The following is a 71,678-nucleotide window of genomic DNA, read 5'->3' as shown; positions in this document are numbered from 1 at the left end:
TACTGGTAGTTTACTGCTGCTCTGTCTGGACACAGTTAACATTGCTGTTTTCTTCATCACAGTGACTAATTGCCTGCTGTACATTTCAACTTATACAACTTCTGCTCCAGCGCCCAGAGCTCTCTGCTCCTGTTAACGACGTTCACTAATTCAGCAGTTGTTTACATGAAATTGAGATGCTAGCTACTTTAGCTTAGCAGCTAGCGCTAGCTTCTCTCCATCTCTCTTGCTCGGTGTGTTTGAACAAACAGATGAACTCTTTCATCAGAGTGTGGTGTTGTTGCAACTTCAGTGTGGAGCATTGTGATGTTTATTACAGTTTCAGTGATGTCTGCTGTCTTACCTTCGACACGCAGCTCCGCTACCCTCGACTGTGACCGCCTGTGGACACAGCAGCCTTCAGCGTTGATTGGCTTAGTTCTTGTGACGTCCACCAATCGGATCGTGCTGTGGGCGGGACATTGCTCCAGATCACAGAGTCGAAACTACGGATCAGAGACAGACAGCTGAATCAGAGCCAAAGTAGCTTATTTTAAAAGTAATTTATTTGATCAATTATCGGTTAAAAAAATAACGATACCATACCCATGCCTAAAGCCGAGCCTGCATCGGAATGATTTAATATGACTTTACTCGAAACATAGTGCGCACGAGTTCACTCAAATATTGGTAGGGACAATTTTGTCCTCACAGATTATTGGTAGGGACATGTCCCTATCGTCCATATGCAAACCTGAGCCCTTGCACTATTGTTACCAAGTGCCACGGTGTGAATCTCTTTTGTTTAATGTCTATTGATCTTTGTCTTTGTCTTTTCAGTTCACTTATTATTTGTTTAAAAACCACATGGCATGGTGTAGTGACTTGATGGAGGACTCCTGCACACCCTGTCTTCCATATTTCTGTAACATTTTATCAATTGTTGTAGTTTACAAACATACATCACTGAATAATAATTTACATTAATATTAAAACCAACATTAGCCATTTTCCCCACACATTTTGCCACATCAGTTTCTTTTAGTCTTTTGGTTATAGAAATGCTGGAAATAACCGTAGTAACGGAGTAGTCATAATTTTGAGAAGAATGCTTACTCACTTTCTTGTCTAGAATTAAATGAGGGGATTGACACTCTAACAAGCATCATGTGCAGCCACTTTTAAAAAATAAGAAAAAGAAAAGAGATGTTAATTAGTGAGCTTCAAAGGTGCTGGGACAGAGGCTCGCTAGCTGTTTCCTACTGTTTCCAGTCGTGCTAAGCTAAGCTAACAGTCTGCAGATGGTAGCTTCATATTTATCATACAGACGTTAGAGTTGGACCAATCTTTTCATCTAAATCTCGACAAGAAAGCAAATAAATTTACTTCCCATAATGTCAAATTATTCCTTTAAAAAATGTCTTCCCATGACCATAGTAACCCAAGACACCTCTGTGGGAGACATAACACACACAAAGACGGGGAGAAGCAAAGAAAAAGATAGTAAAGGACAACAGCATCTTTATCTCTCCGTGCTCTGGGTAACATGAGAAGGAGTTTCCTTCCTCCCTTGCACCTATGGCAGCAGTAAAACTGTCCGTGTCATAACGCCCAATGTGTCAAAATGATATGTTTAACCATCTCCTGCCTATTATGCAGGACAATAGTGGCCCAGGATGGTTTTCCTCCCAGTGTGAAATGACAGATTCTCCTTCTCTCTTGCCGAGTGCCCACTCGGCTCACCGCTCCTCTTCAAAAGGCTGCGACTATGTGTCACCTGTGTAGAATGCAAAGACACGTTAGATAGAGTTTCACAGCAGACCTCTATTCATGGTTATGATTGCTTTGTTTGGTGGAGAGATTTCAGTGTCCATAGGGGATGGGAAGGTGGGACCTCGGCTTTATAAATGAGCCGTTGCTTTGTCAACACAGGAGTGGGGTTATCTCAAGCAGCGGCTGAAAGATTGATGGAGGGAGATGATTATCAGTGAGACCTCAGTGTGGTGATCGAGCCATAGAGATACTGTATGTGTGGAGGAATGAATGAAATAATAATACAACAGAAAAAAAAATGAGAAGTCTCTTAATTTTAATTAATTCAAACTAGAGCTGCAATGATTTGTCTTTATTTTTTCCAGAAAAATGGCCAAATGTTTGCTGGTTCCATCTTCTGGGGGATCTGATTTTTTTTGTTTGTTTTTTGTTTGTTTGGGATGGGGGTCATTTTTTTTCTTTATTTAATAAATCCAGAGGAGATATGACAGGAAATGAGGGGAGACAAAGATGATATGCAACAATGCTCCCCTGCTGAACACAAAGCAGGGATGCTGCAGCTCATGGGTCACACACTAGGTGTGGTGTGAATTTTGAATTTCACTACAGATTGAATATGTAATTTCTTTCCCCCCACAAAGTGACGGGTTACAACAGATCAGGACTGATTCTCAGAAACGATGCAATTATTCTAATGAGTTTGAGAAAACAAAAGGTCTCTTTCATATGCATCACTGTCTGAATAGAGTGGCAGAATACACTGTAGTTGAACACATTGCCAGATACTTGTAAGTAATTGACTTGAAACCATATTTAAACTTTCTCTTTACTGTGACAGACAGACACAGAGACGCACTTGACACACTTGAATGAGTAAAGACCTAAGGGTCAGAAGGGAGGGGCGTGGGGCCACAGATCAGGGGTCCCGTTCCTTCGCGAGCCTTTTCAATTAAGCACCAGCACACTGGTAACAATTTATGAACATGACCTTCCAACTCTCCAGCTCCCGCACTCAGCCCTGGGAGCTAACCTCTCCCACCCCCCAACTACATCAAACCAACCTCCAGTACCCCTCTGACCCTCTAACCCACAACAAATACCCCGTCTTGATAAGACAAAGCAAAGGCGGTGCATGCAAAAGCATATGTGTATAATGTATGTGCTCGTACAGGCGCAAACACACTCACACACAAGAACAGGCCCCCGGTTTTCACATTGAGGGGTCAGTGGTTATTCTTCAGCACAGGCTCAAAGGTGAGTAATAAAAAAATCCAATACAGTAAATGCACGGGGTCACCAGCATATCAATATATAATACAGAAAGGGGACAGATGACAAGCCATAAGCCGATGGAAAGCGATTGAATTCTCTGTTTCTCCCTATCTTGCTATCTCTGGATGCATCAATCTGCAGCTGTTGATAATTGAATTAAGAAGGAGACATGATTAACAAGTTCTTCAAAAAAGCTGGAATTGCCTGCAATCTGACGCCTGGAGACCTTGATGGGCTTCTTTGGGAGCGAAAACTATTTGTGACATCTCCACAGTTCAGCCAGCTGTCTTCATTTTAATTAAAAATCTTTCACGGGCGTAAGAGTTATGGAAGGTAAAACGAGGGCTTCTGGCAGCAGCCTGAATGAAATACCACATAACAAATTGTGCGTGTGAATACAATAAGCAACAGCTACATTACTCGGATGTGACGGAGGATGCGATTTTCCCAAAAAGGGGGCAGATCAAGGCAGCCAATGCACAGTAATGCTGGACAACTTTATTGAAACGGTGAAACTTTATGTGATATTAAGGAGCCTGCTGTCATTAACCTGAGCTCATTGCATTACCAATAACTTTACTGCAGAGCTGTTTGACTTTGGAAGGACTATTCTAGATGTGTGTTTCACTTTTATTCAACCTGAAACATGAAGTCAAACATCTATTAGAAATATAGCAACAAATACAAAACAGAGCTTCGCTGCTGCTGCCACTAAAAGGTTGTGAAATGTTTTATTATACAACATCCAATCTATATATGTGATGTGTTTTCATCTTACTCATCAAAGTGAAGTTCATGGTAAGGAACCGGTTCTAGGTTCTAGTAGTTTTGTTGCTGCAAATGTCCGTTCATAGAGAGTTTGAGTTTCACTGATCATTCATGTTGGAAGCCCATTTCTCCTCATTCACATACACCCATACTCAACAGGTAGCGATGCTACAATTAATGAGCTTAAGATTGATCCTTAAAGCTCTTCTTTTGGTCTGCTCCACAGACCAAACAAATGCCAATCCCTTTACTGCACTATGTGAGCTGACAGTGTAGAGAAGATAAGCACAATGAGGATTCCAAAGTCTGCATCCAAACACTGGCCATTACCGATATAAATATATATATATATATACATATAAACAGCTAAACAACAGCCAAATTAAGTTATATATATATATATATATATATATAACTTAATTTAGCTTGACTTCTAAAAATTATGCATGACTAAAGAATTTCTAGCTCTGTGCAGCAAAGAAACACATTTTGCTTCCGATTAATCTGAAGCAAAAAAAAAATTAAATATAATTTTTCATTCCAGTGTAATGGCTGAGTGCACTTTGAGTGTATTATATTTCAAATAGCAGACACCAGAATATCTCAACAAGCTCTGGTTACAAGTGTAATCATATGAATAAAATTAAAACTACAGGCATGGCGAGAATCAGACATGAGGTTGTTTATCAGATAATTAATTGTCAAATTAGTTCTGATCTCATTGCCTATTGTGTCATGTCTGTGCGCGCCAATGAATATAAAAAAGACAATATGCTGTATCTACAATATACGGGCCGTGGCCGTAATCTGAGACACCTGCATTTAATGACTATGTATGTGGGGGCCATATTTGCAAATCATTTTAAATACCAATGAATGAGACATAACTGACTGACCTCGCTGTAAGTCTGCTAACAGTTACACCTTATCTTACCTCAGATAACATCACCTACTTCAATTAGTAAGAGATGGGGAAATTTATCTCAAAATTAGTCTGTTCTGCATGGGAATATCACAAGGAAGGTCAGTTTTTTTATCGCTGGTTATTAGCAGCTTTTTATTATGCAAAACATATATTCTCCACAATTGAACTGTTGCAGTCTGTCATCTTTATTCAAGTTCAGTCTCCCAAGACCTCCATCACACTCCCCACTGCTGCTTAATAGACTGAGGTGCTCTCAGTGACACCATAACTCACACACACGTCTGTTACTGAGGCTATTGTTCTCTTTCCTTTATCACTGCACCAAGACTGTTCACCGTCTGCTGCAGTGACGAGGACTGAGTTTTTAATGACAACTTTAAATTTGCTTTCAGTTTGACTCTGCATCATTTTAAACTTCCAACACTTTCTCATCACCTCTGTCACACGAACAAGGGGATGCACTAAAGATCAAACACAGGCCTCAGCCATAATAGGGTCCAGTGCAGTGCATGTCATTTATGTGACCCCGGCAGGGCAGTGGAAGGGAAAAGTAATGAATTAGAGTGGAGCTTGGAAGGCATTAGAGATTAGGCGGCAGAGAGGGCTCCACTGAGGAGCGACTGCAAGGTCAAGGGTTAGGCATATACCACCAACAGTTGTCAGACAACCTCAGCATGTGTATTAAGGAGAGATCTCGAGATCTGCTTGTTAGGGATGAGCTAGCGAAAGAATAAACTATGCTTATGTAAAAAAAAAAATATATATATATATTTTGCTACAGGATCAGAGACAATATTGCTCATTTTTGGCATGTACAGTATAATATCTCATCTTGTTCTCACAAAAGATTAAAGATTTCATGCCAGCTGATGCAGACTTAGATAGATAAATAATGTATCAAAGTCCAAGTGACCACTCAGAGTCAAAATGACCAATGAATTACAACAAAGGAGCAAAGCCCAGTCATCTGTTTTCCCTTTTCACGAGAGAAGAAATTATAGAGCTGTAACTGTAGGAAATATTACATGGTGCATATGGCCAATAGATGACAATAGAAAAAGTCTGCCTTTGTTTTTTCAGTTCATGCCGATAATAGATTTGTGTGTGAACAAAGTTACGAAATAAATTTTCTAAGTTGACATGTTGCACTTGGATAAATCAAATATTCTGCATGGAGTAACTTTGTAGTAACTACAGTGGTGACATCCAGCTGTAACTCTTCCTTTAGAACTAAATAAAGGCAAGATTCATTGCTTTGTAGATCTGATCCTTCCCCCTCTGAATTTAAAGAAGCACTCTCCGGATCCTGACGAGGTATAAATTGTGCAATACTCCGTGAGAAAGACCTCATTCTTCCCTCCCTGCCCCATAGGTGCGGTAAGTAAAGCATCCCTATAAATCTGCGTTCATCACAGAAGTTCTGCTTCCAGGCATCGTAACCACAGACTGATCTGAGAGACAGAGGGGTCAGGAGCACAGAGCGTCCTGACTCACACAGGGGCCGTCAATAACAAACTCTTTCACCGACTGTTCAGCTTCTTGCTCTGGAATCTTGCGACACACTGTGTTGTTATTGTTACACTGAAACATTACACAGAGTACAGCCATCCGACCAAGTCATAAATGACGACCGGTCCCAGACATGGGAATCTGAGTAACCTTCAGAGGTCAGACAGGCCTGTTGTGATGTCATTTCCTGCTGCAGTGACGATAAATGATGACATATGTTTACTGTTAATCACTAGATATATCTGTTTTCGACAGTTGTTTAGCTTTTTTTTAAAAGACCCATAGCTGTGCAGTCACATAGTGTACCTGGGTGTCTGTCATGACTGTGGAACAACTCAACTTGTTTTTCTGTCAACACACGACAAACACATTGAAGGAACATGGAAACAGTTTATTTTTGTATTTTTACTAAACTGTATTATGACCTAAATAAATAAACAGCTATAGGTTTCCTTGGTAACATTTGGAGATTAAATATTCCACAGGCAATGACATGTTTCTTCCATTATCGTTCAGTTAAATACATTTTTTTGATAAATTTTCTGAAGTACTGTATAAGTAAATCATGTGAGTACTTCAGTGGCTCTTCCATGCATTTAAAATGTATCCTGAATGACTGATAACTCAGGACAATGATAAGAAAAACAAAGGTTTTCTCAGCGAAGAAAGTAAGGTAGAAAAAAATATCACTGAGCAGTTATAAAGCTAGTTCCCGCCTCTGAGCCAAATAGGGCAAATAATGAGACAATATGAGCATAGCCTGTGATCTTTAGATGTAGCACAAGATGATTTGTTCTCCTGCTTTCACAAATAATAAATCACTGTACATTCGGAATAATTTATTTTAAGAAACATGCTGGAACTGTTCATCAGCCTGTTCGTCCTCTTTGGGACAGTTTTTGGAAATCCATGGTCAAAGTCGCGGCCTGCATCGCCATGACGGCAGCATGAATGGTGTTGTTCCTGTCTGAAGCCTGGCTGTACAGTCATGGCTAATGTCAATTAAACAGAGTGGCTCAGCGATTGTGACCTTAAGATGATCGCTGGTGTCAGCTGCTGGCCAAGGTCGTGCCACAGTGTTAACAAGATTTGATCCTCTGAGCTCTCCGTTGCACTTTCCTCGCTTCTCTCTGTTTATCCTTTCTACATGTCCCATCTCTCGTAACGATATTTCACTGTCAGGTTTTTTGTGGCTCTTGGTTTTTACTATACACACACGCTCTCTCTCTCTCTCTCTCTCTCTCTCTCTCTCTCTCTCTCTCTCTCTATATATATATCTCTTTGTCTCCCCCTTTCCCTCCTCCATCCACAGGAACGTTTTAATCAACAAGATGCCAGGTGACATTCATTGTCTCACCCTTTCCATTTTGTTCCATTGCAGATAAATGCTCTGCATGTTTTTATTTATAGCTCTCTGTCTCTCTTCAACGAGCATAAACATAAAAGTTCATTTATTACCCAGGCCACTTCCTGTTCAATGAATGTAGTTAAAAACTCATTTAAATATGTTCTCTGTTCTAACAAGAGTACAGGGACCAACTCCTATGTGTGTATAAGTGCCAAAAAAACAATGTAAATGTAACAACTCACACTTATGTTCAGGTTATATCCAATCTTATAACGAAATCTTTCAAGCAACAAAGGAATGAGGCTGAATGTGTATGTCTTTGTTTCTGCCGAGAAGGATTAAAAATCTAATTTAACAATTTTTCAATAACAATTTAACACTCCACTCTTGCGTTACAGTTGTTGCCCAGTAACTTTCGTTATTTGTACCACACATAAAGTTTCAACATACTGATGCTTCAAGGCTTTGAATTTAAGGGTGAAAAATATCTATCAAGGGAAATGATTTTGCCTCAACCCACTGCGCCCTCTACTAAACACATTGGCACGTTTGTAAGAGGGAGGAACATAAATTAAAGTGAAGGTTCAGGTTGTTTGATGTGGGGTTATGCGAGGCAGTCATACATAGCCAGTGTATTACCTGCAGTAGATTAGGACCTGCTCACTCCCAGTTTGGAGAGGTAGACACAAGTACCGCCATAGAAGCTGAACAATGGACTGCTGTGGACGGGGTAAGTAGAAGTGTTTTAGCTATTTAAAGGTGTACACCGAAAAAAGCCAATATCCGTTGAAACGTTTTGACAAAAAGCCCTCTCCTTTGGAACTACATTTTCAAGTAGCTAAAACATGTTTTTGCAGCTGGGCCCGTCCACAGCAACACATCATTCAGTCTCTGTGCTGGTGCTTGTGGCTGCTTCTCTTAAGCTGGTAGGAATCTAATGCAGGTGATACAGTGACTGTAGATAAGAACCTTAGACAATCCCACGACAAATAACCTGAACTATTACTTGAAGTACAAAATAGCCTTTTTTCACAGCAGACACTGACTTGTAATTTTAGGTAAATCATTGATTTTATTATGTAACATGACAACATGTAATTTGTGAAAAAGGCATGTTGCAAATTTACTTGATAATTTTTCTATGGAACCGGTGTCGTATCCCTGTGTCTCCTCTGGCATCTACAATTAAAAATATCACATCATATCTATTCAATGACAAAATACATTGTGCATGTCCGCGAGAAAAACACATGGAAGCATTTTCTGATCTGATGACCCTATAGGAAGGACGTCATCATATGTCAAAGGTCTTGTCTTGGTTAGATTTAGAGAAAAATTATGTTTTTTGACCAATTCATTGAGGTTAAAGGACATTTGTCATCATGGTTACAGTAAATTATGGAATGACTGTCATGCTTTGAAAAAAAAGAAAAAGATGTCACTGTTGATTAGAAATGGGGAATGAACAGCAGGCTCATGTTTAGTTGACCCATCCATATTCCATAATCCATAATGGATTATATTTCAATGGAGATATATTTCAAAGAAACTTATCCAAAATTGTTATCCTATTATTCAGTTCCTGAGGCTGAATAACGGTTCTGGCTTTGAGTGGTCAACATTAGCAAGACTGTTAGTTTTTCACTGAATCCAACAGACAATACCTGCAGTAACTGATCCACCATCAGGAAACCCATTGATTTTATACAAACAGCCGCACATCCATCTCTGGTAAGTGATGCTTAGATCATCACTGCGGCTCAGTAAAATGATTACTCAGCTCAGTAAAGACATTTTTATTATGACAAAAACAAACACATTTCCCAATAAAGCAGGGTTCTTACAGACAGGCAATACACATATGGAACCACACAGGTGCACACTCTCATTACAAACACAAACGCACTCATTCACTGTTATAGCGCTGTCACATAATGCATGTGGCACATGTTCATACACACACACTTGGCATTAAATACACAGACCAGTAAACAGAGACGCAGTTAGACAAATGGATATGATGTCTAAAAACCCTTAAGGCTGAGTGACACACACACACACACACACACACACATTCTGTATTATAAAAGCACTTCACCTCGCAAATATACAGCATATAGTGAAGCTTATAACCCACATGATACACACACACAAACAACATGCAAACACATACACGGTCTTTGGTTGGTCAGAAGGGGAATAAGTGTGAGTATTATCTTCATTATCATCATCATCATCAGCAGCAGCAGCAGCAGCAGCAGCAGCAGCAGCAGCATTAGAGTCAGGTCTCACTCAGATGATGTGATTATCTGCTCCACTGGTCACTGTCTTCTGGCTGGTTGGCTGGCTGGAACACATTAGCAACCGGGATGTTTCTGCCTGGCAGAGCTGCCACCCCAAGTGTGTGTGTGTGTGTGTGTGTGTGTGTGTGTGTGTGTGTGTGTGTGTGTGTGTGTGTGTGTCTATAAATGGTTACACTTGCTGGAACACATTAACAGCCTGGATATTTCTGCCTATAAGGGCCAGTGCTCCACACAGTTTCATTTCTGTTGTGTGGAGGGTTAAATATACTACACAGCACAGTGGAGCCATTGTTCAAAGTATGTATATGCTTGGGTGTCTATTTATTCCTGTGTGTAAGGTTATTTTATCTGTGGTTAAGGAGTTGGATTTAACCTTAAAGTTGGGCATGTCATGATGGGTTAGTTCGTAGTGAAATAAAGAAATCAACCGAGGGTCTTCACACGTCAGTACTACAAACACATATGTTCATGTGCATGCATGCGTGCACAGCCTATGAGAAAGCCCCCCTGTGGACATAGCAACCCACACCAATATCCTCTGTGTCAGAGCGGCAGTGAGATGAGCCTGATCAGTGAGACGTAATGGGCTGAGACCTGCCGGAGCTCCCTGCTGGCCCAACAGAGGCTCACTCCTAGACACAGTAGCGCTGTACAAACAGCCTTTAACACACCTGCATGCTTCACTGAAGCCACCACAAGTGTGAATATCTCAGCCAAAGCTCACTAAACATGAATATCCTACTGAAAATATCATGAATGCTGCATGTTCCTGAGAGGCCAAGATTGGTGTGATGCAACCAACAATGCTGAATTAAGTGTCTGGAAAACCTTTGTGCCAAATCTCAAGTTTGGTCCTTTTTTTGGGTAATCGCCAGATGATTTATAAGTCAAATGGCTAATGTTTTGTTTGTACATTATAAAGTAATATTTTGGCAATGGGTTTATTATAATATAAATAAAGTCTATGTTACTTTTGTTTTTCATGCCAAATCACATGTTTTACTTTGGAAATAAACTCCTACGCAAACTGATTTCCCCCTGGGGAACAATAAAGTATTCTGATTCTGATTTCTCTTTCAAGACTGTTATTGTTGGATTTGTGAACTCATCATGTTTTCAGACATATTTATTATGTATCTGTCTATCTGTCATAGGCATTTCACTAAACTGTAACATAAGTTACAGTTAGACTCTCTGGGACATTTCTTGCTTTCATGAGACATTATGTAAGAAAAATACAGTTAAAAGGGGGAATGAAATATCCCAAGTGAAACACAATCCATAAACACAAATATTTTACTGCCATTTGCACAAACAGTAATTTTTAGTTCCATCTTTTGGAAAAGATGAGAGACTCAGCAGTTTATCACAAATCATACTCGGGACGCAGGTTTTGTCCTCAGGAGACGACATACTAGACCTTGTGAATGCAAAACCATTCAGAGGCTCAGATATACTATAACTTTAGTGTACACTAGGATGTTGCTCAATCCTCACGCTGTGGCAGAATATTTCTGGAAATCTCCCTAGTTCCTGAAAATTGATTTTGTGTGCATGTGGGAAAGGAGCCTGGGAGGGGCGGCAAGAAAGAGACAGGAAAAAAGGAAGCAGAAGGGAGAAAGGATGACAAGCAAGGTGTTGTGAGGGCAGATATTGGTTGCTATGTATCCTAGCCCTGCAGCCAAGTTAGCCAACTCGCCGTGAATGAGCGCTGTGTTAGCTTGTGCAGCCAATTTTACGCCAGTCAGTAGTTCTGGATGGCCTTCACTTAACCGTTTTCATGCTTCTTACCGTGGCTGTTGCTCAGCTGCTGCTGATGCCAAAATAGTCGTCACCCATCTCTCTCCTCCCATCATCTACTTCCACTTTATAGACCCCTACACTGTTAGCTTCATGGCATGGTCTCTCTCTGAGGTCTGCACTGCCACGGGTCTGTCAGCAGATTGCCAAGAAAACATGGTGCCTAAGGTGAAAAGTCCACACACTTGTCTTTTTGTCCATTTCCTTCACACAGCTCCTTGGCTTTGGTAAATAGCCTCCAGCCTGAGGTTTGTATCTACAGGATAACCGCATGTAAGAGCATCAGGCAGCATACGCAGACCAACACACACTACAATATAACCCTCTGTTCCTGTCCTTCCAGTACCGCTCCTGCAGATACCAAACCATCCTGTACTGTTGGATCCAGAATGTGTTTGACAGCAGATGGTATGAATTATTTGCTGGAGTCTCATCCGAGGCTTCTTGACATCTTGGTTTTTTGAGGTGAAATATTTATGGGGCCAGTGCTAGCCCGTGCAGACGTGCACCTCGTGGTGCTGCTGTTGTGTATTTCTGAGGAAATGAAGGCAGACCACAAACACGCGGGAGTGGATCTCTCTGCTAAATGAGTTCTGACTGCTCTTTCATGTGCTATCAGCACTGACGTGTCGGCTATGGTTATGTTAGATGTCAGATAGGTTTAGATCAGGCCCTGACGAGAAACCCTCCATGCACACAAACTGAAAGAGATAGGCTGTCTCATTGTAGTGCAGTGCCAAGGCTCATATCATCTCTGCTGCTGGATGAAACCTTGTATCTCCCAAAGTGAGGTTTCACATGAGAATTTCGACTTTCTCAAACACTGCTTTGAATTTTTGCCATAAAAGAAAGTGATTGAAATCTATAGTAAGTCTAAGTCTATATCTATGTCTAATATCTACATGTTCCATGTAAATATACAGTTAAAAGTGTCCCTGCATGCTTATATTAACATTTATATATGACTACTTCTATATAATTTATATCTTCAGCCAAAACCCCTAAGCTCACTCCTCTGCTCAGACACTTGTCTTTCTGGCTTCAGCCACTTCAGCCCTTCACTCGGGCAATGCATTTTCTAGTATCGTATCTGTTTACAGGCCAATAATTTATCATTGTTACAGCTCATTAGCCTGAAATGTATCACTTAACTCAAATTAAAGAGCAATGAATAAAACTAAATGAAGATACTTTACAGTAAATAACTTGTTTGTTTATCCATTAAAAAAAAAAACACTCACTGATATAAGACTCAGAAAGGTAGAAGCTGCTGCTGTGCATATTTACAAGCTAATATTAAAAGGTTTAAGCACATTTATGTTTCATCATTTATAGATTTCAACCTTCAGACCTTTAAACAATATTTAACACCAGCAGATATATCAAAGGTGTTACAGAGGTTAGCTGTCTGAGCCACGTTTGTTTAGTTTTGAAACACTTATCCTCCTGTTGACAGATGAGACTAGAGTTTTTCCATGACAACCCCAGACTCAGGCCACCTAACAATAGTTCCTCCGGTCTCATGTCTGCTAACGGGCAACAACAGGACTTAATGAGGACAAGGAGAGACAGGGCTCTTTCAGCACCGTGCCTGTTGCCAGTATAAAGAGAAAATCTACACTAAAATGGAATGTTTTGTTATGTTTTTCAGTGGCGCGACCTCCAGTCGTACTATACATGCAGACCTCTCCCAAATCCAGCCCTATGTCATTATAACATGCAGTATTATATTTACAACATTTAAATGTATTACATTCCATTAAAAGATGTATTCACAACAGGAAGGATATGTGTGTCAAAAATTGAAAGCTTAGAAAAAGCAACAAATTCTCCCAATACCTTTTTTTCTAATCCCTATAGGTTGACTGACACTCAAAAAGTGAAAATCTTCTTGATTCCTTTTATACTAACTGGCAAACAATAGTCATATAAATTGTATGCTTTAACTTAAAAGAAAGAAAATGTCCTCCAGTATATTTGTATTTTTTTGTATACATTGTATTGTATAGTTTGTGTTTGTCTTTTTTCAGTGAAATTTGAGTTTTGACACCTGCTGAAACTCACTATATGATGTTATACTATGAATATGAAGTGGTGAGTAAACATATTTTTGTTCTACTTATTTTTGCACCAGTCTTAAGTGCTCTCTGTTTGGGTGGCATGTCAAGTACCAACATTGGTGGGCTGCCTGTCCTTGTTGCCACCCAATCAGTTGCCTTAGCCCACACCGAGAGAAACAGCCAGACCGGCCTCCTTAGATTAGTATCAATCCCAGAAGGCTATTAAAAAGCCATTTGTCTCAATACAAATGGCAGCCAGTCATACGCAGCCCAAGTGTTGCTTGTTTTATTTTAACCCTGTAGAATCTCCTCTGTCTGCCATAACACTGCTTGTGTTACACCAGAGTCTTCAGATAAAAAAAGCAGAGCTGGTTTAAGGTGAGTCACTGTTCCTAATTATATGGTAATTAAAATTATATTCATCTCTGTGTAATTATTTTTACTAGTAGAAACAGTCCTTGTCATATATAAGCCTAAAGGTGAATTTCAGATGCTGAGCGACCAAGTCTCACTAAAGAAAACTGTCCTGGGTGTCGGACCTTCACATCAGAACTTAAACTTAAAAGCATACCAGTTGTGGCAAAATACAATGAAATGGCATGTACCTGCAATAATAAACTGCATTTATGTGTCATTTCAGAGGGCACGGACGAATCATGTATTTTGTCGTTTCATTTAGAGGACTCATTGGCAGTTGGAAGTATGTTCTGAATTATAGCTTAAACTAAATGTTATTGGAAAATCTTTCTTTTACATGCTTTTCAGTTTAGCTGTGTCTTCTCATCCTTCCTCTAAATTACTCACTTACTGTGAGTAGATGACCTCAATGTCCTGAATGTAAATAAAGACTCGCCTTATTTTGTTACTTATAGAGACAGAACAGTGTTGCAGTGAAGGAGATGTTGCACTTAATGTAAGAGAATATGGCAACGGGAGGTGGTAAGTCTGTTAATGTGACAAAAAGATAGCAGTGGGGCACATGGCCTTTGTTGTGACTGAGTCCAGAGAGAGTGAGAGACAGATGGGGAGAATGACAGATGACAAGAGCAAGAGAAGAAGAGAAAGAGATAAGAATAGAGGCAGAGGGAGGGTGAGAGTGAGAGTTGTAGAGAGCAGGCAGGAGTGTGCTGGCCGGGCCCCAGCGGAGCCATCGATCCAGGCTGGCCTTACATCAGAGACAGGAAACCTGAGCTGCATGCTTCATCACCTTCCCCACGGAGTCCTCCCTCTCTCCTCTCTTCTAAGTCGTTCCCCACCCACCATCTTCTCTCCTCAACTCTCCTGTACCTTGCAGTAGTCTCCTTTTTTTTTTTTTACTGCCGCTCCTCTCCATTCTTCTCCTCTCCTCTACTCTCCATGATCTCCTGATCCAGGACCTGTCAGCCACTACTACAAGCTGCTGTCAATTCATCATCTACGGCCAAAGCTGGCTACAGCCGGTGCTAAGTGCACACAGCCATCCATTCACAACCACTCATTCATTACACTCCCATGTGTGTGTGTGCACATGTGGCTTTCAGTGTGTGAACATGTATGCACATCAGTGTGTGTATTATGCACAGCCTGTCTTGACTGCCTGCCTAAGCTATTGTTTTGAATGGAGGTGGGGGTATTATGGAGGCCAGTGCCATGCGACTTGAGGGTAACAAGGTTAGGTTATCGAATTTGTTTAGGCGTCACAGTCTCCTGTGGGAGTCAGCTCAACCCCCACACTCCACTCCCTCATCTCTCAGCCTCCTCAGTCTAAAATATCTCAGCAACCAGTGGCGTTAAGGGGTCTGTTGTGTAGCAGCTTGGGCCTTTGCTTATATATGTTTCATGACGCTGTAAGACTCCATTTACTATACAGTTTAAGAGATGTTATCATTCACAGTCTGTAATTAGCCATAGCAAACAGTTAAGGACTAAAGCAGTGCCATTACAGAGTGTCTTAAGTTTCACTGCTGGGTCTGGCAATAGTGACTGTTTTGGAACTGATTCACAATTCAGGTTAAGAAAACTTACTTTTGACTTAATCAAAACATGTCGATGTTAACATGATAGTTCTGTCTGTTTTTTTCTGTGGCAGTAAGGCTTTATTGCTATATAATTAAACAAGAAACCTAAGATATTGTCTGTTGCAGTGGAGGCAGAGCAACATTGGAGTTTGGGTAGAGCAGTGCACATAGGAGCTCAAATCAAACTGCAAATGACTGACATACAATTGCTGTGTTTCTTAAATTAGCTATTTGTAAGTTTTACTAATGCTACAGAGCCAATGTTAGTATTAACAGCTATTTACTCACTAGTCTAGAAGAAACATTGCGAATTCAATGTTAAACTCAATTTCTTTACACGCCAAGAGCTATCTCAAGCGGTGGAAAGCTACCCTCTTGTTTTGCTTCTATTTCTATCATTTTTTTCCTCTACTTAAGTTAGCATGCGAACCAGGTAGCCCAAGCTCAGTCGCAATGTCTCGTCACTTTCAGATACTGAGTCACTGTATAGCGTCCAGAAGCAGCTCTGCTCAGAGGATGTATTATAACCTCTTGTCTTGTAAATGCAACAATGGCTGAAGCTTTTACCAAGACTGCTAAGTAAACAGCTGTTAATGCCAATGCTAGCTATATAGCAATAGCAAAACTTAGCATAGCATAACTCCTCTTAGGCCTGGAACACACTGACAAAATCTTGGTTTTCCTTTCGGCGCCCATGTTAACCTGTTGAAGCGGACACACAGCCTGCGTGACGCCGGTGAGATGGAAAGAGATTCTTCTCACCTATTTTTCAGATGTGATGGTGATCATTTGAGTTGCCTGCTCACGGCCATTATCCAAGACAAACTATGTAGAAATATAGAGCTGGCAGTGGCAGCGATGCAACAAACATGTGGCAGATATAAACACGCGATCGTGCGAGCCACAGCAGGTTAGCGACGCAGCCACCACGCACACATAATGCATGCAATGTGTTCACAGCATAATAGAAGACAGTGAGTGTGTCAAGAGTGTAGCTTGTGAAATAATTTCTGTAATTAAGCTGAAGAGAAGTATCATTAATGCTTTAAATATAGAAGAGCTTTGATATAAATGTTTTGTAGGCTATTCATCTACAATAATCTGGAACTAAATTTAATTTCTACATTTAAATGTCCAGGGAAACCCCCATCCATATTTGTTCTTCAGTCCAACACCATCTTTCATACCACACATTCTGCACAACACACACTGTGTGATACTATCAACTTTCACATGGAGACATGAGCCTAATGAACAGCCGAAACAGGACAAACACACTTTTTCTCCTTCCTCATGCTGTATTGATCTATTCTGTTGATATCATACTCTCCCTTTCTCTCTCTGTCTCTCTCTCTCACACACACACATATGCACACACTTATATTCTGTCTCTCCTCGCACATCATCTCAAATCAAATCTACATATCTGAAAGTTTAACAGTATAAACTGAGACAAATCGTCTTGAATTCCTAGCTTTCTTCTTCATAGCTTCATCCTGTATATCCTGTTTGTCTCTGTCCGGATCAATGCTGATGGAATTCCCTGGATGAGGCTGGTGGAAGAAAAAAAATATATGTATACATTTTCCATGAATAATACATTGAGTAAGACCTACAGAATGACATCAGTGTGTGTGTGACTATGTGTGTTTGTCTTGGGGAAGGGGGATTACACAAAGCTGCACTGTTTTGTGTCATAATGTAACATAATGAGATTATGACCTGATTGTGTGTTATTTTTCTCTTGTACTCTGTAACCAATCATTTTTGGGTTTTTTCACTCTAAAATTTGCATGTATGTTCAGCAACCTCTTATGTGTAGCCTAACAAAAACAGCACCAGCTCTGTGATTTGATTTGAGTTTTTGAAGAACTCAACATTAGAAATGTTTTAAATGGTGGGCCAGAGAAACCTCAAGAAATGGAGGTAAATCACACAGAGAGTGAAGCAGTGACAGTACAAGGATATCGAGCAAGAGTATGATAGATTCAGGCAGATGCACAAGGGCAGTTGAGAGGAGAGCCCTGATGAAACATTATCCTAAAAGGCCAGTTTGGCTGTTTTCATGGTCTATTTTGAAAGGGCATTAGCCTGTCTTTTTTTACATGCATGGCTGGTTGGTGCATTTGGCCCCTCCAATGAATTTTTCAAGATCACAGGTAGGTTCAGCAGCCCGATGAAGGACAAAAAAAAAAAATTGCAGACACTAACGGCAGCTGAAAGCCCAGGCTTTAGTGTCTGGCCAAACAGATATCTGGGATCTGAATAATGTAAAAACTAGAAAAGAGGAGATACGTATATAGCTTGGGAAAGAAGAGGATATGCTGAAACTCCTGCTCATGGCATGTGGTAGAAAAAATATGTGCTGCCCTGTTAGATGGGATGGGACAAAGGTTGTGGTGTCAACAACTTTGAAAATGGCTCATGATATTTGCTATTATAGCTGTCATTTTCTCCACTGTTTACTTTTACATTAATCATAAATGGAATAATATTATTTAGAGGATCCTGGATGTTACATATTTCTGTTACTGTCAACAAATTCCACGGCAACATCAAAACCAATAAAACATGAGTCCAATTTTCTTTTTTTCAAGTTCTACAGTCTGTCTGTGGTCCTCAGCCAAAGTCCATCCATTCCTACTCCAAGATGTAAATCTTTAAAATGGGTCACCAACATTTATTTTCATTATTAATTTCCCAAAACAGCTGGGTACTGTAGTTTTCAACGAGCCTCACTGGAACAGCAGTAAATAGTGCATTTGTTGGGTACTACTACTTTCAATTATGCATTTGGTGCCTCCGTGAGTATTTATGACAGTGTGTGTGGGATCACCTCAAAAAAAACACAGTGCCCATGGTCATTTTAATAAAGGAATGTGTCACCCAGTGCAATATTGTGGCTCACTGATAATGCTTTTAATCATTGTTGGACAATAATGGAGCTCTATGGCACAGAGGAATAAGATAAATAAAAGGCTTTGGCTACACAAGCGATACTAAAAGGCTGCTGTGCCATCTCTTCTCAACTAAGGATCTTCTTGGTAGGTCTTGCTTTGCCCCCCACGCAGCCACAGAGTGAGTAAATGGTCATCATGATCAATATCTATTTCCTGTAGTGTCAGGTTTCAGAATAATGTCCATATTGAACCAATGTTTCAGCAGACTCCCACCACAGTTTTTCTCTCCTAGCCGTCCACCGTTTCCGTTGCTGAAGGAGAGAAAATCCCTACAAATCAGATTAAACAAATGATTTTCAGACAAGCCATTGATCATCCATCTTGCTCCACTGGCCTAACTGGGAGATCCTAACAGTGCACACTGGGCATCTGAGAGGGGAATGTGCCTCTAATCTGGTTTGCAATTCCTGTTTATCCTGCACAGATCAGCAGTGTTAACCCAATAGGTGGAAACTCTTGGTCTCACTGTTACTCTAAGAAAACCCACCCTGAAACAAAATTCATGTGTTATGCACGGGATAGAGGCTTTTGATTTGTGAAAACAACTTTTTCGAAACCAGAAACTGAAACCTGTGATCTCAGTTAAACCGGCTTACCTTCCTGACATTTCTGAGGACGCTAATTTTGTGAAATTTACTGTAGGTCAGGTCACAGGTTTTTTGTGTCCCTGAACACTGTAAATCCAGAGGGGGTTCATGATCTGGCTGATTTTGGGTATCTTGTTTCTGACGATGGGAAAGAGTTCAGTTCACAGTTCAAGACTGACACCCCAAGATCAAAGAAACCAAAAAAAAAACATATATTTTGTTCCAAGGTGTATTTCCATTTTGAAGTTGTTGAGAATTAGACTTCATCAGTAGAAAGCTTTCCTGAGAAGCAGCACTAGCTACTGTGATGGTGAGTGGAGTTTCCCATTACTCCTCTCTCCCTACTGGGAATCTTTGTAATACTACAAACCAGCTCATGTAAAATACATTTCTACATCAGTAAACTGGGTTATTACCCATGAGGGAGACAAAAAAGCCAGAACCGATGCAAAGCACTAGTAAACCAATCAATGTACAGTCTGTGCTAAAAGCACAAATTGGGGGAGGGAGTGCCTACTTAAAAGCCTGCACTTTTATGCCTTAATCAATTTATGGGTGTACTGGTCATTCTATTTAAGCCAATAAACTGGTGGATTACCTTGAAATACTGCTTAGCCCATTGACCGGCTATATTTATGATGCAAGTTACAGAGGTTGTGTCTGTGTGTGTGTGTGTGTGTGTGTGTGCGTGCGTGTGTGTGTGTGTGTGTGTGTGTGTGTGTGTGTGTGTGTATTTGTGTGTGCACGTACGGTATGTGTGAGTGTGTTTTTCTTTCAAAATTTAGTCTTAACATTGTGACTGGTATCAAGACTTCAAACTGTCCTGCTGGACCAGACACACTGTTGAACCACGAGAGATGTGATACGTTTGCAGATGAAATGTTGGAGGCAGATTTTGACTTTGTTGCAGTGATTTTAGGCCTCGTCGATAACGAGACAGACAGAGGCAAGACAGAGGCACAAGCATTTTTAATCCTGCACCACACCACTGTGATTGAACTTTGAGAAGAAAACAAATACTTACTCACTACTTTACCAAACCATTAAAAACCATTAAAGGTTTTAAAAAGTTATTTTCTCAATTAGCTTCTTAATATGAGAAATGTGATTCTCCATGTGCAAACCCTAGATTATGTCACATACTTCCATGCACTGATCAGGATTGAAGCAAATTTTTCGATCTGATTTTGGATTATTGCAAATTACAAAATCAACAGTAATGACATAATCTGAACCACTTTATTTTGATGTGAAACTGAATGTGAGCACATCTGAAATGAAAGTAGTAGTTTGTACACTGTGATGAATGTTTACAACAGACAGTTTGGGTAATAAAACCTGTATGATCATGCAGAATTAGCATCAGTAATTTGATGAGTATAATGTTATTATTTCTAAGATAGTGTTTAAGTGATGGCCAAATAAGCAATAAGCCAGGTTGTAATAAAGTGGAAGTATCCTCTAACTTACACATCACAGCTGGTCTACTGATGCTCACTTACAATTTCACTGTGTAAGCAACAAATGACAGTCAAACCTGAGACATTCTGCGATGGAGCAGAGTGCACCCAGACAGACAGGCTGCAACTGTCAGTGAGACAGAATGTGAAAGACAAGAAAGCCTGCACACATGTACAGTATGCAAAGACACTCCCTCATAACATACACTTAGTTGTCCCATTTCACTGGCAGGTAACATGCCTCTGTCTCTCTCTCTCTCTGTCTCTCTCTCTCTCTCTATCTCTCTCTCTCTATCTCGCTCTCTCTCCCTTTCAGTTTCATTTTTCCTTTCTCACACTTTCCCTCTGCCTTCCTGTCCTCCTGTCATCCCACTCTTCTCTCTTTGTCTCTCTTGTGCTCAGGCAGACAGGAAGTGTCAGGTCAGACCAGGTTATTTCAGGCCTAATTGGGAGACTGATGTTCCTCCAGAAACCTGGCACCTTGACATGCCTTTCATCCTCCCTCATGCACTTCCTCCCAAACGGCAAGAGCCAGACATGTTGCCGGCTCGCTGAAACACAGACAGCCGTCCTTTTTTAGGACTTCTTCTCAGCCAATCAAAGGCAGGGTTGACACTGGAGTGATGAGACCACAAGCGGTCAGAGGGTCTCTCAAAAAATGACTGCTTGTGCGAACCACCTTTATCTCCCACGGCTCCATCGCACTGGTCTTGCCTATTACTGAGGTTATAGATATGCTGAAAGGAAGAGAGTATCCTTGAATGGGCTGGAAGAATAGGGGCATCAGTCCCAGCTAATGGGGCTATTTGTGGGGAATGTGTGGAGGGGCACAGTGGGGGTATTAGCTCTATTGTGTCCCCTATCACTAGGCCACGTCCGAGCGGGCCGTAACCTGAACCTCACGTCCACCACTTCTACAACACATGCAACAAGCAGGTGGGGCAGACAAGGGCCAGTGGACCATGGCTTGCTCCGTGCTGTCTGGAACAATTTTAAAGGGTTAATTCACCCAATTTACCAAGAAACATGTATTCTCCACCCAAGGGGCACATGTGTTTCAAACGAAGTTCTTGTCAGATGACCGGACAGCATCCGAACACATACACCTCTCCGATGCCAGAAAGAAATTACACTGACATTTTGTTTGAATAAATGCAGCACCACTAACGTCTGTGAGGAAAGCCTGTCCAAAAGTACAAACCACTATGCCCAATTTAACTATTAGTATGTCTTCACGACAGCATGTGTTATCAGCCCACCTTCGATTGTGGCTGTTCAGAACAACCATGAACACTTTTGCCTTCAGACGTGTCCAGATGATTGGTTAAAAGATCCGGTTTGTTTCGAGCATATCCCAGCCGTTATGCTTAGTTGTACTTATATATTGCATATACAGTAGTTTTTATTTTATTGTCCCAGGTTTTAAGATTTCAGTTTCATCAACATCTTTGGTCTTATTTGAGATATCCAGTCCTGAGATTTTGCCACCACCCCACTGTACTGGATCTGAGTAGGATTTTGTTTGTTGTGCTCACAGCACTGAAAATGACATTTACTGTCTTCCATAAAAGACAAAATTCAATTCATGTCTGTTGTATTGGGGTGGAACGTATAACCTCAGAGCCGAATACCTCAATTAAAAGCACAAATATCTACATGGCTAGATAAAGGAGAGTGAGTGAAGAAGTGTTTGTTCTGTTTTTGTTTTCTTTTTATTGTTACTTGGCACAATTTTTAAGTAGCCTTGATGCTAAATGGAGTGTATAAGAAAAAAAAGCCAAAATTGCTTTGGCTTCCCACAGAGCAATTGAACTCATGGCACACTGGGCTGCTCAGTGATTTCAGTAACCCTGTAACAACACAGTCGGCTTTATTTGGGCACAGCTACAGAGAACAAAAGTCCATCTGAGAGGCTCCCACCTCGAATGCCAGCACCATTGGCCACAGCTAGATGCCCATCCATGACTAGATGGGCAGCTGAAATTACCAATTAGTTTACCAATTGGCTGCAGCGGATTCGATTGGTTTGTAATTAATTCTAGTTACTGGCCCGTAGAGCAGGACGGATGGCGCCATGCCTTTGTCCTACTGACACACTATCCCACAGAGCTGGGCCTCGGGGGGGGGGGGCAGTGGACATCAATACAGGGCCCTGCAGCTACTGAGCCCTCCACCTCCTCCTCAACACACACACACACACTAAACACAGAGACAGCCTGCTCACCCTACACACACGCTTAGACACACAATACCTTACACATACTCAATGTCTGATAGGCAAACACACACAGACGAACCCCCTTGCAGCGCTCGGCTGATTCCGGAGAAGGCGAAACCTCAACCGCCTGAGAAGGTGCTGACGACAAACAAAGACAACAGAAATCTTGTGTTTCGAGACTCTGACCCCCTCCGTGTGTGTGCGTCTGCATGTGTGTGTGTGTGTGTGTAGGATAAGACAGACACTCTTCTCCATGTGCACCAACTGTAATCCAGAGAGTGTGGACTAATGACTAGAGAGGAAACTTTACACCTTTGAATCAGACTTTCCTGAATTTTCTTTCCCTATCATATACATATGACACACTGTAAGTACATTTTTGCATCTGCCAAGCAGGTGCGTGTGACTTTGTGAGTGTGAGAGAGTGGTGTAGCAGCAGTGGCCCAGAGCGGAGGTCACATGGCTCACTGATACCTCCCACACTGAAGGTCATGGCTTCTACACCCAGGAGCAGAGGAGGGGAGGTTGAAACAGATCGATGATTCAGATAAAAATACACCGCACCTCAGCTAGTCTCTTTTATAAACACACACACACACACACACACACACACACACACACACACATTCACAAACACGTTCACACACCCTCAACAAATGACTTCAATGCCACTACAAATGATACTGGCCTCCTTTTAATGAAAGTGATATCAAAGCGAGAGCCTGCAGCAGTGACTGCTGGCTTTTAGGATAACTACACAGTAATGGAAGACCATTAAAAGATCATAACAGCTTAAACAATGAGGTCTCTATTGTTGCTCTGGCCTAAACCTGCATCAAACCGCTGTTTTCGCTCAATATAAAGGAGAACAGGTTGGGGAAGTACAGTTACTCCTTCTCATAATGGTATTTCACCAACATCCACAGAGTATGCTGGTCAAAGAAGTCCCCTGTGAGGCAGAGAAAGAGACTGCAGTGGGTGAGCGGGCAACGGTGGGCTGGAGAGAGAGAGAGAGAGAGAGAGAGAGAGAGAATCAGACAAGAGTGCTGCTCATGAAAGACGACAATGTGTGATTTATGTGAGCAGTGAGAGGAGTGGTAATTGGGAGTAAAGCTCCACAATGCTTTTAGTTAATGACAAGTCAACTAGTGAAAGATGTCTGCGCCACCACCGCTCCTTATTATGGATGCTGGTTAACAGTGGGAAAGGGGCCGCGCCAGTGAGCACTCATCAGGTAATGAATGAAGAGCCATGCTGAGAAAGGATGGGGGCCGAGGCAGATACGGAGCTGGAGACAGGACGGTATGTGAGCCCCTGTAAGGGTCATCTGGCCAGTGCATTATTAAACAAAGCTGCCAAAAACAGTCGAATAATGCCTGATGGTGAACTGGTTTTAGTGCAAACCATAAAACGAATGAATGTGGTTGTATAACAGTAGCAGTTCTGACGTTGTACTGTATAAGTCTTTTTTCAGTCCCAAATGTTGTATCTGTAGTTTCTGACCAAGTAAAAGTGAGAGAGAGAGTGAGAGCTAAAAGCTGGCGGGTTAGCATGCCGAATTCAGGTGGTTGATTAACATGTATTTTTGCAGGTCAGGCGTCGGCTCTCGTAACGGGTCAGGTGGATGCAGGTATTTAAAAAACCCTGAGCTAATCACTCATCTGAAGGCGGCAGGACTTATACGCTGTTAAATCTGCAGCCTCTGAGAAATGCCGCGCCGGGCTGAGGCGTGAACATGGCGGCTGTGGAACGTCTTGAATTTTTATTTCAGTATGGCACTGAAATAAAAATTCAAGACGTTAACAGGTCAGAGTGGACATACAGCCTGCGCCACATGTACGAGAGACCCATGTCCCACAGCTGCATCATGTGATCTCGAGATTTGATGTCTCACCTATTTTTCACACGTGACTTGCGCGGTTCCCAGTGAAAATAGACAGGGAAAGCATCTGTTGATAGTGATATTGGTATTATACAGGTAACAGTACATGAAACGGACATGTTTCATTGTCTAGGCTGTATCTGCATATGGCACAGACATGAAACAAATATATAAATATTGTATTTTTTAACCATTTCAGCAACTGTATGTGGAGACAGTGGAGGCCCCATGAACTGTGGTCATAATAGAAACCCAATGTTGGCTATTATGTCAATAATTTAACAGGTGAAGAGCAGTATTTTTCTGTTGTGTGTGTTTGTGTGTGGTGTGTGTGTGTCTTGCTCTGAACAAGGGTAAAAAAAGTCAAGGCAAACTCAATGTGGACAGTAGCAGCGACGCTTCAGAAACATCAATGTTAATACACACACATTGAAAGCCGTAGCAGTTCAGCGACACAGCCATCTCGCACATGAAAGACACGCAGTGTGTCCTGAGCATTTTTGTTTTTATTTATGTAAGACCTGCCCACAGCTCTTATCAAGAAGAACATTTAACAGTTAAAATAATTCAAATATAAATAAGATGAGCTGGCTGCCGTCAGTCAGTGTACGTCACATGATGACCTTTCTCCTGAGGTCATCCGTGACGTGCCCTAACAGAGTTTCAGCTGTGACCCAGGATGCAATGCTTTCAAACCCAGTTTAGATGAAACCATTCCGAATTACTTAAGAAGAAAGTCTCAAAGCCTAACCAATATGGACGCAGGCTTGTTTTTATCTGAACTGGGTTGAAAACAAAATGATTATTGCGACTCTGTAATGTTTAATAGGTGATAATCAACGGAATCTTACGATGCTGTTTGTTGTAAGATTCCATGTTACAGTCTGAATATGAATATGGATATGAATATGAATATGGGTTGCTATACTTGAACGGTCATGCTGTAAATCGTGTTGGTATATGATGTTTTTAAAATCTTGTTCCATGTGCCCCTTTTCAGCACCTGCCCCTCTATAGGTCTGTGCAGCAACAGCAGAGACAGACACGTGAAATAAGAGAGTTCAGATCTATTTCATTACCATCTTTCACCACAGAACTGTTGGCATGACGCTATTTGTTAAGTAAAAACTGTGCTCTTCAAAAACTAATCTACTCCATCAGATCACAGGAGCAGACAAAACTTCTCCTAATCTAAGCTGGAATATTGATGATTTTCATTGCATTCAGGCCCGGATGTGTTTGGCAACAAATTACGCAAATAGGGTTCATTTGCAAGACAGGGAGAAGTGCCTCGGGTCCTATAATGTATGAAGTGACATAAATCAAGACAAGGTACTGGACGAGTGCTTGATAAAAACTAATTAGGCATTTATGCGCTGGGTTAAAGGGGTCTTTGTGTTATTCAAACAAATTCATTAATCATGATGTGTATGTCAGAAGACAAAAGCATAAGTGAGTCTGATAACTGAGACATTTTTTGCTGATGTTACTAAAGCACAGAGGACACTGGACTTAAAACTATAACGGCTCATAATATTTTGTCTTGTATCACAAAGTTAATGCTGTTAAATATATATTATCATTACCATCCGAAATCTTTAATCAGAATAGTAAATGAACAAGCTCTTGTGAAGTGTGGCCACTTGCTCATGCACTCTCCAATCAAAACATATTTTTATTTAAATTGATTTAATCTGTCTATGGGCATATTTCAGTTCATGCCTGTAAAACACAATCAAACACAGCAGTGGTCTATGTCCATCTTTATGTTGAAAAAATTGCAGCAAAAATTTAATAACACTAACAAAACCACAATCAATAGCACCAGTGTGTCGTGACAAGACTCAGACACAGTCAAGATTTAATACATCACATCAAACAATCGACCTGATGTTGAATAAGATGTCCCCATTCCAGCACGACTATATCAAAACTGCCCAAGCTTGCAGAACACACTGAGAGGGGGGCAGAGAAAGGGGAGGTTGAGGGTGCTCGGAGCATGCCTGTGGCAAACCTCCGTCAGATATTGTTTGTGTTTAGCGCCGGGCCCCATGAAGAATTGATGAAGCTCTCTGGAACGGTGCTATCATCAGGACAGGGAAGAATCAGAGCATGGCAAAAACTGCATTTCTGCCTCCCCTGTGCAAAGCTCAACGCCATTTATGAGAGCCATCCATTAGCTCCAGCCACGGGGCCCAACTCCTGCACGCATCTGTGGTCACTGGGGTGAGAGGGTGAGGGTGTGTGTGTGTGTGTGTGTGTGTGTGTGTGTGTGTGTGTACAGAAGAAAAAATAATTGGGCAAAATAAATAAGATAATAAGAGAGACAAGAAGAAGAAGGAGTAGGGGGAGGTGAGAGGAAGTATCAGATGAAGTATTATATATTATATTTCATGTCTGTTAAGAGGTGATGGGTTGGAAATATTTTGCTGCATATTGAAGTATGTGCTGTGGCAAGAGTGTAGACTCACACAGCAGGGCCATTAGTACTGTTGGCTTGTTTGAAGCCTAAGGCGCTTCCCAAATGCACAACGGTAAAAGTGCATGTGTGTGTTTGTTGTATAAGTGTGGTTGTGTGTGTGTAAATGGCACGGCAGGGGACAGAGCAATAGCAGAGCAATGAGAAGACAGACAAACAAAGACAGAAGATAGAGACGTCATTCAGAGAGAAAATGATCATAGGGACAAAGATGCAAAGCATGAAGACGACAGAGAGAGGGCACAGTGGAAGTTGAAGAAACACACACACACACACACACACACACTCACACAGCTGATCTTCTTACACAGCCTTGGCTGTCTGTAGGCTAACCACAATCCTGCTCCCTGCAGTGCTGACCACAAAGCAGTCAACAGAGGCACACTGGGCCTTATCCTGCATGACACGCTGGTCGATAATCATGCACACCACCGCATAGCACAACACCACTGTAACTGTGATACCTGGGCCTGCCTGCCGGCCTGCATAACCCGTCACGCCTGGATGGAGCCACGCTCACAGCGAGCAGCAATCATCACTAACAGTGTGGAAATAAAGTCTTTTTATTTTATTGATTTATTCTAATGTATTATAAATTTGATTTCTTGGTATTGTTCTAGGAGTATGTATACATGTGAGATGAAGGCGGGTTGAAGACAAGCCCACACTGAGTTTGTGGGGAAATAAAAGGAAATGCAGGACTACAATAAGTCTGATAATCTCCAATATACAATACGACTTTGTGTTGAGAAAGACCAACTTAGTGTTAGTATGAGCATTAATCATTTGTATAAATTTAAGCTGTATTTGAAATATTTAGTACAGCACAGAATCAACAGCAAAGATATTTATATAAAAATAATGATAATATTTGCTCCTTTCTCCTCATTTAGCCTCAGAGTTGCAATTATATATATATATATATAGTGTGCTGTTTGTCACTGTGGTGAAGGCACTGGAAATGCCAGTAATGCTTTTACTGATTGAAGTGTTATTTAAAGATACAACATGATGCATTCTCCAATGAAACATTGTGTTCTTTTGAAATTATATGTTAAATACAACCTCAGCATAGTCATTCTTTAGTTGATTGTGGCTCTGGATGACTACCCAGAATTCCCTACATTGCTACAAAGCATACATTAGTATGTATACTAGCCACATCCCTGTATGCAACATTCATTATTCATTAGCTGTTCAGTCATATATTTTGCTGGCTTAACAAACCGGATAAAGGAAATCCGGTGATGGAGGTGGAGAAATGAAGAGCTAAACCACTGAACCGCAGCTAATCAACAACTGCCTCCATCTTTCCCTGCTGCAATACAGTAAAATGCAACCTGTGCTGTCCTCGGTTTTACCATGGCAATAAAATGTTTGATGGATCGCCAACAACCAACCTTGCACTGCTCACAGCATCACCACATCAAAGACGAACTGTCACATAAAGCTGCTGATGCTGCTCTTATAGAATTCCTACATCTGTATGCACCACCAAATTACTGTTGCACCATCAGCCCATTCCCAGTAGAAAGTTTGTTAACCAAGCCTTAATCAAGTTGTAATTTTCTTTTGTTTTTGTTTGTTTTTTTGTTTTTTCCAGAAATCAGCTGATACAAGAAATAATGAAGTTCAAAAGAAAAAAAAAGTATGCTTTTTGGGACATCTTGGCCATTCTCTCACACATATATACAGAAAACAACACAAAACTGGGAAAAATGCATATATCAGGTAGGGGCCACCAACCGTATTAATATAGTGTAAGACAAGATTGTGTAGGATATTCATTTTCCAGATGTACAGAAAAACAATTTTTTAAAGATGTTAAAAAGAACTCTGTGATTTCTTAAAGTGTTTTTTAAGGTTTTTGTTCAATTTTCCAAGACACTGTTGCAGCATTCTTTTTAAATGGCCATCCTTTGACTCTTGTGTGAGCAGTAACAGCGCTGATTCTGTGTTATCAGCCTTCCCTGCGTGTGGTGGACGAGCAGCAGAGCGGCCGGTGATAATTCTCTCACAAGGCCTCATCGTTCGCTGTGAGACTGAACAGAAAACAAAAAGGAATGTGGATGTAAGGATGCACGAGGCACGAAACTCAGCACACAGCAAAATTTAGAAACTCAACAGCCCCACCTGCTGTTTCATGTGTGCATTGTCCTCAGGGTTCAAGTTTATTTGTCATGAGTCAAGTGACTGCTTAACAATGTGCAGCAGAGGTTCTGACAAAGGATGATATTAAGTGTTCAAGTAAGAAAAGAAGTGTATACCTATTCAAGTGTTACCGTCCAGTTGTCACAAAGAATTCTGTCTCTGGAGGGAACTTTCTAAATATAGATTCATGCATCTTAATGTGTTCAGGCAGATCATTCAAAGTCCTGGAGCGTCTTGCTTGTTGGAGTAAGAAGGAAAAATCTACCCAGTCAAATGGCTTATATTGGGTTGAAATGTTCTAAAATACAGGTTGGTGGCAGACCAATCCAATTTTAGATGTGATCATTAAACCCAGATAACAAGTCAACAGGCAAAATCTCAGCATTTTTGTTCCATTCAAAAATACATGTTGCTTCTTTTCATAACACTCTTGACTTTTGAGTAAAGAATCAAAGCAGTGTAAAGGAGTGGAATAAAATGATTCATGAATTCAAACAAAAAGAAGAAAAAAAAGACATACGTAATAATTATGAAAATAAAAAATATATATTTAAGAAAGAACAAAAACTGCTTTATTTTGAAACTGTTGAATTGGCCGTTGTGTCATTCAGGAAATGGGGTGGACAGTTAATTTTCAAGCCTGAGTCCCAGTTTAGTTTATTTGAAAAATCCAGAATAATGCTGTAGAACAAGTTGAAATTTGTGTATGTGTATAAATGAGATAGAGGCTGACACTGTGAACAGACACAATCTCAAGCAGAGACAACAAACCTGATACCTTAAATCAGTTCGTCAAATAACAGGCCACTTTCCGCTTTATAGCCTTTTAAACCTAGGAGACACACACAAAGGGGAGTATGTACACAATGCAACACAGTACACACAGACACGCACGCACCCACACACACACACACACACACAATCCATTATCTTACACTAAGCAAAGATTAACTTAACCTGCACAATCCTACATGCATGCCCACGCACATAGTTACACTCACACTCTAAAAGAAAATCCATTTGTACTCTTTGAACAGAAACAACAAAGCAAAGACGAGAGCCGGCCCAGACCAGAGTCTCTGCTTGTGTTGACCTGCATTTGGGTCTGACTTCCCTTGTGGCCTGGATCAGAGGAAGCCAAGCAGAATCTCTGTCTTCTGCCGGATGGATGAAACCACTTAGCAGTCTTACCTGTCTGGCTTTATAACACACACACACATGGACACTTAATGCAAACACATACTGTAAAAGTACACATACAGGTATGTGCACAATAACACACACCTGCACACACAAACAAGTGGTATGGAGTGGTAAAAGGCCAGGTCACAAGAGACCAGCAGGACTGTAAACATGCAGGGGCTGGCTGGAGAGAGAGAGAGAGAGAGAGAGAGAGAGTGAGAGGAAAAGGAGGAGTGAGAAAGAAGAGGAGAGCGTGAGGAATGGGGGGGTAATGACATGGGGAGATGGGAAGAACAGAGATAAAAAAAAATTGAGGTGAGAGTCAGGAGAAGAGAGGACAGGTGAAAGGAAGTTGGTCAGAAGATGAAAAAAAAATGGAGCTAGAAAAGAGGGGAGGACATGGGGGCAGGTGAAGAGGACAGGGTGCATCCCTGTGGAGAGAATGGCCGCTGGACTAATTAGTCCAACACCAAAATCCAGTCTGTTGAAGGGACCATGCAGAGGAGGGAGGGAGGAGCAGGAGCAGGGCGTAGAGGGATTTGCCTGTGGCACGCATCCTTTTTACAGGGGTCACCACCAGTACACATCAACTCAAATGTGCAGACACACAATCCCCACACATTTTACCAACATATAAACTCATGTACATGCGCAAACATGCAGGCAACTGTGACCATTTCAAAATCATCAAATAAAAAGAAACATGGCCATGATTGCATTGTGTGACAACCGTGCTAATCAAATATTTATACAAAGAGAAGTCCACACAAACAAGCATACGTGTGTGTGTGTGTGTGTGTGTGTGTGTGTGTGTGTGTGTGTGTGTGTGTGTGTGTGTGTGTGTGTGTCCAGTCTGCCTTCATTCCAGTGTCCAGAGAATCACATCAGGGAATAACGGACACATGAGGATCAAATTGATTAAAGCTGGCGTTCTTAGCAGTAATAATGAGGATTAAGACAGCTAATAAATGTTTCATTAAAAGCCAGACGTGGATCAAACGTGAGAAAGGCCCCCAGCTCACTCTGTGTGATTCTGCTCTTTCCTCTCCTCCTCCTCCCCTCCTCCTCCTCCTCCTCCTCCTCCTCCTCTTCCTCCGTCACCCTCAGCTGTTAGTTTTCAGCTGTATTATGACAGCCACTACAGATCATCTCACTAGCAACTACAGTCCCTGCCCTTGTGCCTACACATCATTAGCTCCCCATCTGTCAGCTTCCTAACAGGTTCCCACTAATGTGGCCAAGGACTCACTTCATTGCATTCCTATCCAGCAGGCAGCAGCAGTCCACTGAAAACTGCTCTCTGTCCTGTTCAGTTCAGAGCCTCTCTCTTCTTTGGCTCCTTCACTTCCTCCCATCCCCTCTGATCCTACTTGTTCTCCCCTCATATCTGCCCCATCCCTCTCTTCTTGCATCATCTCCTCGGCCACTTTTAACCTTTGCCCTCCACACCTCTCACCCCCCCCCTCTTCACTCTCCTCCTCAGGCTTGTTCCCTGAAGTATCTGGTGAGATTCAGGGCTGGTACCACTGGTCAACAGGGGATTAGCAGGAATGGAGGATGGAGAATGTGTGAAAACCAGTTAAGGCACACACTTTGCAGGCCAGAGTGTCTCTCTCTCTCACTCACTCACTCACTAACACACACACACACTCACACACACACACACATCGTGCACAAAACCCAAGCAACCGGGCACAAGCTGTCTCTGACATCACATGTTTATCACTCAGCACGCACACATGGGCCAGACCCCCACTGCTGAGTGCAGTATAGGCCCACAGAATCAATATAAATACTGCATGTGTTGCAGCTGAAGTTATCTGCTGCCTTAAAACAAAATAAAATAAAAACAAAATAGAATGAAATAAAATAAAAGTTTGTCAAAAAGCACAGAAAGATGTGGTGGCTAATGGCAGCGGCGGTGACACTGGTCCTGGCAAATGGGCTGGTTGGCTGTGTAACTCTATCTGTGGAGGGGGAATACAGCAGTGGTTGGGTAATGGAAAGGTCATTTAGCCAATCCCCCAGGTAGGGGGGCTGGTCTGACACGGCTAGTTTGTCACAGTTCAATAACTGCCACTCCAGGGGAGTGTGAGGGAGGGAGAGAAAACGAATGAGAGAAGGGTAGCAAGTGTGTGTGTGTGTGTGTGTGTGTGTGCTGCAACCCTGGTGTGTGATAGTGTGCTCAGACCCGGGCAGCACAGCTGATTCCCAGAGCTTGTCCTTCCATTAGAGGCCTCAAACAGGGTCACAGCGAAGGCCAAGCACCACAGACTCAGTCATCTCAATGTGAAAACTTGTAAGCTCGGCCTGGGAGGATTATCTTCGCTCTAACTAGTGGATGTCTGGTTTTTCCAAGTGGGAAAACTGAATTGTTTCACCTTCTTGAACCCAAAAGATGGCCACTTCAGAAGGGTGTCTAGCTCTAATCCATGGCTTTGGTCAAACAGAATGAAAATTTGTATTTACTGAGTAAGAATTTTAGAAGGTTTGAAGGTAGAGAGTGGACTACACATGAGTTGAAACGATAGTCTTTATACAATAAGTTACACTTTCTGTAAATATAGACCAGATACATAAACAATGAACTTCTGTGGTAGTAGAGATGCAGAATCATGGCTCAAACTTCTTTATAATGAAAATGTACATAAACAGACAGTCAAATAGACCAACCTCCATTATTCTCAGTTGGCTGTATTGATTTGTACTGTCCCTTTAACATGTCGTTAGGTGTGTGACAGAATGATCCCCCGGCTTTGTGAGAGAGCCAAAGATTTTCACACATCTCTGGTGAGAGACACCACAGTCTGTCTTTCTCCTCACTTTGAAAATCAATAATAAGCTTCTATGTGCTCATTCACGTGTCTCTGTGTCTTCCCTGAGAGATGCCTGAGGCGCAGATTTGTATTAATCTCAACAGGATCCAGAGATTTGGGATTTTATGTCTGAACCCTGTGTTATGGGAGGGTTTGATCCCATTTAATACTTAAATACTAGGTGTACTTGAAATGTCTCAGAGAGGTCTATGTCTCCCCCTTGTGGTTGTCACAAGAATGTACAAAACAACTGTTGAATGAGAAATGTTCAACAGCAACAAAGTAACAGCAAAACTTTTAGAACTATTGTGGAAAAAAGAAGGATTATTAACATTGGTAATCAGCCGTATTTATAACAATATCATTTCATTTACCACACGTAGTGACGCCTAGTAGAAATGAAAAGATGAATGCAAAAAGGAATAAGACAGTCAAACAAACAGTGGACATCACAATTACAACAGAAGAAGTGCTTTAGTTAGATTTGTACTCATTTACTTTGGTTAGAATGTAATATGTTAACAGGAGGAATAGCTGCTGCAATGCAAAAGCTAACACAGATCTAAATAAAGAACCAAACATATTGTTAATGATATAAGATATTGATGATGACATACTGTACTTATTGAGTTACATGGATACCTGAGGGTAGCCCCTAAACATTCAGCCATCGATGAGTCAACAGTTCACATAAGCTGTGACCGAAACCATCCTGTATGACTACATGAATTTGTCACTGTAAATGAACAAACCAACAACTTCCTCTACAAACAATGTTGACCTGCAGCTAAGAGATTGTGTCAAACACGCACACCGACAGATACCATCATCTAAGCAGACACATATACTGTAAATGATGTGTCTGAAAAACCCTAAAACAACTTTTAAATTTATCCATCAAATGATAGTGAAAGAGAGACTGTCTCAAACATGGGCTGAGCTTGCTGTGGTCAGTGACATCATGGGACAGAAACGCTTCCTCATTCAAAATGACTCACTGATGTTTGGGCCACTCACGGTTTTGAACACAGCTTACTTGGCTAAGTATCCTTCACCTTTCAGTAACTTAATTTAAACTTTTGGTCAGCCATTCGGTTTTGAGTAAAAGTCCTGTCAGAGGAGTTCATTCAGACGAAAGCAGCTGAGTGCAGAAGTAACCAGCGGGATGGCACCTTTGATGTTTAAAGATGCTTTCTGGGTAAGTCTACTTTTTGTGGTCTCATGCTTGGCTGAAATTGTCCTTGTGAAAACTTAAAAGTCATTGGTATCTTCACAATCATGCACCCTACATTTATCTTATCCTTTTTTATGATGAATGCACAAGCTAAGTAAAAAACATTCTATCATTTATCCATTATACTGTATAACGTAAAGTGTCTGCAAAACAAAACAAAACTGATTGTCGTGGCTTTGGTTCACTGCTATATGCAATTTATTATAACCTATAACTTAGTCCACATTTACATGAATTGTATGTGGGTGTGTGTGTGTGTGTGTGTGTGTGTGTGTGTGTGTGTTTGTGTGTGTGTTTGTGTGTGTTTGTGTGAGAAAATTATAGCACAAATGACAGTGTAGAGGTCCAATCTGACACTTTAATAAAAATGTCTTCATAATTCATAAGCTCTGGCAATGTGACTTTACTAAGAAAGTACTGGTAACGCGTACAGTCGATGAATCCAGACAAAGTGTTGTCAATATGTAAGTTATTGTAATGTGTCAAGCTGCCTTTGTAATCTTATAGATAGATAGATAGATAGATAGATAGATAGATAGATAGATAGATAGATAGATAGATAGATAGATAGATAGATAGATAGATAGATAGATAGATAGATAGATAGATAGATAGATAGATAGATAGATAGATAGATACTTTATTTATCCCCTACGGGAAATTCATGTTCATTATATGACAGTTAGTCTGCAAGAGGCAGTTTGATGAAGTACTGAGTGAGCTGCCTTGACATATACATCGGTTTTTGTGGGGTAGTTCTGCATTTTTACCACATAGTAAGTCCAGGATTAACACAAGTACATGTTGCAACTCTTGTTGAGCAACACCGTTCATTGCCGAATTTCTCTGAAGTTTTTCTATGTCTTCTCAACACAGGGATCTGATTTTACTTGCCACGCCGGGTATGATGCTGTGATCCAAAGGTTACGAGATGGAAGGCAAATGTGCAAAGATGTGGAGGAGCTTTTAAAAATGAGGTAGTATCAGTTTGTAGAGTTATTTCAGCAGCTGAAACAAGAACTGACCATTAAACGAGGGGATTTTCAAGAATCCATATACGTAATATCTGTGTTTGTGGTGTAATTAACACCATGATGCAACAAGAGGAATATAAATCTAAGTAAATATAGTTTTCCCCTGTTAAATGACAAAACCAGTGAGTTACCAGATTACTTTAAAAAAAGAGGTTACTGGGGTTTTTGGTATTATCATAAGATGTTTAAATTGCAACAATATGAGTCTCAGATGAGAAGGTCTTTAAATGAACTTCCTGGAAAACAAAATATAGATACTGTCTATATCTATCTCTGTAGTGGTAATCTGATTCAACGGCACATGTAATTAGTCACACTCATGTTCATCACAATAGGTGAACAATTTAGTAGTCTTTTGACCAATTCCTGATGCGCAAAGAACGGCAAGTCTTTATAATATCAACCAACATCTGAAAGTGTGTCTCAGAGGTACAAATATTCTATTTTCTTTGTTTTGTGTTAGTTTCGCTATAAAGAATATAGAAAATTATACAGCAAATTCATATGAGGTAATCTTCAAGATGTAACCAAGTCCAACAAAAGGTGGGTCAGTAGAGCTGGAAAATGGTTCTTTATGCAATAATCCGTAATGTCTCCAGGAAACATGACAGGAACATACAACAGTTCAGCTTTACAACAAAACACTAAAACACATTGTGGGCTCCAGAGTGACGTGTCTGTCTGTTCATACTGCACAGGGCACTAGCAGAGGAGAAGTATGGGAAGGAGCTGGTGACTATTGCTCGCAAAGCTGGAGGACACTCAGAGATCCGGTAAATACATTGTGTCGGTCAAAGTATACTTGCTCAGAGATCAATATTATGTCCTGTATACACATGCAGTGGTTATATAAGTATGATATATTAATTAAAAAAAGAAGAAACTCTAGTTTGGCTACATATTCATTTTGTCCAAAGAGAAGGTGATGAGTTTTAGATGGTTTTTACTGCTGATTGAAACTGACCTGCAACATAAAATATACCGTATCTGTCAGGCACATATGAGTCATACTCTTTTTTAGAGGAAACACACGTTTCTGTGTCTGTGTGAGACAGAAAGAGAAAGAACGAAAGACTGTGTGTGTGTGTGTGTGTGTGTGTGTGTGTGTGTGTGTGTGTGTGTGTGTGTGTGTGTGTGTGTGCGTGTGTGCATGTTCAGATTTGCCCCAGATATTTTCCTGGCACCAGTCCAGTCAGGCTGCGTGTACCACTTACTGCAGGCGACCCTCTCTCTGTAAATAGTGGGTCTTTTTTTTTTTTTTGGCAGTTTCCTGTTCTTTCAAGTTCCCTCAACGTTAGTCACCTGAAAATAAAGATGACTGACTAAAAACCAGAAACAAATGGCTCTACAATGAGGAAATACATTGTGGTAGTGTGTTTGAATCTCTGTCTTAAGTAGTGAAGCACCATTTAATTCCTGTCAGCAAATGCGAGTGAGGTACCCTTCATGGTATTTTGTTCAGTCCAAACTGCTTTGGTGAGGCTGCTTCATCAGCAGTCTCACAGTTAAGTTACTGAGCCTCTGACTGCGTCTTAGGGAGAAACAGGAACAAATTCGTTGGTCAAAAATAACATGCCAAGTCTGAGCTGGATGCTTTTTTTTTAGCTTGCAGAGATAATCAGCCTCTTTGTATCCTAGCAAAAAAACAAGCTGCAGGTATTTGCTTAATCATCTCTGATCTCACATGTGCATTGTTTTTTCAGCACCTTGAGAGCATCCTTTGACCAATTAAAAACACGTAAGTTCATCCGGTCATTTGACAAATCCAACCAAAGTAATAAATACTGCTGCTGTTGATCTTATTTGTGTTCAAATGTGAACAGTTCAGTTTGCTTTTTTTTTATTATTATTATTATTGTTTTTGGCTGCAGAAATTGAGACCATTGGGAACTTTCATATCCAACTATCTGATTTATTGAGAGACGAGGTGAAAAAAATTGAGACATTCAAAGAACATCAGAAAGAGCAGAGGAAGAAGGTATGAGGCAATTTATGTTGCTTAACAACCAACTTATTGTTTACAAACACAGAGGCATTGGGTTTGATTGCCCTGATGAACATAATGTGAAGTCAAATTGCTAACTCTGGTTTTATCCTCATGAAGATTATTTTGTTGTTATATTGTTGTTCCCACTTTCATTAGGTGCTTTGGAGCTTTTGGTTTCAAGTTTCCATAGTATGTTAGTAACTTACAAGACCACTGAGATCATATGAAGATATATCTTTTAGTTTCACTCTTCTGTTTCTTCCTGTAGTTTGAGAGCATCATGGAGAAGCTTCAGAAGAAAAAGGCTGCTTTGTTCAAGAAGACCATGGAGGTAGGGAAACAGCCACCGCCGGTTTAATTTGAATTAGTGTTTTACATTTAATCCAGAAAGCAAACATTTTCTCTTTGTGAAGATGTGATATGTTGTACGCAGCTTTCACTGGCATAAACAGCAAACATTGCACATCTTTTACAGTCCATGGCTTTTTGTTTCTCTTTCTCTCAGTCGAAGAAGAACTATGAGCTGAGATGCAAAGAGGCAGACGAGGCAGAACATGGGGCTGAGAAGACCAACATAACACCCAAAAACTCAGAAAAGGTACAATCAACATCTGAATTACCTCTCTATAATAACAGTAATCAGACAAGTTTGTAAAGAAACTGCTGCTCTGATTAAAGTAATCCAAATACAAACCTTCAGGGTATTTCACTTTGACCTTGATCTTTGTGCAGCACCAGTGATGCAATGCAACATCTAGCAAGGAGGAACTGAACTTTGTTCAAGATGTACTATTGTGACTCTAAATGTGCTATCCGTCATCTATTTTTAGGTAAATTCATTATCATGCAGGTTCCCCAAATGACCCCGATTACTTTCAAGCATTTGTATATTCAAGAAACATGCCACAGTAAAATTTCAAACCATGTCTAAATATGTTTTGGCCTTTTCATGTTCAAAGTTAAGGTCTCTCTGGCCTGTGATCAGACTTTGTCACATTGGTTATCTCTGTTGCTTCCTGTGTAATATTCACAGGCACGTCACAGGGCCAAGCAATGCAGACAGACCGCCAATGAAGCAGGTAAAACCCAGAGTCACATTTCTTCTGATGGCTATTTCTAACCTGATTAAATGTCTTTCTCTCTGTATTCACATCATTTGTCAACACTGCTACTACTGATTATGTACATTTAGAGAATCATATATGGAAATTCTGCACTGTACATTACTTAGTTAGCAAATCTTGAGCGAGACTGGACAAAGTTTACTTGTCTTCATTGCTGTGTTTCATTTCTAACTACAACCATCTATAAATATTCTGTAATCGCTCACAGAGAAGCTGTACTTCAACCACGTCGTTCAGCTAGAAAGCGTTCGCCAGGACTGGGAGGAAACACATAAAAGCACATGTGAGGTACTGTGGATGGTAATGCTCTGTAACATAGTCACAATCTAAAATTAGGTCTAACCAGGTAGACTAAACCTCACACCACATCCCCTTTATCTGTACAATCTCCTAACATTGCTGGCCAGTGGGGAAATAAACCTTATGTTGCAGGGTGCATGCTAAAAACAGATGATCAAACCCACAGGTACTTATAGAATATAAGTATAATTCAGCCACGTGTAGTGCAAGCAGATAATACTGCCGGTGACACTAATGCAGCATGACAACTGTTAGCATGAGGGACATTAGAAAAGAGGAAACAATCATGTCTCTGCAGTCATTAAGTCACTGATATTAACCTGGGAGTGGTACAGTAGAGACCATTGGTGTGTATGTGTTTTCCAGGTGTTCCAGAAGCTGGAGGTAGATCGAATTGGGATGCTCAGGTGTACCCTCTGGGACCACTGCAATCATTTCTCCATGCAGTGTGTCAAAGACGATGAGGTGAGCTCACTAAATGGTTCCTCTTAACGTTTATGTACAAACCCTAAAAAGTACAATGGTAACACCATTGTAAGAATACCATAGTAATTTAGTCACTACCATGATGGGACATTACCAATTGGTAGTGAACAAATTACCACTGTATTAGTAAGGTACAACAATACCATGATATTGGACTGTGCTACACCACAACTACCAGTAAATGAACAGTTATCTGATTTAAACAAAAGAAAAAAATACACAGTAAACTTTAAATGTAAACGCAATTTATTCATCTTAACAGAAAAATATAATGTCATGGTCAATATAAATGATTTATTGATTTCTCTCCTAGAATACCTCAGCACCCTCTGGTTCAGCTTGGGATTAATGCTTGGTTTAATTCAGGCACAGGTTCAAAACTTATGTACAAATGTAATTTTAGAAGCAATTTGTAATCAGAAATTACTATATTACTAGATACAGAAGTTACTATATTATTTGTTCTGCATTTAAGTTACACTTTAGTACAATTAATCTGTTTAAATTTCAATAGCCATGCTAGGGGCGTGGCTGTATGCATGTCAATGCCAGCTTGTCGATCAGTTCACCATAGATACAGACATTCATGATCGTTCATGATCCCCAGAGGATGTGCTAATTAGCGAATGTTAGCATGATAAATTAAAATGCTGAGCATGTTTTTAAACATTGTGCCTGCTAAGCATCAATGCTTATGTGCTAAAGTTGGCATTTGCCTCAAAACACTGCTGTGCTAATGTATAGCCCCAATGCTAGTGTAGCTGTGGACTCTTTTCTTGAAAGCCAGTTGGTGGCTGAAACACCTTTCACACATGCTCATTGTCTTCCTCACGTCAGGTATATCTATCATGGAACTTGAAATGAAAAGTCTCTAACTACAGAAAATATATTTTTTAGTTTGTTTGTTTTTTAACCTACTGATCTAAACAGGAAAAGTGTTTAATTCTGATTTCTCATGGATTGTCTGTTGTATAAAATTAGTTTTTCGAGGAGGTGAGGAAGCAGCTGCAGCAGTGTGACATCCTGACAGACAACAACTGCTTCATAGAGATGAAAAGCACGGGATCAAAGCCTCCAGGTGAGCTGTCATGGTGGGCCAGGCATTTGACATAATGAGGATCTTTTAGAGGCTTCTCAGCACTTAGATAGCCTTTTCCCCTTCAGAGGAAACTACAAAGTTGAAAAGAGAAGTGAGAAAAAGGTGCAACGGCAAAATAATAGGATTTGGAATGCTACTCAGCTAATGACCTTTCTCTTTCAGTAAAAGCTGCAGAATGAGACTTGTCCTCACTTCTCAAATGAACAGCTTCTCTTTTCCTCTCACAGAGCCCATAGTGTTTGAGAGCTGCTACCAGACAAATGTGTCCGGAGAAAGCAATGGCCAAGCTCTTTTTGCAGGAGGAGAAGACATGATGAGGAGGTGTGACACAAATAACCTTAGGAGGAGGAATCAGGAGGAGATTGCATTGTTACCGGACAGGATAACCTGCCAGGGTTGAAAGAATAGTGCATGAATACCACAAAATTGGTGTGGCAATCAGAAAATGCTTTCTCTTCCTAGTTCATCTTTTTTTTTCAGTTCCTTTTTTCATGTTGACCAATAAAAATAAAAAAAAACCTAACCTAAATATTTTACTTAAACTCGGGTCACACAGGTGCTCTGATTCCCTTCTCGGAAGCTCTGTGAACGTCAGCATCAATAATCCTCAGACATCACAATCAGCACTGACATCTGTTGGCATGTGTAAGTACTGCAATTACTTGCTCAATTACCATCATCTCTCAGTTTGTTATATTTATGTATTTCTGAATGCGAAGCATAATAAATTCATTGGAATGATGTTGTTGGCTTTACCTTCTACCTGATTATTGTGTTGTGTGCTCCAAGTGGATGTTAATACTTAATTATGGATTGACATATTCACATTCTCCTCTCAGCAAACACATTAGTGGACCCCAAGATTTAAAAATGAAGTTCTCTTGATGTGTTTTCATACAACTCAAATATGCCATATAACGCAGACATAAAGACATATATAAATTAATGGAAAATATCATCTTATTGTACATGTTTGCAAAACACAACACCTTCTATGGTATTCAGTGGTTTTATTACAATAAATAGAAGCATAAATTAGGAAACATAATTGTATATTTGAATTGAATTGAATATAAATGTACTGCATACAATGAATTGTACTTAGATCTATAAATAGAGGCTAACATTTGGCGTTTGCAATTATCTGCTATGACTGTAGCCTCAGTTGAGATTTCAGATGGAGGACGAGCACCTCTACTAGACCTCCAGCAGGAAACATCATTGGCCACATTCATAGATGATGAAGATATCTACATTGCGCTTTATGCATACACTGCACAGGTGAACATTTTACCTCATTTGGTTACAAGTTTGTCAAAAGAAGAGTACCATTGATCTTCATGTAGAGTGTGTTTAAAAAAAAAAGGAAAAAAGAAAAAGTAATGTAGGTATTCAGGTGAGATTTGAGAAAAAGGCTTTGTTGTGTTACCCATCTCTAACTGACATGTGTTATGTTTGTTCCCATTGACTGGTCAGGCAGACGATGAACTGTCTGTGAGCAAAGGGGACATGGTCCGAGTGTTGGAGCGAGGAGAAGATGGTTGGTGGATCGTGGAGAAGGACAGTCTGACTGGACTGGTGCCAGGAAACTATCTGGGCAAAATCTGAACATGCACATACAAACACACAGACACACACAAAAACACACAGACACACACACACACACACACACACACACACACACACACACACACACACACACACACACACACACACACACACACACACACACAAATAAGAAAATACAAACAAATACACAGAAACAAATGACAAAACACAAATAGCCACACACCTAAACACATCTGTGCGCATTACGCTTAAAGACACAGTCAAAATGTGTCAAACATGCAAAACAACATACATGAACATGAACACATTCTGCATCACGTCACTTATAGATTAAGATATACACACACTTTCCGTTCCAAGCTTCCTGGATAAATGCTCTTTTACGAGCACAGCTGATGTCAAACTGTTTTCCTGATTTTCTGAACATGCACTGAAAATCTAGCATCATTTGTAAGTGGGTTTGTTATTTATTAATGGTAAGTTAGTCGAACAGTTTGTTTGTGATTGTATTTAGGTTTTAACCCTGCTACCTCATGTGTTTTACGGCTGGGATTCTTCATTCTCTATACTTAGACCAGTGTACGCACAGTGTCACAGGACTGAAGAATTATTATCTAAATTGCTCAAAAATGGCTTCCACTGACTTTGCTGTATGTCACTAAGTCATTGTTTTGCCCTTATTTGTTAGTGTGAATCAATGTGAGTAAACAACTATTATTATACCAGAGCAAGCCAGGGTTTGCATGACAACAATGCAGGTTATTGTACTTAACATGACAGAAATAACTGATAAATTATCTCCAGTTGGTAAGAAAATAGAGCAGTGCATTTGAGGAATTCCTATTAGATAAACCCATCTCTTCAAGAGATCCTAAGTATCTGCAGCACAAATTTTACGGTGTGTGTAAGGATGATCCAGCAATGGACTGTGCTGGTTTGGTTTTGTCTCTCAGGTTCTGTCCGGTATTTTTGTGTGTCTGTTTGTGAGCTGCGGAATATAGAGGGTCATGTTGTGTATGTAATTATGTCTACTGTCTATAAGGTATTTTCAGTGACCCCTGGGAAGATCATCAGTTACCATGGAGATCAGAATACAAAAAAATGAAGTTTATATAACTGAGGAAACGATAAGACTGTGATGATGATCTGTTGAATGGTGGCACATCGACTTGTTTAACTATATTCATATTCTTCATGTGCCTGATGAAAAATCAAATCATTACCTCTGTATGTATCATTTAATTGGTAACATATTTACTTTCATATAAAACCATGTGAATAAAAAGGCAATGAAAGAGACAAGTTAAAATGTATGAGTTTATTTGTCCCCGGCCTGTTCTCCACTCTATACACAATTTTGTTTGTCGTGTTTTGAGCACTAGCTTAATATCTAGGGGTCAACTTAACAGCTCAAAAATATTTAAACAGAGGCCAGTTTCACAAAAAAAATGTATAAAATAACAGGTCATACTTCTTTATAGCAGGTTTATAACTAGCAAACTAAACAGAAAGAATTCAAACTGAATCTACACAAACACAAGTCTTCAGGTAACACTGATAATACTCCAACTAATAGCACTGGAGACTAAAAGGTTGATTCACAATTTCTATATGGGCGATGCCTCACTAGTGAAGCCAGATTAAGAGAACATCCACACCAAAACAGAATGTACATCATTCACAATCTGGATATTTGTGAATATGAAGAACTCTTTCTACCAAACATGGTTTAAGAGAAGAAACGCAGAGGTGCTTCACAAACATAAATCTGAAGTTAAAAACACTGAATCTGTTCTTTCTATGGTAAAAAAGTTTTTCCATTTTCACAAAGTCTGGTCAAAGCCAACATATTACGAATAGTGTACATGTTCTTTTTAGCATAGACCTTGCATTTTAACAACCATGAAATATCTCCAGAGCTGCAGCCATAGTGCAAACTAGCCTGCAAGGAATTACATTCCATGCCACATTCCCAATCACAATCTCACACAGAAGCTCCAAGTTAATTCTCATCATCATCCTCACTGGGAACGAGCTCAAATATGAAGCCACAATTAAAAGAAAAAAAGAAATCAGCATCAATATCACAAATGTCAATTAGCCATATACAACTTTGGCTTTTATAAGTATTTATAAGGGAAAAAAAACAAACATATAAAGTAACAGTAACTTACAATGCATGTCAATAAATAACTGGTTTCGCCTTGAAGCCCCCGCCCACCCACACCACGTCATCAGTGTTCGCTACTTTATCATGAATTGTGCAAGGTGTGCTTGAGCTTATATAACTACAGCTGAAATCTACTGTGAACATGTCCGGTGACGCTCCTTTTGATTTTCTGAGTGCTTCGCTGACTGGCTGCGTCCTTCATGCATAGCTGTTGGTTGTGACCAGCAGCTCGTACGCTGGGTCATGACTCCTCCTGCACAGCACCACGCAGGCACAGAGCATTCCCAGCATCTGCAGACACACAGCGCAGGAATGAAAAGAAAAGCTATTATTGAAGTAATTCTGCCCTTTTGCAAGCATGGAAGGCGAATGACAAAGAGAGGCACGAGTGTAATCAAACAGCAAGAGCTCATGATCAGTTCTTTTCTAATTTAATGGGTGTTGGGAGAAACTACTGAACATTTGCTGTATTGTAAATTTATATTCAGCACTGCAGTTGATAACAAGGATCCTGCTCTCCTGGAATAATTGCTTTTTGTCCCTGTGCTACAATGGAAAATCACGCTGTATAAGCAAATGCTCTTAAACCAAGAAGCTGAATCTTTTCACACATTCAGAATGCATGCTATTTTATAATGCGTATGTTTGAATGTAATAGAAAGTGATTGGCCATGCTGTCTTTGTCACTACTTTGGGAGCAAGGGTTTCCTGGTCAGCAGCAGCCATGCTGAGCTGTTAAACACACCACAAATCCTTTGACTGAATTAGGTCAGAGCTGTTGTCAGCTCAGTTTTCTGCTGACAGAGAATGCCGCAGCTGTAATTATGTTCCCAATTAACATGATTTTGACTTGATTTTGAAACAGTCCTGTAATAACAAATCTTAAATGTGTTTTTTGCAGTAAGGCAGAAGATTGCTGTGTTAAGTACTCAAAGAGGCTTTAGCTCTTAGATTTAGGATTACTGTCAAATCTTTTTTCAAAAATTACAATCCTTGATTTAGATTATAGCATAACATAATTTGAGAAAAATCTCTGACATAAACAGTCAGACAACTAGACAGATTTCTATACATCTACTATTCATCTCTATTATTTCTTGTCCCCCTTACCTGTATAGATGCAAAAGTTAATGCAGCCCATATGACGTACATCATGATCTCCTTTAACTTCTTCACAACAAGAGCTTCACAACCCTGAGATAGAAAATAAAAAATGAAAAGAGTTTCACATCTATGACAAATGCACAAGCAATAATGCCAGAGAATCTTTCAAATGTTAAGTCCGTTTAAACAAAATGTTCATCTGTAAATCAAATGTCACTGAGGTTTTAGCTGATGTACTCCTTCATTCAAGCATTTTGTGTTTACCTCTTGGTAGAGATCTGCTGGTCGAGTGAGAGTGCCAGTGCAGTTGCTGATGTTCGGCTGACAGCAGCTGACTGGCACACTGTTGTTCTTGGATTCTTTAAACCAGCGAGTGTTCCTCCAGTCAGAGTAGTTGTGAATGCCACAGCAGTGAAGCTGACAGGAACAGAGAAAGGTGGTGAGGGAAATCTTGTTAAAAACAATATACACGTGAAAAGGCATAAAAATGTCATGTGAGTTCATTAAAACTATTCAATTTTTAGCTGGCAAAAGAAAAAGATTTGACACAGTGGACTCTTTCCCCTCACCTGCCTCTGCACATAGTCAATAGCGCGACTGGGAGCGTCAGTGTTGGTGCCGTTGTACTCGTTGTAAACTTTCTGGATGGAGTGATTCACCTCATCTTCTACCTGAAACAAATACATAGCTGCAATTTTCATATATATCTCTAAGGAACAGTTTTTCACATTATTATAAGTCTAATTAACAACATAGGTCAACATTATCATTTGTTTATTATTTGTTATACACAATACTGAATGCAACAATAAATGTTATGTATAAAACATATATTGTATAAAATAAAGGAATGTTCAGCTTTTTCAATCGTGGGCCAAAATGTTGGAAGTCTGATTTTAGATCCATTTTAAAACACAGGCCAGTTAGGCAGTGTTTACCTTTGCCCTGTATATGTAGCCCAGCACCACCACCACACACTCTGTTACAAATACCAGCAGGAGAATGGCAGCAAACTGAAATGACAACAAAGACACATTGTTCAGAGACCCATTAGTAAGGTAAGTCAGAAGTAAAATGCATTGCTCATGATTTTTCATCCCACTTAAATAAATATTTATCCCCAGTCTCATGTTACTGTGTGTCTTCCTTGAGTAACAGACATGTTGCATGTCCACCACAGCATTCAGCTCATTGTAAGCTTGCAAGTCAAAGTAGAGCACACTCACAGTCGCCAGACCACAGGAGCTTTCACGTATTGTTGCACAGCAACCAATCAGGCCGATGATGAAGAGAAGAGTCCCGACAGCTATTATTATGACAGCGGGAATCAAAGTGTACACATCTTCAAAGAAGTGGTCGTAGTCATCATATGTGATAAACACATAGGCTCCGATGTAGCATAAAATCCCAGCTGCAGCCTGCATATAAAACCAGAGAAACAGGAGTCACACAGAGAGAAGGACGTCCTTCAGTCCTCCTATGGATCACACAACCCTATTACATTCAGTTGTTAAACTATGTCTCATAATGAATATTCTTTTTCTAGTTGTTAATGATTGATCATTTGTTTTTGTTTCATTATGATATACTGTGCAGTGCAGTAATTCAGCTGGGTAGTGCATTGTATGTATATTACAGTGCATATAGAGGTACTGTACATAGTATAGTGTTGTGTAGAGCTGGGTTTTGTAAAGCTTTTTTGTCTTATTTTTATCCTTGTATTCAGAATTACTTGCATTGCAAACCTTGCACAACCTGCTTTGGCAATACTGTATATATTATGGTCATGTCAATAAATTCGAAATCCAGACAAAAAGACAAAATAAGCAAATATTTAGGCTAAAAAAAGACCAATCATATAAATATTAAAACATTTACATGTGGAGAATAGCAGTTTAGGCTCAGAGAGATATAACAGATTTGAAAGACAGGTGCAGTGTGAACTTGTTATCTCTACATCATTCACATCCTGAGACACTCTTTTTAAGCGAAACCCTTCAGAGCTCAGGTTATAGTTTCTGTTTTCTTATTACGTGTGTATATTTAATCCAATCGCGCTAGTCTGTTACTATAATGATGCAGTGTGGTTTCATGTAGCACTGCAGGTTCACTCAGCAGACGCTACAGTACCTGGCAGCTGCCGCATAACGTCATAGCTACAACTCGTGGGCGGTAGCTATCGAGACACTGCAGCTGGCTCCCGTCACATTATTGTTTCTCCATTTAGTGCACCTCGCAGTGAGTGCAAACGGGACACCGTGTCGGTGAATATCCCGGCTCAAACTGCTGTTCGTCTATCGTCGGAGCGCAACCCGCAGCGCATCTCTGGCGCAGTTTGCTAGCTTGCTAACGCTCTCCATCCCTGGCCTCACTGGGATGCTGCACATTGTTCAAACATCTGTCGTTTTCTTACCCAAAATATGAGATTGAGAAAAACCAAGACGGTTTTGGACGACGTAATTCCACACTGTCCCATTGTATCTTGAGCATCAAAATTAAAACTGTGAGCAAAGAAAAAAAATATTGATGCACCTGCACCTTGACTGTTATAATAATAAAATGGCTTCGGTGGTCCTGCCCCACTGTGCAGATTCTTCTGGGCTCCACCAATGAAATCAAAAGGCAACGGTCACGTGCTCAGATGACATCATCATTCAAAACAAACAGTCTGATGGAGGATATTTGAACATTGATCCCTGTAGCACTGTATCATACACAATGCAACTTGTGCATTTAATATTAAATTGTATGTTAGTTCTTAGTATTTATAAGTATCAATCACTACATCACACTCGTTTTTACACAGCACGTCATATAATCATCCTGCACATAACAATTTAATATGAGGCCTTAAGATGTTATTAACTTGTGCACCACAAAATTAACTTAAATCAGCGTAGTATGATGTAATGTGTCATAAGCAAAAACAAGAGTTTGATCAAAAGCAACAATAGATGAACAGGTGCATTTGTAATTCATCTGCTCTAGTCTGACTGTTTTGTAGTTGTGTGTTTCTGGAAAAAGATAAACTTTATCTGAGCATTTGCAACTGGATATGCATTTACATATTTAAGACTACAGCAGCTCAGGTGGGATGCTGACAGAGTGGTTATTTTGTCTGCAAATATGGCACCCCTCTTCTGAACACATAATATAAGCCCAATAAAAAAAATAAAAAAAACACTGACGGGCAGAATTGATGTCCTCAAAGTGTAGTAAAGGGTTTTATGCCAGGGGTGGCAGTGTGTGATTGCTAGTTTTATACTGGCATAAAATTTGTGAGGGGCATACCACCCTACAACCATATGATAATCCTTATGCTGACGACATACATTTTTCAGATGTTCAGTCTCAGGCCTGAATGAATAATAACACACACACTGCACCCACACAGTCCTTTGGCGAAAATGAATGAATGCAAGAGACACATTTAATATGCCCTGTCTGTCTTATTTAAAAACCTATGAGACCTGTGCGTCTCCTATGAGGGCAAGATAGATTACTCAATTGAAAATGAGTACCTTTGGGGCACTGAATCAATAATGACTTGGACTCATGCTTAAAGCGTTGATTTTATTGAGTTAAAACTTGTCACATTTGTCTCTGTCTGCTTTTGGTGTTCAGACTGAAACAAAAAGGGAACTTACACATTCAAGCAGATACTGAGGCCACCTCTGTTGACACAACATACATCCACTGTGTGAATTATGCATCAAGCCACCCCCATGGCTATAATGTGAGTCATTATCAAAGCAGGACAATATAAAACAAAGAAACAAGCAGATATGTAGAGAAACAGACAGACAGGATACCAAGAGCTCCACAGGCAGAGACATATGCCTGTGACTTTAGGTCATGTGACAAATTGCCTTCCACTGAAGATGTCTGTGGCTGTGTTAAGGTTTGAACACAACCTACAGCAATCATAGATTTTCACACCATACAATATGAAAAGTGATGGTTAATGTTTTAATATATCACCTTGGTTAAGTAAAGTACGGCTTCACTTACTTTATGTTATATTTTCAGGTTGTCCTTACGTTCGTACCATTCTTGTGAATGGAACAACTCCGGAAGGTCTCAAGGGAATTTCTTCAAATTTGGTGCCAACATTCACTTGGGTTCAGGGATGAAGTGATTCAATTTTGGTGGGCAAAGGTCAAAGGTCAACATCACTGTAACCTGTCACTGTAAACACATATTTGGCCATAACTCAAAAATTAATTCGCTAATTATGACAAAACTTCACACAAATGTCTAATAGGATAAAATCATGAACTGATGACATTTTACATCTAAAAGGTCAAAGGTCAACTTAATTGTGACTCAGGAACACAAGGAAGATTGTGACCATATTTCACATTTGGTCAGATACTGAGTTGGTGGCTGTAATCTTGGTGCCCACCTTCAAACTGTGGTGACTGTAGAATTTGTAGCTTCTTTGCATTAACATCCATATTTTTGGAGCATTGTCTACTATCATGGCGACAACAGAATCAGGTTTGTTGTCGAAGCATGGGAACACATACAAGGAGTCTGTCGTTTTTTTGTTTCTCTCAATGTGATGACTTCAATTGTACCAAAAAAAAAAACACCTACAGTTTTTTTCTTAATTGCTAACAAGCATTGGTCAATACTGAAACTACTTTTTCAAAACTCTTCACACAGTCTGCATTACAAACAAGTCTCACACAGGAAGCAAACACTGTCACTCTTAGCACACTGAACTACAAGATACTAACGACAGAGAGCATTACATAAAATACATTTTATCTTTAAAGTTTGAATGATTTTTTTTTCAGATAAATCAGTATTTTATTATAGAATAAGATCTTTGCACTTTATTGAGTGTACTAAATTATTGTGTATTGTAACAAGAATGAATCAGCAATTTGCTTCAATTACATTTATGTTTTGTATATCTTTGCACAGTGATTTACAGTACTTCATGTATAACATGAAGTACTGTAAATCTAACTCCCTCCCTTCTGCATTTGGCCACGTTATTGTCAACATCACATCTTATGTCTTCTCTGGCAATGCACCTTGGGAAGAATCTTTTAGAATGACTGATCAACACTGGCAGGCTTCAGGAGAAATACCTCCACACCCTGCATTCATGGCGTCCAGCAAGGACAGCTGGTTATGTGCAGAGTGGTCATAAACCTTCAAGCTCCAAGCGGAGAAAAACTCTTCTATGGGGTTCAGGAAGGGCGAGTATGGAGGCAAGAAAAGGACATCCTGGGATGTGCAGCAAACCAGTCAGGGACTGCAGCAGAGTGGTGGAACGCCACATTATCCCACACAACAACAAATGTTGTGTCACTTGCCCTTTGACCTCTCTCCCCTACTGGCAAAAGTTGATTATGGAGGTCATCCAAGAAAGAAATTAGCCTCTCTGTATTGTAGGGACCGATGAGAGGTTTGTACAAAAGCAAACCATCATCGGAGAGGGCTGCACACATTGTAATGTTTTCTCCTCTCCGGCCTGGGACATCCACAGTTGCCCGCTGCCCAATGACGTTTCTTCCTCTGCGCCGTGTTTTTGCCAGGTTGAATCCGGCTTCATCCACAAAGATGAATATATGTGGAGTTGGTCTGGCCTCCATCTCCATTACCGTCTAAAATAAAGTAAATCCACAGTTTTAGTACAACACATTTTGCATAGCTATATATGTATTCTGTTTGGTTATTGAACAGACATCTTACCTGGACATATTGATAACGGAGTTCTTTCACACATTCTCCATTTCTTTCAAATGGTACTGTGTACAACTGCTTCATCCTTATTTTATGTTTTCCAAGGACTCTGGCAATTGTTGTTGTGCTGAACGTGTTCACATTGGCAAAAGTAACATTGTCTGCCAGCACTCTGTCCCGAATTTCTCTCAGTTTTATGGCATTGTTTGTAATGACCATATGAATGAGAGCAGTTTCCTGGACATCCGAAAAAATTCGGCCTCTCCCTCCTGTAGGAAGCCACCTTTGAATCCTATATACAGTGATTTAAAACACAAAACTGTGGCCCTTATCTCATCAGAGACCACAGCTCTTGGTCTTCCTCTCCTTCCTCTTCTCCCTCTCCCTGCCACTCTTCTCTCTCCACCAACCTGTCCTCTATGATCCATATTTCGAAAAAAAACCATTCAGAAGCCATCCCCTTTTATGTGCTTGCAACAGTAATGAGGCCAAACACAGGTCACCTGGGTAGGTTTTCAGCTGCAAACTGCACTCAGCTGTGTTTGGAATTATTATTGTTTCATTTTATTGTCAATATTTTGATATTATTTTCTATAGATTCCAAAGTGGCTGCTGCAGAAATGCACTATTTTTTTTTTATTTTTTTTTTAACAAAACATTTAATTAATTTTCATATAAGTGAGTGCAGATTTCCAGTGAGATCAGGCTCCATACTGGGGACTGGAGATGGTCACAGTTTAATGTAGCAACAAAAATGATAAATTATCATGAATCATTTGTGCATGAATGCACATTGAGTTGCCTAGTGGGGATATCATCATTTATATGGTAAATAGAGTGATGCCCTGCTGTCTGTTATGTTCATTCAAATTAAAATGCCCTCACATGACATGTGAAACCCATTTACAACCAAAGCTTTAATTACTGAATAACAAAACTGTCCAAGAAACACTCTTATAGAAACAAATGGAACACAGTAAATCACCTTTCTGTTCATTAACACATGAAGAAATGAATTTGTCACAGCAGCAGTTTAGGATAACACAGCATGGTTTGCATGCATGACCATGCAGCCATCAAAATGCCAGTTGGCTAATCTTTCTAGTAGTCTGTCCGATATAAAGATAAGTAAAAAAGATTAGCATTAAAGGTCACATTAACCTCTTCAAGATGAGGACATCAGCAGTTACTGATAATTGTATCTGCTTTTAATTAGCCCCAGCATTTGGTGTAACTGATTCCACAAGTTGATCAATATTTACTTTATGATCTTTTCTTATTTAGGAGCCGTAAGGTTACACTGTAGTATACACAACACAGCTGAACTACACACATTTTCCAGTAGCATATAGAGTTTTAATTAATGCCACATTAGCTTTTCATTTGAATGATTTAAATCACATCACAACAGAGAATATAGTGTCCTCTTTGATGACCATCTGTATAGTAAAAACCAAAGTCTGGGTATTCCCTAAGCTTGGGTGATTGTTAGATACAATTCAATGTACAGTGAATATGAAAAATATTAAGGGCATCTTTCTTTATATTAACCTTTGTACAATTCAAACCTCATTTGTCTCAAAGATTCTTCTCTTACTCGTTTTTAGCTCCATCCCCTCCTGTCCTACTGATACAGATTTATTCGGGCTGAATTAATAAATTATGAGGCTATTACCTGGATTCACTCCATCAAAAGTGAAAAGATTTTAATGAAATCACATCTGTGCAGGAGTAACAATTTCTTTTCCTGGAAGTTAGATTTTAAATAGATTTTGTGTTTGGCAAGCATCGACTCTCCTGTGACTTTAAAGAAACAGAGCTGTTCGTCTGTGTGGGGTGACAGACAGAGGGATTAATACATCAATCTGAACATATAAGGCAAAAAAGCATTGACATGAGGCATAGAGCAAATACAAAGCTGATGCAGAGAACAGAGATGCTAAATTGAAATCTCTCATTCCCCCAGGAGGGAGGAAGCATGATGCACGCCATGGGAGATCTATGCACGCCCAAATTGTGTGGAAACATCACTTTCCTAGACAGTTAACACTTTGCAGCATGTTTGGATCTGCAATTTTAAGTCATGAGAGGGCCGAGCCACTCTTTCACAGACATACACACACACACGCACACACACACACACACACACACAGAAACTGATAATCATCAACACACTGAACTGCACTGTGCAACAGTAAATCATGTAGACATCTCAGATTTGTGGTTGAAGCATTCAAATACAGGCCGGCACATCCATCTTGCTTATCTGTGCCACAGCAACAACAAAATGCTAAGGCTTACTGTATAACACAATGTCCTGAATTTTAGCAAAGACCATGGTAAACCAGTAGTTTGCACTTTTAACGAAAAAGAACCGAAAGGATCCTTCCAGAATATGCTTGTAAGTTTCTCATCAGTTTGAAATGTAAGTTTGAATGCTTTTTTTTTTAGAGACTTAAATTTACTGTAACCTGTTGACCAAGCTTATTGTTCAATTGTAACCAGTTTTCTAGCCCACTAACCTACTTATGTACAATGTTCTGCACCTGAAAGTCCCACATTCTTGAGGCTGTTGTTTGACAAAATAACCATAGGTTAAAATGTGTGATTATGAAGGGGGAAAATGATTTTCTGCCTGTCACATGCTGAGAAACTCAGAGAAAAAGACATAATAATTCCACTTTTTGGTCTGTTGCAAATGATTTGAGAGCCAACACTAAATCTTCAGTGCCTACACCTAGAATTAATGAATTCAGTATGAAGTTATCAACTTGGAGGAATGTGAGGACCTCATTTATAACAATAAGAGTTGACAAAATATTAGGAACACCTCTCAGCATAACACAAAAAAATTCAACAGCACCACCAACATTCATTCACCAGAATGAAGATAAAATTCAACACCTCTCTAAAACAGTTTCAACAGAAACTGAACATTATAAGATGCAGGAAGTTATGATTTATTGCAGGTATTCTTTATTCAGATCCTTTTTTTATATATATATGTGTCACTTATTGGGCCATAATTGTGAAGTCAGCCAGGTATGTAGACACAACTCCCATCCCTCTCACCTGAAAAGTGGATTATAGTTTACTAAGTACTTTCTCAGCTCAGTCACTACTTTTCACATCGACACCTTAAAAAATGACATGAGGCAATAGAAGAGGTAACTGTGGGAGATAAATTGAAATAGCTGTAGCCTACCCGTTTATAACACCACAGATTAGCCTTGGGCAATGTAGCTGGGTCCATCTCACTTCACGACTATTGATCGAGAGAACAGATCATCCCTTTACGCAAAGGACAAGTACAAAAGACAATATCGATTTCATGTCGAAACATTCAGGAAGCCAGACAATGTGATTTATATAAGCTGCCCACATGCGTATTTATATAAGTGTTATTTTGGACATGCTTTTGGCACAGAAACGAAACAATCACGAACAGTAAGGTGATTGTTAGTGTTGGGCCTGTGAATGAGGGCTGTGAAGGTCGTGTATAGATCCCTGGAGAAAAACGGGGGGGGGGGGGGGGGGGGCGACAACGACTCAGAATTAAGGTTTTTATACTGTAAAGTCTCTGAGATGAAGTTGACTAGATGCGGCGCGGTCACGATATTTTAAGTGAACAGTGATCCATCTTACTCCGGCATTTTCCAGTGTAAGTCCATTGTCATGCACGGAAACAAGTAGAAGAAGCCCAGTGGTGGAGCCACAGTGAAGTGATCAGTGAAACAGTGCTGTGTGCTGATGGTAACTCGAACTTGAATAAACCGAAACGTTTTCTGTAATTTAAATCCCCCAGATCAAAGTCACATCAGTGCAAATGATGGCCTAATTTTATTTAATAGAAATATTTTTAAACGACAGGACAATGTGAAATATCGTCATCAAAATAAATTGAAAAAAATGACAGTTAGAGTAAATTACAATCATGATGAGCAGGACACATGTTCTCTGTGTCTAATTCATTTATTTTAACCCATCAGGTCAGGTGACCTCGGATCCGTGTTCATGCCAGAGTTTCATCTTCTATCACTTTCTGCTTTGGATGTAGCTTTCTAAAATCTTCATCAACAAGTCCCCCTCCTGAAACGCAGAGTCCATGACATCACATTAAGACACAGGGTCATCATTTCAGGCATATTTGTGTGAAAACACAATCAAAGCGTTTGGACATAAGTGGTACTTACCTGATTTTTCGAGCGGCTCTCTTGTGGATCTACCTGCGCTTGCAACGCCACCCGCAGAAACTCTTGGAAAAGCTCCCCGAGGGCGCTCTGCTCCCCAGGGAGGGTGACTTCCAGCGCATCGACACCCTGTCCATCCGCTGAAGGCAACAGGGGCGTATCCATCACACTCTTCTTTCCCATGAAGTGTCCTGCCAAGTCAGAGAAAACACTCTTTAATGTTGCCTTAAATTAGGTGAAATCTGGAGGAGAGAAAACCTCCCTTTTAGTGACATGGCGCAGTCAACACATCAACATCGTTCCAAGCAAAGTCAGTGTCATCATGTAAATATTAATTTACTTTATATTTAAACATGTAGGCTATAACATTTGAAATATAAGATTTTCTTTTAGATTAAAAGATGAGTCTTACCTGTAGCCCAAAGATTGCCTCTTGGATTCACTTTAATTTTTGCAACTTTATTCCTAAGCTCAGTCAGGTCGAAACTGACTGCAGTGGTAAAAGACACAAAGGAAAATAAGACAAGATAAGTAAATAAGCCACACTGGCAAACATTATTCAGCGTAAACCCTCTCATCTCTGCGCGGAGTGGCGAACTGTTCTTCAGGGAGCAAGTTTCCAAAGCGTCTCCTGTTGGCTCTGGATTGCTCAGACGCATCCTGCTTTTATAGGCTCTCCTTTCTCTGGGTGGGCTCTCTTTACGTTGCGTGTAATTTTTATTCAGCCTGCTGCATAAATTGAAATGCAGCTGGTTGACTCATTGCCAAAGCCTGACGAGACCGCCTCTGTGGCCGTGCGTCTTTTACGCACCACACGATTCATCCTCGAGCTCAGGGCAGATGTGAATGCTTGCTGAAAAACTAGATTAGCATCAGCATACCAAAACGCAAATATTTTATTCACTGGTGGGATGGAGTAATTCAGATTTTATTTAAGTTCCCTTTTGTCAGAGGCTGAAAAGATTTTCAGAATTTTTTGGGCACAAGTAGCCTACGTCATATGGATGGAGGGACCCTGCACAAACAGCAGTATAGTTACTGTACTATATGTATTTAAAGAAATGCTCCTCAAATGCTCTTACAGTTCATACTAAACCGATAAAATATGCCACAACATACATGTCACAGCTCTTAACAAAAGCTCCATAAACTGGCAAACATCATTGACTGTAGATAGAATATTTTTTTTGAGGCTGTGCATCGTTGGTGTAAATTGTGAGATCTGATCCACGAAATGGCACAGGTGAATCTTTCTCTCTCCAGAGCAACACATGCAGTCATTTCCTGGCCACCCCCCACCCCTCCGTCTCTCACGGCCAGGCCTGGCCCCTTACAATGAGCAACGTGACATTTGGCCGGTTGCAGCATGCCGCTGTGATCACCATCAGTCCTCTGAGGACAAGAACCTGCTGATTCTCGCTGCTAATTTAGAGCTGATAAGACAGACGGCCTCTGTGTCACTTCAGGGTGCTAAAGTTGCAAGTTTATAGAGGAGCTGCAGCTTGTGTCTTGCTCTTTTCACAACCTTTGGCATTCACACACACACACACACATACTTGTGATTTCAAGCATTCTGCACGACTGAATGTCAGTCTAATTAAGAGAGTCTGACCATCATGGCTTCACTCTCACCATGTTCACAGATTAGGTGAACAGTGACAGCCGTGGTTTTATGAAACACTGCATTTTCCCTCAAAGATGGGATGGATATTTGCATCTTAGGCTCAAACCAACTGATTTACAGATCAAAGCGTGCGATTAATTTTAGGCCATAATCACTTGAGACTAAATGAAGTTTGACCATGCAGCACATTGTGATTTTTTGTGAGGTACCGCTGAAAATGAAAGCGGTAAAAAGCCCCACTGAACTGGCAACACAGGCAAGGTCTTTCAGGTCTAACAAAAACCTGCAACCAAACGCAATCAATCTCAGTCAGAGTTCAAGTGCCTCAATAGTTTCAAGTGGATCCATATTAAAATTATATGTCAATCCCTAGTACTGTATGATTACATGCTGGTGTTGGTCAGCTTCAGTAGGATTCACCTTGATTGCGAGAACACTACAGTGTGCTCAACATCATGTAAACAACAAGGTTAATGCTCAGCATGTCTGTACTCATGAAAAGCTCACACCACTTGCAATGAGGCAGAGCCTGTGGCCCACTCCAGTGACCTTTACATGAGAAAGTTATCAAAAAGCCATTACATTATTTCATTTACAAGACAAGGTGTGTGCAACAATTGATTTCTGGCACAGCTCTGCAAGTTAACCCTGATCTGAATGTGGTTGGTTTCACAGAATATTTGGATTGTCATTTTAAAAATGAAAAAAAAAAAATAAAAAAAACTATTTTCTTCACATTAACCAATACAGTCCTGCAGGTTCATTTTATGTAGCTTCCTCTTTCGACACAAAACAAATGTTAAAAAAAGACATTACTCATCACTTGTAGCTACAAATACTGGACAGAAGACATAACTACTTTCATGTGAGTGATTTTGATTCTGTGTATTATTAATAATAATAAAAAAAGATGTTGCCACAATAAGCAGTCAATTTTTGACACATGCTCTATATTTCCAGATCACAACTGCTCTATCACATTGGGAAAAGAGAGGGTACGACATCCTCTGACTCTTGAATTGGGGCCAAGAGAAACTGAGAAAACTAGTTGAAATAGTCCATAGTGGAAGGTAACCAGATTTAATATTTAATATCATTCATATTTAGTTCTCATAAAATACTTCACATATTTTTTTTTTCCAAACACAATGGTTCAACAGGAAAGAAACAAGACTTAATTTATCTTTAAGAATGCTGTTTCACATTCTGAGGATTACAAATAAAGATCAACTTCAATCTAAATCTAGCCTAGTTCCCTCACAAAAATATTTTTAAAGCTTGGATTTTTCAAATGTAAACACCCTATCCACATTTCTACAAAATGTTCAAACAAATGGTACAAAAAAGCCAGTTGGGTTTGACAAAGTCTAACTTAATTCTGTTTTGAAAGGCATGATTGAGGTTTCCTGGACGTAGTTTATCCTTCTTGAGTCCTGAAGTCTGGGAACCTCACTCCCGATGGACCAACACAAAGAGACCCAGCATGAAGAGGACAGCATACTGCGGAGTGAAAACACGTGAGGAATCAGAAATACACCAGAAACTTTAATGCTTGAGAGCCAAGCGAATCTTGTCAATTGAGACAAGGGTCGACAAACTTACTTTGAACTTGGGGTAATCGTTCATGAGAATGGTGACAATTCCAATGTATGGAACAAACCTGGAGATGACATAAATATTCACTGTCAAACAATGTTATTGATACATAACATATGTCAGTTTGTAACTGATCAAACCATACAGGAGAATCTAAGCCACTTGGAAGCTGCCCCTCATCCTTCTATGTCCATATCCTCTGAATCGGAAAGTAGCTGCTAAACCTTAAATTACTGAAGAATAGTGTGTCCTCTGTGTGAAAAGGTAAAATGAAGGCTTGTAAAATTACACTTTTTGGTTAGGGTAAGGGTTATCTGTGGAGTGTGGATGGAAACCGGAGAACCTTTGAGTAGACCTACTCAGACACGTGGAGAAGGTGCAAACTCACAGAAAGAAGAAGTTGCAATTTCCTGTTTTAATGGCTTCCTCTTTCTGTGAATGAGCCACCATTTGGCCCTGAGGTTTTTTAGAGAGAATAAGGAGAGATAATGAGGTTAGGGAGGGTAAGGAGGGAGGGAGAGAGAGAGAGAGCGAGAGAGAGAGAGAGGAAAGATGACATAGGGCTTTGGAGTAGGGGAGGGATATCACTTTGGGAGGTAGTGCAAGGCTGGGTCCCCCTCAGATTGCTCAGTTGCTTTTCTCTGAACCTCCTTCATCTGATTTGGTTGATCCCTACATTTTTCTCTCTGTTGTTCCTCGTCACTCTGTGTTCTACTTCCAGCAGGTATATCTTCTCTTCCTTCTCAGCCATGAGCCGATTTAGCTCTACCTCAGGTATTTGAAGGAGGATCTGTTTGTTCAGATCCACTTCCCTGGGTCAGGCCCATGGTCTACTTCAGATGGAAGCAGAGACACAGGACAGATGTGCTTCATTCATCTCTGTGTGTCAGTAGACACAGACGTTGACACAGCTGTCTCTGCTTCCATCTTCAGTGCAGACCTCTTGTGTTTTTGCTGCAGGCTGTCGTGGCATCACAATAAATCCAAAGACAAAGTTGACTGGATGAGCAGAATTCATCTTCTGAGGCCGAGTCCTCTCTTTCCCGCCCTTTTTCTGTCCCTCCCTTGTCTGTTGTTTAGATGGCCCTCTCTGGAGGGAAGGAAACTATTGTGTCAAGTTCCTGGCAGGACTTTAGACCAAACACCTCTAGGAGATTTGTAATACTTCAAGGGTTGACTTTCCCTGCTCTTGCTCACAACATCATTGACCTGTCTGTCACTGGTTATTTGACACAATGTGAGGCAAGGATCTATGTATATTGATTAGTTATTTATTCGTCATTAAGCAGTTGGCATATAAACCTAATGTATTTGGGTTAAAGTCAAACAAAACAAGCAAAAAAAAAGAAGAGAAGATATCGGCCGATTAATGAATCAGTGATGAAAATAGTTATTACTTGCAGTCCTACACAAGGTAGCCTGATTTCAGGAACGAACATCTGAGGGTCCCAAATATAAACCTAAGTGCTCAGTGTCCTCCCTGCCCCTCTCAAACATCTGGACAAGTACAGATTAAAGGGATGAACTTCCTATGTCATACCTTGTTCAGTATAAATTAACTAGCAACGGATAATAGACCAACCATAATCCCTAAAGCCAAAACTGTGAAGATGTGAAATTGCTGCTTATTGCAGATGACCTTGTCAGTTTTCCTTCAGCCAAAAGAACTATGGCTTCCATTCAATTCCATTAGAGAAATAGAAATGTTGCTTTTATTGTGTCATCTTGTAAATAAAGAAGATTTTAATTGAATACACTGTCTCTGCTAGACTTTCAAAGCTTCCCTAGATCGAAACTCTCCAGTTTTGAGAAATGTATTTGTGGCCTCTACTACACAACAAAATAAGTTACCTGTATTAAAGATGTTAATAAGATATCTGTACCATTATGCATTTTTCCAAACAAAGTACTCACCCCCTAGCTCGCCCCACCACATCTTTTTTCTCCAGCCAGTGTTGGCCCTGCTTGTACAGTCCTCTGTCATCCACTGCATTGTTGTCCCCTTTGGTCAAGAACTTAATGTCTCCATTTTCCCTATGGACAAAGTATAAGCATGATTTTAGACCAAAACGTACACCATGTCCACTTTTTCAAAACTCTTGTGTCTGGATGAGGATACATGAAGCATGAAATATCACACACGCTTTTCCAAACATCTTTAGATTGATTTGATAGTTAAATCGTTATGAATGGCATTCTAAGGTTTGATACACATGTATAGGATGTGCATTCGTACTTTTCATGGATCTTTAGTACTCTGTGTACTATTGGGATCTCTCTGCCTTCTATCCTGAAGACAACGATCTCTCCGACTCTGATAGGATCCTCTACTCGGTTGGTCAGAAACAGCAGGTCTCCTCTGTGGAAAGCTGGCTCCATACTTCCACTGAAATTAAATACACATAAGCAAAATTGGTTAGTACCATTTAGAGCATTTAAATATTTAACATTTCCACCTTTGATTAACAATGTGTCATTCCAATCACAACCTTTGTTTTACAGATGTTATTCACAACTTATGGAAGAGAGTCTTTTAAAGAGGTGAAAAATAATTAAATGTTTGTATTGTTTTGGAATAGATTTAAGTTGAGAGATAGGAAACAAAGTCAGTCCAGTAGCAAACTGTGATGTTTGCAAAGCTACAAGGAGGCATTAACAACAACTTTTGAAATGACAAATTAAGGAAAAAAAAAAAAAAAAAAACGAAACCAACCGCATCAGAACATCCCTGGAAATCCGTACCTACCCGTGGTTAAACTGGCATAATATTGCTTGCAATACTCAAAAACTAAAGGAAATGCAACTTGAGGAAACTGAAAACATATTTCAGTCAGAAAAATGACTTCACTGAAAGATCTGGCAAAATAAACAATTACAGAGAGTTACAAGCCATAACATTGTGTGAACAGCAGTCTCTTCTTCCTCATTCTAACAGTATGATATATAGGGAATAAATAAGTAATTGTTGATCACAGCTTGTTGTCGCAAGTCTGTCGCTCCTATTTGTAAATGCTATTGTAACAACGGCAACACATGAGAAGATTAATTATCACACAGCTATACAAAACTTTGTTTTTGAAAGCAAATCATGTTTAAATACTCAGGAGAAGGTGATTGTGTAAATGTTTTTTTCTATTTTATGCACTTGTGTACTATTATAACTGTTTCTGGCACAAAGATCTTGAGGAGAAAATGTGTGTTTAATATATTTATTCTTTTCTGTTCTTCACTCTTGGGAAAACTGTCCTGGTTTACTTATAGGTGTATGTATGTAAAATGGTGACGACTGTGTGATGAGTCATGTTACCCAGAGGACAGTCAAACAGACATCTGAGCTTGTACAAAACAAGCAATTCTTCAGGGTTGTTATCTAATTTAACTTTGTTTAAATCAGAAACAAGAATATCCCAGCAGCTTCTCTTTACTGATGTGTGTTGTGGTACACTGTGGTTTATATATTCACAGCTATCCAATTAAAAGCCATAACTTGCCTTTTGCATTCATCAATCAAATGACTCTTGGTTGCTGTTCATTCTACCAAATGTCTTTTTCCATGCAGGACTCACCACCCTGTTCAGCTTTTTGCTTCTAATTAGGAGAAGTAACTACAATTCTCAAAACACTGATTCTCACCAGCAGAGGCCAGAAATGCCAAATTAAGGTAGAAGAAGACTCAAAAGCCCCACATGTGAGTAACTTACCTGAGAACAACAACAATAGGACTCTCGCTGCCAGTGACAACCATCAGCCCCTTCCAGATCATCAGCGCAGAGGAAACAATCATACCAAAGTTCAGCACCTGGTAGTAGAGCTGCAAACAAAATGCACACAATTGCATTTCTTTCAATAACAACCATTAAAAACATAAAACTATTTCATTAAGATTATTTCAGCTATATAATGACCCAAAAACAACTTAGTAACTCTTGGATTTGCATGAGATAACATTAAATTCACTGATTGCTGATCTGGCGTTAGACCTCAGCTCACACTTAGTGTAGTAAAATGAGGAAAATAGCTAGCTACACTGAGATCAGTTGTTTTAACAAGGTTTTCAGATGGCCTTTATGCTGCAGTATGAGGAAGACCCTCTTGAAGAGACGTGTGCATAAACAGTTACACTTTGTAGGTCGCTAACAGGTGACAGATTGAGGCTGCAGTGTTAAAAAGCGCTCGGCGGCTAGTTAACGTTAGCTCTGAGCTCCCTCACAATACAAAGAGCCAGTCATTACCTCACAGTAAACTAATACTCTGGTACCTACCTGCCGCTTATTCATGCGACGAACATCGTCAAGAAAGTCTAAAGACAACATTGTTGCAAATACTACAGTGTAGAAAAGGTGCCCAAATCACATTAAAACGTTTAAAGTAACGAGCATATGGATGCACGGTCGAGCACCGAAACTTGCATCCGAATCTTCCGGGTGCGCTCAACCGGAAGTCCCGCCCCCGTCGTCAGTGCTGTGTTGAGGTGTCAGTTCAGGATACGAGAGAAAGCACAGGGGGTTTCCACTAGTACCACACCAAGCTGAGAGGCTGAGACACGTTACTGCTGCGTTTGTTCAAAAAGGATTATATTGTCGTGGTTTATAAACAGTCAAGACAGCTGTTATTCAGGAGAGGGTTACATTGAAAAGACAATATAATAATATATACTGCAATTTTAAACAGCAGGAGACCAGTTATTATTGCAGTAACCTCAATGAATTATCATTTTGTTTTTATATACATTTTTGAGATCTCTTCATTTAATCCCAGACTGACTCCATGATGTTGAGCTCTGGGAGCTTCTTGTTCTCGTCACTGAAAGCTGATAGTTGGGACCACTTCTTTAAGACTCAGGCTGTATATTTGGGGTCGCTGTCATGCTGATGCCTAACGCCTCCCTTATGGTACTGTGTGATGGATAAGAATTTAAAAATCTAAAGTGCCTAACACTTTTACACTATATACATATTAATTTACTACTATATTAACCTGTTAGTTGCTGCTCTAAGCCTGCTGCCCCAACGTGCCACAGTATTGAACAAAACACTGGCCACCTCTGAATGATAGTACATATGCACCATGATACTGCAGATGTTGAACAACCTCAAGACTTCACAGTAAGTACTGTCAGCTCTGACCCTTCCTGTCCAGTCTGTTGTGCAAGTGGACATTGTCCTAAAGCACGTCTACATGTGCACGTGTACATAAATAAAGCTAATGATGGATATAATTAAATGTTCTACAACTGAATCAACTCGCTCACAGCAATAAGTTATAATATTTAAAGATAAAGCAACACTAATAATTTTTTTCAGCCACCAGGGACAGAATTCCACAACACACGAGAGGCCAAATTATGGCCTTATAAATTGATATGGCTAACATGTTAGCAAACTGCTGCTGCTTATCCACTTCTTGAACAGAAAGAGCAACAGCTGCATTCATCTGGAATCCTTTTTCTGGTACCTGACGACCGTATGTCCAATATTCTGTGTTTTTGTTTCCTTCAACTGTGAAAAATATCTGTATCTGTAGCTGCGGTTTTCCTCACAATCTAGTTCCCATGTTTGGTGCTGGGCAGGTAACATTCACTCTATCAGAGTTTATCTGAATTTTTTGTATGTGCCTAAAATGCTGAGCTGATCGACACTGAATGCTCTGTAGAGATAAGTTGGGTGTTACTTCTCCACAAATTTGTCTCTACAAGCGACCCCTTTCAGACGATACAGTCATTTGAGCCACTGTTTCGATAAAATGAGTGTAGCTTTAAAAACAAACAGTCTCTCTGTTTCTAATTGTCAGTCAAATGAAGTAAGGCTTATGAGTGATGTGGATATTATGACTCAGTCAGTATCATAATTCAAACAGCGGCCAATATAAACAATCACTATGAATTAATAATTTATGACATATTAATGGCTGCCTTTAAACATTGGTCAACTCTATTCTGCAAATAAAATGGTGCATAAAGTGAATGTAGGTGAGTTTACTTTCCACTACAACCTTAATTAACACATGGGCTGTCTCATAATCAATACTGTAATAATCTAAGTCACAGAAAACAAACATCTCTGTTGGGAAGTGAGACGCTTTCATTACAACTAATTATTAACTGCTTTCATTTATCGTGGACCACATCTAATTTCCTAGAGGAAGTGCGTTTCACTGAGTAATTGATAACATAACTGGTGACCACACACCTGAAACCAATCAGACATTTTCTGTTGTTGACTCAGCTTATGGAGATTATTAATAAAACATATGTCACATGTGAAAAAGTCAGGTTTTATGTGGGCATTTATATGACACATCAGTCTATTTAATTATGTTTTTTCCCCCCATGTTTAAAAGTTAATTTTAATTTCATGTGCTGAGACTGTTTACTGTGTGTTTTTATGAATTATGTTTTGTTTTCCCCAATACGTTGTGGGTCAGCAACACTGTTTGGTTTTCCTGTGACACAGTGTCAACAGGGATACACATGTATTTCACTAATGACAGGGTCTGTGTCATACTAATGTGGTGTTTTGAAAATTCACCTCAAAGTACATTTGGAAAAAAAAACTGCAGTAGTAAAGTCAGTAGTAAAGTTTTGTATTTATCAACTGAAGAAAAACATATAACAATTTGAAAATTAAATTCACAAGATTATTCATTAACAGTCCCAAAGAGTATCATATTCATTTTTGTCCCCTGAGTTAGATTTTCATAATGAAGATTGTCCAATCCAAACCAAATGACCAAGGATTTAAGTCACCTTGAATCCTTTACAGTGTAATGTTAAGAAATGATGTAGCCCACATGTATATTTGTAACAAAACATGCACAGTACAACCTGTACCTGCATGCATGAGACCCAAGTGCACACAACTGTCAAGTTCCCACACACTGCAGGGTTCAGTTAGTCATTACAGTCTATTCTTCTCAGCACTTTCTAACCTCAAACTGCTATGTATTTGTATATGCCTTAAAGAGCAAAATTTTAATAATCTTCGGCTGTCTGAATTTATACTTCCATATACACTGAATCTAAGCATAACTCAAAAAACCAGAGTGTAAATACTGTTCACAAAACTCAATTTCACAGTTGGTTTGTGGTGCTTTACACTGTCAGATTGTTGTAACCTCTTAAGAACTTGAAGATGCTGATTTGCCCTGCTTCATACTGAGGATGTTGTGGTTAGTGCATATACTTTATCAGTTCTACTGCAACCCTCCCCCTGTGCAAAGAGCCTTTAACAATGATATTAATGGATCATGTTTTTTGTTTGTATATTTTTAACTACATCCACCAAGAGCACTGAACGATATTGTGAGAACCATAATTAGGTCATCCACTGAAGATGTTAGAGGTCATTCATTCATAATCCCTTTTGAATATGAATGTCCCTACTAAGTATAGATTCCAGGTGATAGCCCAGGTATTTTGTTGCAGATATTGCAGATACCTTTCTGACACCCAGTTGTCACAAGAGGTTGCTGTGGTGAGCTGTCTGCAAAACATATCTTTAATCGAACAATTCTTTCCCCATTTATCACAATATTGTTTTGAGGATTCATCTGGTATCCCCACCTCCTTTTCCTCTGCCTTGATCACGTGCATTTACATAGAGTATTTAGACAACACAGATTTTATTCAGATTTAGCATTTAAATTCTCCCATGTGAGGAAATGATGTGAGATATGCATCTGAATGTCATTATTTAACAGTCAGCAAAAGCTTGCTGTGATATGGTAGATTAACTCAGCACTGACAGTCAACTTAGCGATCGCACGAAGACCAGTGGCAGCCTTCGACTTTTGGTGGACTGGAGATAAAACTTATTTCAAATGCCAACTAGTCTGTGACATTTAGGGACGTGTGATCCTTTTCATATAATCTGCCTAAATGGTCACAACCACCCTGGCCCGCCAGTGGTAATTGAGGTCAGTCAGGCACAACAATGTGAGGTCAGAATCCCAGGCAGCCTTGTGTGAGGGTGGTTCTTCGAACCCATACTTGCTAGTCACTGTTTCTGTTTCCCCCCTTTTTTCCCATTTGATTTAATGTGATCTTTCTGACTGTGCCACCGATGTACAAATAATGTCTGGTTGAATGTTAAGATATTACTCTGTATCCTGGCATTTACAGCTTTCATAGATCCATTTTCTCCTTTCTGTTGATATTGCCGCTGTTATCTCTGAAAACTATCAAAATGAAATGCAAATAAGATCTTTTGTGTGGAGCATTTTTTACATGTTGATACACAATGAGCCTGAATGTGAGACTGAATGCTGCAAATGTGTTTAATGTGCTAAAGACCCAGGCTCTGAGTGCTAGAACTTCACATTAACTCAACGTTATGTCTTATTAAATGAAATGGCAATTACTTAGACCTAAATGTACATGCAAAATTTCTTCAGTTGGAGACTAACAATTTTCTCATTTGGTGTGTCTTATCATGGGTATTAATGCTGAGATTACTGAGAGTGATCCAGTGCTCTTTATAACAGAGCTACTCAGTGCAGAGTGAAGAGCTGTGCCAATGCATCTTTACTCTGTAATTTCCCCGCTTTGCTCATAATTTTGTCTCTAATGTCTTGTTGGAAACAGTCGGATTAATGTACGTCTCAGTGTCTGATGTCATTCCTCTCAGACAAATTAAACAAGACAAAATTTTAAATACACAAAGATAATGACGATGTGAAAAGATGATACAGGATGATTTGAGATCATTTCCAAAGTGATATCCATACGTTTTCAATATTTCTGTCAGTCAGTGACAGTATTGTGGATAAACCTTTACGTACGTACTTTTACTACACTATTAATACTTTTAAATGTGTGCATATTTTGTGTCATAAAAAAAATCAAGGATTATTATAATATATTCCCTCTTTGAATTATATTTTCTCATCATTGTCAATTTGAAATCTGCTAAACTAATACAGAATAAAAACTGTAATAGCAGTAACATTTGGCATCAACAGATATGACACAGACACTGAGAAATGCTATTAACATCTATGCCATTCACTTCTGGATCTCCACACAAAATAAATCAAGTGAACCAACTTTTTCTCTTGCTTTACTTTTCATCAGTGGTCTGGTGATTGAACTAACAGTAGGTGGCAGGATTGTCTTGTTTCATGATATGCCCAATCTTCTCCATGTTGTTACCACACCTCAGTCACACTACATCCCGTTACCTCTGCGTGTCATCATCTATAAGATACCTTTCGTGTGGCTGGTCCAAACACACACCCCCATCCTCTGAATAGAGTAATGAATGGAGAAGACTGGGTTCAGTATCAGAACAAGTGATGGAAATTAACAATAACTTAAAAAAAAGATCTCTTTTTAAGGAAGAAGACTTTGTCCTATTGCCAATACAGCAGACATATCACACATTATTAGAAAATACCAGACAACATAATCATCAACTACCTCCCACTAAAACCTGTGATCTCTTCCCTTTGCTGACACCAACTGACCCTCTAATGCTGATGGACGGCATCAGAAGAGACTCTAAGTGAACTTTTTGGTTCAGTGTGCATTTAGCTTCCCGGTACTGTTCACACTTGTGCGTGAGGCCATCGCTTACATAAGCGATGACTCACTAATGACTGGGAATCACAAATGATTATCATGATGAAGTTAGCCTTTCACCTTGCAAACACACACTGGTTGCGAGCAACACGTCATTCTGTAATAACTGTGAAGGAATCTGATTTGCCCCTGAGTGGTAGTGCTGTTAAGCATGCAAATCTTTTTTTCTTTTCTTTTTTTTTATAATCTCTGGCTACAATATCTTTTCTCATGTTAGATAGAACAGGTTTAAGCATAAAGTGATGAATGCTGTCATGTATTTACTCCATATGAAAGCAAAATATTCTGGATCTGTGAGTGAATATGGGATGTAAGTTTTTTTGTTTTTTTTGTACAGACTGACAATGGATCCTGCTGACTTTCATGATCATCTGACATTAAATCTAATGCCACCATGAGCTTTATATTTGAATATTTTTTCTATTTGGTATACACATTCATGTCCCCCTAGGGATGAAGTACAATAACGTTTGTAATCATTTGACTTTCTAAACAGCATAATCAGGTCATATTTCAATTTGTCTAATACTCCAGTTTATGAATAAATACCTGAAAAAGTCATGACATTCCATCAGCTTCATCTGTTCATTGTGTTTAATGCCGATTGAAAAATGAGATCTGCTAAAACTCATCTAAATCTAAATTACCTGCTAAACATTAGCATGTTCACATTTTAGCTGGTAATCTCTCACAGAGCTGCTAGCAGGGCAGAGTCTTGTTTAATTTTTACTCTTGTCTTTGACACTTAGTGACTTTCATATTTTTGTCTTTTTCTTTGCCAACAAGTTAAGGTCTGTCATTTTTCAGATGGTCTAGTCTTATTCTAAGATAGCTGTGTTGTGCATTCATGCTCCACTTTGATGCTCTAGCTCTTGTAAAATTCTGATGTTGCTAGAGAAGATAAAGCTAACAATTAAGTGTTGCAAGAACTGACTCAATTAATCTGCCCAAATAACCCTTTTCTTAGAAGCTCATGCTATAAATAATGGGTGCACGTCAATATGATGACAGAAAGTCTTCTCAGATAATAGGAGTCAGTGAGATAACACTTCCTTATCTATCTAGACGTGTATGATAATGAGTGAATGCTGATGTCTGATAGACTGAGTGGGATGGCTTTCATTATGCCTATGCTAATTTCTATTAAGAGCGACACTTCATATTTAAAAAGCTCATATCATGCACTTTCACAGCTTCCCCAGACGTACAAGATGTAAATATATCTTTTATTTTACAGCCATTTGCATTCAAAGGTGCGGTTTCTAAAAATGCAGTGCAATGTAGAACAGCAAGTAAACATGACAGGTTACAATATAAAAGCACAGCACCATTAGCCACTGTACAACAGTGTCATGTGAAGCTACATTTTGATTGATACATGAAAAAAATGGTTGTTTACTCACAGCCTTTAGAACGTGCGGTGTGACCATGGGGCTTATTGTATATCCCTGTTATGTTTTCGTTTTTTCGTGAACTGACAGGGGTGACTACAAATAATACAATTTGTGCTCTTACATTGAAAATTACACATATAGTTGACAAAATATAATGCCACTTCAGTCCAAAATGTTTTTTGTCAATATAGTACGAATACTCTGACCTGAGATTGGCATCCACAATCTGTGACCAATGGTACATGGATTGATAGAATACAAACCCAGGAAAGCCACTACTTCTTATTACACAATAGTTTTATCCCGAGGATTTGAACATAAATGCAAGACACAATAGATTCACCACAACATGTGAGGGCATCAGTCCACAATAAGTGATAATAGCAAGGAATGGTGGCTGTTAAAATTAAATTAAGTCATCATATTTATTAATCTTCTTCCCCGGTCTCTGAAAGGTTTTATACTTCGGAAGTGTCATCAGCTGTCGAGCTTCCCTCCAGCTCCTCCTGGGCTTTCTGTGCATCTTTGTGATCTCTAAGAGATATTCACTCTATGCCATCTTAACAACTTTGGGAGCATCAGCAGCTTTTTGTTTAGTGGGGGTCATTCTGCCTTCTGGCTCAGCCTTTCTTGGCATTCTGGGGCTGCCAGCAGCTTTCCTGCCAGTCTGAGGGCTGGAAGAACCAGCAGCCATCTTTCGCTGAAGTAACGGACTCCTGGAACCCTTGGGCTTCGTTGGCGTCAATAAAGAGTCCATGACCTTTAGTGACCTCAGACCAAGCAGACCACAGAAGTAGTTACACTGGTGCTGGGAGACAAACTGCTCAAACACTTTGGGATTACCTTCGACACATAGACCTTGATGCCTGCAGCAACACACACAACAAAACCAAACGCGAAAGTCGAAATCAGAACAAAATGTAAATTACCTGTAAAATGATGTTTTTCACAGTGTCATTTACAAAAAACAACACAATACAAATATACTGACCCCGTAGATTTGACTGAAATCCCAACATTGGTGATCTTAGTGTCAACACCTGCAAAATAAAACCATGCAATCACTTTATTTTTCTGCTGTCCAGGTAATATATTCAGATGTGATAGGCATGCCATGTGATTTTCCACCACATTAAGTCTAAAACTGCACCACAACATACTTAAAAATTGATCAGCATAAAATGGTGTGTGATGGATCTGAAACATTCGTGCCTCTCTTTAACCTCTGGAGAAGGGTTGAGAAGTTAAAATTTGAAGTAGCTCATCTCATAATTCTTCCTCACTGCATGCATTATTCTATGTTATTTCTTACAGTTATCAGATGGTTAAGGTGGGAAATTTGTCAGACAGTTTTGAGCTTTGCATTCTGGCTACTGATTTTAACACAAACTTGGTAAATGCGTATTTTTTTCGTAATGTGGAATGAACCAGGAAGGTGGCCACTCTTTCACGGCATCCTCTCTCCCACGGCATCATTATATTCTTAATTACTTTAGCCGCACATTTGGGGGAAAAGTAGACGTCACATTGCTCTACTGAATTCAGGTGTCAGCCTACCTTCAAGCCGAGTGAGAAGCAGATTGCCATTGGTCCACTGAAAGATCCAGTGCTGCAGGGCACAGCATTTCTGCTCAACCACAGAGCCAGTCCTCACGTCTATTCTGCCTGTATGATCGAGGACAGAGTATTTCTGATAGACCCCTGTCAGATCAGCTTCCACTGTGGCATAGGGGACGGTGTTAGCTGGTCGGTACATCAAGTAGACTGGAAGCACCCTGTGTAACAAAGATCGATCATGATGTACATGATTTTTAGGGAGCCTTCATGGTCCATGTGCTGTAGCGAATACCCAGGATGTTAACTTTTTTATTTAGAGTAAAGTGATTGTACTCACTCAAGAGAGGGACCAAAGTTTTCAATCACTCTTGCCTCTGCAGAGAAGATTTTGCAGTATTCACGAGCCAAGTTCTGAATTTTACACTCCTGTAAGCAGAACATTGGAGGACAGCCAGTAAAGATAA

The 71,678-nt window shown here is 39.9% G+C and overlaps 5 protein-coding genes across 7 annotated transcripts in view; 1 reads left to right on the top strand and 4 right to left on the bottom strand.

Annotated features, from left to right (window-relative positions):
• Positions 1-34,464: 34,464 nt before the first annotated feature.
• LOC111659169 (proline-serine-threonine phosphatase-interacting protein 1-like) lies at positions 34,465-42,376 on the top strand. The gene is made up of 15 exons (XM_023412018.2): positions 34,465-34,667; positions 35,580-35,680; positions 36,436-36,510; positions 37,441-37,475; positions 37,609-37,715; positions 37,993-38,055; positions 38,230-38,322; positions 38,758-38,803; positions 39,057-39,136; positions 39,515-39,613; positions 40,616-40,712; positions 40,961-41,054; positions 41,290-41,378; positions 41,893-42,014; positions 42,210-42,376. Exons 1-15 carry the CDS (start codon positions 34,635-34,637, stop codon positions 42,339-42,341), a joined length of 1,266 nt encoding a protein of 421 aa, XP_023267786.1. The 5' UTR covers positions 34,465-34,634; the 3' UTR covers positions 42,342-42,376.
• Positions 42,377-43,605: 1,229 nt separating this feature from the next.
• On the bottom strand, positions 43,606-48,144 carry LOC111659107 (tetraspanin-3-like). The gene is made up of 7 exons (XM_023411924.2): positions 47,990-48,144; positions 46,803-46,994; positions 46,515-46,589; positions 46,146-46,247; positions 45,841-45,993; positions 45,583-45,666; positions 43,606-44,763 (listed from the first exon to the last, which is right to left on the bottom strand). The coding sequence occupies exons 1-7, from the start codon at positions 48,050-48,052 to the stop codon at positions 44,671-44,673; spliced, it is 762 nt and encodes a 253-aa protein (XP_023267692.1). The 5' UTR covers positions 48,053-48,144; the 3' UTR covers positions 43,606-44,670.
• Positions 48,145-55,097: 6,953 nt separating this feature from the next.
• nmbb (neuromedin Bb) lies at positions 55,098-56,245 on the bottom strand. The gene is made up of 3 exons (XM_023412019.2): positions 55,879-56,245; positions 55,470-55,657; positions 55,098-55,365 (listed from the first exon to the last, which is right to left on the bottom strand). Exons 1-3 carry the CDS (start codon positions 56,123-56,125, stop codon positions 55,312-55,314), a joined length of 489 nt encoding a protein of 162 aa, XP_023267787.1. The 5' UTR covers positions 56,126-56,245; the 3' UTR covers positions 55,098-55,311.
• A 1,774-nt stretch (positions 56,246-58,019) lies between these two features.
• Positions 58,020-63,124, bottom strand: sec11a (SEC11 homolog A, signal peptidase complex subunit). Its single transcript, XM_023411909.2, has 6 exons — positions 62,949-63,124; positions 62,388-62,497; positions 60,923-61,072; positions 60,601-60,720; positions 58,693-58,750; positions 58,020-58,590 (listed from the first exon to the last, which is right to left on the bottom strand). Exons 1-6 carry the CDS (start codon positions 62,997-62,999, stop codon positions 58,540-58,542), a joined length of 540 nt encoding a protein of 179 aa, XP_023267677.1. The 5' UTR covers positions 63,000-63,124; the 3' UTR covers positions 58,020-58,539.
• A 6,344-nt stretch (positions 63,125-69,468) lies between these two features.
• Positions 69,469-71,678, bottom strand: part of alpk3b (alpha-kinase 3b) — a 13,913-nt gene continuing 11,703 nt past the window's right edge. For all 3 annotated transcript variants that reach the window (XM_087175536.1, XM_023411970.2, XM_023411971.2), the window contains 4 exons: positions 71,552-71,640; positions 71,215-71,432; positions 70,649-70,697; positions 69,469-70,523 (listed from right to left, as the gene is read on the bottom strand). In XM_087175536.1, coding sequence (XP_087031662.1) covers positions 70,208-70,523; positions 70,649-70,697; positions 71,215-71,432; positions 71,552-71,640 — 672 coding nt within the window. In that variant the 3' untranslated portion in view covers positions 69,469-70,207. The remainder of the gene's footprint in view (positions 70,524-70,648; positions 70,698-71,214; positions 71,433-71,551; positions 71,641-71,678) is intronic.

This window comes from Seriola lalandi, unplaced genomic scaffold (genome assembly GCF_002814215.2).
Source record: "Seriola lalandi dorsalis isolate HSWRI2012SDOR001 ecotype SW California unplaced genomic scaffold, Sedor1 jcf7180002054474, whole genome shotgun sequence".
In the NCBI taxonomy this organism is placed as follows: domain Eukaryota; kingdom Metazoa; phylum Chordata; class Actinopteri; order Carangiformes; family Carangidae; genus Seriola; species Seriola lalandi.
Note: the sequence above shows the minus strand (reverse complement) of the source record. Positions and strands in the feature narration are given on the sequence as shown.

What these genes read in the sequence shown, in the direction of transcription:
- LOC111659107 (XM_023411924.2), bottom strand. Translation starts at nt 48,052, where the DNA reads ATGGGACAGTGTGGAATTACGTCGTCCAAAACCGTCTTGGTTTTTCTC. An exon ending in CAGCAGATCTCTACCAAGAG is followed by an intron (nt 45,667 to 45,840) that starts GTAAACACAAAA and finishes TTTCTATCTCAG; the next exon opens with GGTTGTGAAGCTCTTGTTGT. An exon ending in TAACTTTTGCATCTATACAG is followed by an intron (nt 44,764 to 45,582) that starts GTAAGGGGGACA and finishes GTGTGTCTGCAG; the next exon opens with ATGCTGGGAATGCTCTGTGC.
- LOC111659169 (XM_023412018.2), top strand. Translation starts at nt 34,635, where the DNA reads ATGGCACCTTTGATGTTTAAAGATGCTTTCTGG. An exon ending in CACATAAAAGCACATGTGAG is followed by an intron (nt 39,137 to 39,514) that starts GTACTGTGGATG and finishes TGTGTTTTCCAG; the next exon opens with GTGTTCCAGAAGCTGGAGGT. An exon ending in GGAGAAGACATGATGAGGAG is followed by an intron (nt 41,055 to 41,289) that starts GTGTGACACAAA and finishes CGGGTCACACAG; the next exon opens with GTGCTCTGATTCCCTTCTCG.
- sec11a (XM_023411909.2), bottom strand. Translation starts at nt 62,999, where the DNA reads ATGTTGTCTTTAGACTTTCTTGACGATGTTCGTCGCATGAATAAGCGG. An exon ending in CCTATTGTTGTTGTTCTCAG is followed by an intron (nt 61,073 to 62,387) that starts GTAAGTTACTCA and finishes ATTTAATTTCAG; the next exon opens with TGGAAGTATGGAGCCAGCTT. An exon ending in ACGATTACCCCAAGTTCAAA is followed by an intron (nt 58,591 to 58,692) that starts GTAAGTTTGTCG and finishes TTCACTCCGCAG; the next exon opens with TATGCTGTCCTCTTCATGCT.
- nmbb (XM_023412019.2), bottom strand. Translation starts at nt 56,125, where the DNA reads ATGCGTCTGAGCAATCCAGAGCCAACAGGAGACGCTTTGGAAACTTGC. An exon ending in AGGCAATCTTTGGGCTACAG is followed by an intron (nt 55,658 to 55,878) that starts GTAAGACTCATC and finishes CTGACTTGGCAG; the next exon opens with GACACTTCATGGGAAAGAAG. An exon ending in AGAGCCGCTCGAAAAATCAG is followed by an intron (nt 55,366 to 55,469) that starts GTAAGTACCACT and finishes TCTGCGTTTCAG; the next exon opens with GAGGGGGACTTGTTGATGAA.